Source organism: Leopardus geoffroyi, chromosome A1 (genome assembly GCF_018350155.1).
Source record: "Leopardus geoffroyi isolate Oge1 chromosome A1, O.geoffroyi_Oge1_pat1.0, whole genome shotgun sequence".
In the NCBI taxonomy this organism is placed as follows: Eukaryota; Metazoa; Chordata; class Mammalia; order Carnivora; family Felidae; genus Leopardus; species Leopardus geoffroyi.
This window is the reverse complement of record NC_059326.1, coordinates 60,816,356-60,888,444: the sequence shown is the minus strand read 5'-3', so window position 1 is coordinate 60,888,444 and position 72,089 is coordinate 60,816,356. Positions and strand designations below refer to the sequence as shown.

The window sequence follows — 72,089 nt, the reverse complement described above, 5'->3', positions numbered from 1 at the left end:
TTTGACAAATTTTTCCAGAAAATATCTTTTGGGCCATTTGGTAAGTTTTATCCCTCCCTAAATGGAAGGCCTGATGCAGTGCTTTAATCAACTTTAGCTCTGTGAGCTAGGTAATTAGTAATTGCCCCTGCTTTGTTTGTAACCATCCCGAAGGCTGGAGTCAGTGTCCATGAGTCAGACCCCAGTTTATTTCCTTGGGAGAGTAGGTAGGATTGAGTCTCCTTTAATAACTATATAGCAAATTATTTTCCTGGGCCCCAGTATCTATAGACTACAATATTCCGTAATTCCCCAAAGCACACATTTATCTGACCTAAAGTTAGTAGCACTTTAGTCTCTAATTTAGTTGTAATGCCCCTTTCTAGCAAGGGAGTAAGGCTCTCTGGTATCAAGAATGAGAAAAAAAAAAAAAACAAAAAAACCTAGTTTTCCCCATATGCATCCCAGGGGCCGAGAGAAAATTTTAATTCTAAATTTGGACAGTTGGCCAGGAGTGGAAAGGACGGAAAAGGTGGCTCTGGTATCAAGAAAGAAATGAACTGGCTTTTTACTCATCTGAGTTTTCCAGAGTTATTGGAGGCTCCAGGCTTCCATTAGACAATTGTTCTGGGGAGGCACCGGAAAGAGCCCCAGGCCCCATCAATCTCTTTCAGGGACACAGGGTATCTGAGACCTCACAGATAGAGGTCCCTGAGGACATTCAGACTTCCAGTGATGGTCTCCACATAATAGGCATAGTTTGCAGGGCTTTGATCTGTTGTCCCTTCTGAGGACAGTCTCATTTCCAGTGCACTGATTGAAACCTAAGTGGCATTTAGTGCCAGAACCTCAGGAAGTCTGGTCTGACTTAGTGTGTAAGGCCACAACTAAGGCCTCAGATTTGTCTTCAAAGGGTGGGGGGGGGGGGGTTGTTTTGTTTTTTTAATCTTAGTTGTAATATACCTGACTGACAGCTCATAAGCTCTCCTCCGAGGTCCCTTCCAGGCAAACAGTCAATTTCTGCATATCCCTTTAACATCTAGGGCTGATTGAGTGACAAATTTGTCCTTTAAAATCATCCCAGCCTTAGAGGGGGTCAGGGGAGATACCCATATATTTAATGAGATCCTCCTTCCTTAACCTCTCCAGGAAGACCATCAGGCTCTCATTCTGTATTTGTAAAATAGTGGCTAATTTAGCATAATTTAAGGGCTTAACCTTAGACCTCAATTTCTTCAAAGTACAAGCTTGGAAGTGGTGGTAATACCATTTTCTCAATGGGATGCTCATAATCCCAAATAGGATCTTGGGATGGAACTAGCAGGCCGCAGTAGAAAACTCCAAGTTCCCTATAGGACTTCCAGCCCCATGATGATCAGGGAGTTGCTTTTTCCTCAGAGTTTATAGATAAATATCATACCAATTTTTAGAATGCATTCCAAAGGACTATTGGCCTTGGCTGGGGAATCGCCCATCTACAGGGAAAAGTCCCATATCTCAATTTTGTATAGTTGACCAGGAGAAGTCTCATTTCCCAGCCCTGCCTTTAGGCCGGTTATTCAACTGGCAGCCAAAAGCTCTGCCAGTCTCTCAAGGTACTAGGATGTGCAGTTGCTCTTATCCAGGCTTGACCCTACCTTGGAGAGCTGACCTTGTCTTCCCTGATTTCTCCTATATCTGTTTTCCACCTGCAGGACTTTGGGGGTATCGACTGTGACCAAGCAAGACTTCCCTGGTTGTAGAAGGATACAACAATTTTATTTTGGCACAACAGCAATCTTCATTACAAGTATATTTTAAAAGGCTGATAAAAACCTTTTGTAAAGATTGGCTGTCAAGAGGGCTAAAAGGGCCAAAGTCAAGGTCTATTCCCTGCCCTTTTCAGCAGTGCCCACATAAATATGTTCCAGCCATGTGGATATCCATTTTAGAGTATCTAGGTTGTTATAAAATGGCATACACTTGGCTAAGTATAGCAAAATGGCTATGTATTCCAGTAAAAGCCCTTTATATATTGTAGTCATATATGCCTTACATGCCACAGGCATCCATTCCTTTGCTCAACAGAAACAAACATGGAGCATTTCAAGGCTGCCAGCGAGGACACTGCCCACCTCCCCAGCCTCTGGATCAAAGGAGGGACAATTTCAACCACGGTTTGAGTAAAACAACTCAAAAGAGTATGCTGTCCTGCCCTTTTGGTTAAAACTGTTTTATTCCTCCATCTTTCTGGGCAGACAAAAAGGTCAAATAAAATTTTTTTTTAACCGAAAGCATACCAACAATCCAAGAAAACTTCCTTTTTAACACAGTAAAGCAGAATTTTAATCTACCAGTGTACTTTTAAAATCCATTTATTTTAACCTTAGTCCATCCTGACCACATAAAATTTCTTTCTAAAGATTTCCCTCCAAAATGTTCTACAACTTTGCTTTTTACTTTTACCTTCAGCAAAAATGTATTTCCATTTGTTTTACGTTTCTTTTCCTTTTTTTCCCCTCCCACACATATGGCGTTACTTCCTTATTATCAGTCTTAATTACACTTACCAGAATTTTAACTTAGTTTTCACTGGAGGAATTTCTGCTGGCATCAGGCAAGCTCACTTCTCCCGATACCCCGAGATTCGCACCCCGGGTGACAAAGGAGGTGGAAACACATCATCTCTGAATCCTGGATGAGCCCTCCAACAAATGTAGCAGGATTCTCACATAGAAACACAACACCGAGGCATTTCTGTCCAGGAGGCAACTGGATTCATGCCTGCACAGGCTCAGAAGGTTTGTACCCAAAAAACTGAGCTCCAAGCACCATGTGGTATAACCTTTTATGTATTTTCTACTTCTGTCTCCCATATACGGGTAGCATATAGACATACAGTCTGATTGGGCTTTCTCATATTACAGGGTCTTGAGGGGTGTCACATAAGCACATAGTCAGGTTGCCTTCCCTTACCTTGAGGTCCCTTCTCACCACATTCCTCAGGGAGGGGACTCTACCATAATACCATGAATCAACTGGAATGATTTCAAACTTGATTATAGTCTGCAAAACTGCTAGATGTATTACTGGTAATATTGTAAGTATGGTCCAAACTCACAAAAGTATTTCTTCTTTTGAATGTATTAAAATCTCCAACTCCAAAACTAAGTGTCTGTGGTATTTATAGTTACTGACACTTCTAAAAATACTTGAAGATGATCTTGTTATAATTATGATTTAGAGAGTATTAACTGAAAAATACCTGGTGTACATATATAACCTGGCAACATTAGCAGTTCTAACTTAACAGACATTAGTTAATCAAACTATATAGATGAGATGTTAAACCCCCTTGGAAGAGCTATAGTTTAAAAAAACTCAAGGGTGACAAGCTGACAAGCTCCCCCCATGCAAATTTATTTCACTCCTTTTCAAAGCAATCCTGGATTATAATCCTATTTTCTCAATTTTGTAGATAAAGGAATTGAGGTTAGTGATATTAAGTTACTTATCCAAGATCATTCAGCTAATAGGTAGAATGAGCCAGGATTCTACAGAGCTTACACTCAGAACCATGATTGTTATACTAAAGTTCAAGGGGTTAAGAGGCTTATACATGGATGGTTAAGAGCAAGTGGAAATTTAGGGTAATTTTCAATAATCTATTCTGGACAGTGACAGAAGCAAGTTTTAATCAAAGAATGACAGGCTGAAGTGATATTTTTATCAATTTTTGTCTTTACAGCATGTACTAGGATTAGTCCTGAAAAGGCAGAGAATTCGGAGTTTAGAGGACAATTAGTACAATTCCCACAAAATTAAGTTAAATGCTTCATGATATACCAAGTATCTGTCGAAGAAATACCACCTCTTGACTTTCCTCATTATTATGTAGAAACCCTTTAAGGATGCAAATAGGTTTCTCCATCTTAAACTTGCAGTCACCCCTTCCCATTCTAAACCAACAATTAGAAAAGTGGTAAAACCTAAACCTTCTTCCACACAAGCTAATTTTCAAATAGGATAAGGATTTTACATACTCTTGAAACCTTCCATTTTCTAGAATAAGGACTTTGGTTGTTCTATCCAAATATTTAGAACTCATGATTATTTTTGCCTACCTCTGAATATACTTTAGTTTGTCTTCATATTTCCTGTAACATTATACAAAATTTAGATTTCTATGCACTGGGTAGTCACATGTATTTAAAGATTTGACTTATTTCTGGTTCCCTTGCCTCAAAAATTGTGGCTATGCATTCTACCAATCATTGGATTAGCTTCCAATCACCCCTCTGGAAACAAATTGCAAATTGGGCAATAAATATGTAAAAATACCAGTTAAAGTATATAGTTTGGAATAATTATGTCTTTGACTATTATTGACCATTAAATTTGACCATTTAATGACTGAAGATATTAAAGACCTTGGACTTCATTTAACAGGTCTAATCTCTGTCAATGATTTTTAAACCCTAAGTACTTATGATAGGGAAAAATCTGTTATAAAATGGCCAACAGGACTGACAGGGAAATTCCAGTCCATGACAGAAGACCCCTTCTGGGTTCTTCCTATCCAGCTTGCCACAGGCACCAAATTACTACTAATGCAGAATGTGGAAGTAACAGACTATAAATTGTTCCCTCTGTTTATGCTCAGGACTCAGACTTCTGGAGAGTGATCCGAGCCCTCCAGTGAAAAATAAACCTCCTGCCTTCCAAGATCTGAGTGCTTGCTTGGTTCTTCTGCCAGGTGATCCAGACCAAGTTCCGTAACACTTGTATTTAACAATTTTAGCTGAAGACCTACAAGTCTGCTACTTGGTGTAGGAACCACCTAAGGTTTGACTCTGTCTTCATGGTAATATTTTAGGTTTCCTATTTGATAAGGACCAGAAAAAATTAAGCTACTCAAAGACATTACCTGGGACAAGTGACCCAAAAGTTTCCTATCAGCAAGGACAATAATATGTGAAATCACAGAAACTCATAGAAACATGGTTCACTAGAAATCATGTACCCTGTAAAAAAAAAAAAAAAAAAAAAAAAGTCACAAGGGAAAAAAATGACCACAGTCCTGGCAAAATAAAGGCAAAAAAGAAAGGGCAGGAAAGTGGGTCTAATACAAAATCAGAGGTACACTGCCTCCATCAATTCCCCTGTTAGGGTAGGAGTTAATGGCTGCAATGCCTGTCTGAGGCAACCCAAAATGGCCATTTTCAGAGTGTGAAGGAAGGGAACATCTATGACACAACCTGACTTTAAATACAGTGCTACATTAAAGTAATAAAATACTATACAAGTGAAACCCAATTTTCCTATGTTTCACCGCAGTGGACTAAGACCATTTGCCTTATAAAACAAAGCATATATTTCAGTTTATTTCCTTATCTCTGCTCTCATCAGATGGTACACTCAAGTTTGAATGGGTTATGGTCACCTCCAAGATTCTGCACCAGTTTTTCCTTCTTGGAATTCTAGTTCCTCTCAGACTTTTAAAGGATTCAGTAGGGGGTTTCTTCTGTGTTCCCACACCACCTTGTTATTTTCACTATTCTAGCACTTAAACTGAAAGATATCTGACAATCTTAATGTAAAATGAAGAGCTTTGAGAACATGGACTGTCTAATCCAGTTTGTGAGTTGAAGAATTGCCCCATGCCCTAAGGGATACAATCTACTGACAAATTACCACAGAAAAATGTCATGTTCTTGTTTTCTATCAAATTATGCTTTCTTTATTTTTAAAAAAAGTTTAACATTTATTTTTTTGAGAGATAGAGCATGAGCAGGGGAGGGGACAGAGAGAGATGACAACACAGAATCCAAAGCAGGCTCCAGGCTCTGAGCTGTCCAGGCTCTGGGCTTAAACTGCAAGATCATGACCTGAGCCCAAGGCAGAGGCTTAACTGACTGAGCCACGCAGGTGCCTGTCAAATTATGCATTCTTTACTAAAGGGTATTTATGAACATATCATGCTATTACTTATCGATTATAAAATAAAATTTACATCTTCTCCACATATTTCTGCTGTATCAATGCTCACCTTAACTAAGTTTTCCCCTCAATGAGAGTTTCGAACCTCATGGCTCTTATAATTTACCTTCTACATTTACAAGATCATGTTGGGTTTCTTTCTCCCTACTGCCATTTACTAATTTTTCTATTTGTTATCAGGCACTGAGCTTGGTATTGGAAACAGAGGCACTCATTACTTATTACAAGCCTTTTTCAGTGGCTTTCAGCTTTGTGTGAAGAAAAAGCAAACCAAAATATAGAATACTTTGTAAAGATGTATTATGTTACATTTTTATTCAGGATGCTACAGAAACACAGCTCTAGAAGGACATTCATCTTAGTTCTTACAAAAGTACTTTGAAGAGGTGGGTTGGGGGATCAATGCCCCTTGCAGTTGAAAATGTTTAACTTTTGACTCCCCAAAAACTAATAGCTTACTGTTGGCCTTAGCAATAAGTCAATTAACTGTATTATGTACAGTACTCTTACAATAAAGCTAGGGAAAAGGCTAAAAAGTATTTACTATGTTTATTAAAAAAAAAAAAACACACCTAATTGGACCCACACCTTTCATACCCATGTTGTTCAAGGTTCACCTGTATTGAGAAACTATAGAGTCTGCTAAATGAAAAAAAAAAAAAAAAAAAAAAAAAAAAAAAAAACAAAAACAAAAACAGGTAGAATGATGGATGATGGAATTAAGTAATTTTGCATGGGCAGGTCCAAGAAGACCTGTTTGAGAATCGAAGGTTATAAAAAAAAAAAAAAAAAAAAAACTAAGATAAATTAAAGAGGTCAAACAGTATTCTGAAGATTGTGAGCTGAACTTCATATAGAGCTGCTTCAACACATTTATCTGTGAGATTATCCCAACAAAAGCTTTAAACTCTTTTGCACATATAGTCATTCCAGTCACCAACAAAAATACTGAGCCCTTAAGAACCAAGGATAAAACCCTAGAACACTTCATTGGAAATCATGGCACCTGGGTGGCTCAGTTGGTTAAGCATCCAACTTTGGCTCAGGTCATGATCTCACAGTTCATGAATTCGAGCCCCACATCAGGCTCTGTGCTGACAGCTCAGATCCTAGAGCCTGCTTTGGATTCTGTGTCTCCCTCTCTCTGCTCCTCCCCTGCTCATGCTAGCTCTCTCTCTCAGAAATAAACATTAAAAATTTTTTTTAAATAAAAAATAAAATTATGAGTCTCCAACAGCTATGAATACATTTAATCATTTCTAGCCAACATTCCTCCTGAAAACAGATTTTGGCAAATGCTTGGTTGAATCCTACACCATTGCTGTTTGGGTAGGTGTGATTTCCTATTCTATGAATATAGCCTCAACACATGAAAGGAATAACAAAATCTTATGGATTCCACCCCCCACAACAACTGCCAAATTTTTGGTGAAATTGGTGAGATCATGTTATAAACTAAGATGGGGACATTTCATGAAGGGACCCTAAGGGTGAGGGGAAGATGGATAAAAGTTCCATCAGGTAAGCAGTTGTCTTGGGGCCACTGGGTGGCTCAGTCAGTTGGGTGTCCAATGTTGGCTCAGGTCATGATCTCACTGAGTTCAAGCCCCACGTCGGGCTCTCTGCTGACAGCTCAGAGCCTGGAGCCTGCTTCAGATTCTGCGTCTCCTCTCCCTGCCCCTCGCACTCTCAAAAAATAAACAAAATTTTAATTAAAAAAAAAAAAAAAAAAAGGTGGGGGGAGTGGGAGCAGTTGTCTTGAGTTGCTAATAACTTATCCAGGAATATTATGTAGCCAATTATGAGCACAAAATCTGGGACTGCCCAGATTGAAATTTCTGCTTTGAAAAAGAAAGTTAGCTAGAGTATAGAAGCTTTCAATACAATATACATATATTTGGGGAGATGCTAAGCATCAATAGGAAAATTCCACCATCAACTGAAATATTCTAGAATGTATTCAAGAAATTAAAGATTAAACGGAACTAGTAGGTAGTAAAATGTAAGCTATTTTTATATAAAATGTTGAACAAAAGCCAAATTACCAGTTTTAGAGCAGACAGCACAGGGTAATGTGGAAAACAAAAAACCTGATAAGGTAATGGTAAAGAAAGGACTTTTTAATTGAAGAATATCTTCATAGTTATTATCTGTTATTCATATTACAAGATTACATAAACATTCACATTCACTACATTCAGGGTATCTGCTAGTTGTAGCATATTCTAGATTTCCTCTTTTTGTAAGTTTATTGCTATATTTAAGAGATCTTCAAGAATACTTTGATATCTATAATTACTGAACAAACATTTTAGGATAAAACTGCTTTTTTTACCACACAGATTCTTTATATGGATATAGAACTATGTCACTGTTTTAAGTGCTTCACAGCAATTGTTTTAAATGCTCTATATTTCTATGTTTATATTTTCTGAGAAAAATCCGTTTTCCCAGATTTATATATATATTGTCACTGTTAAAATTCTATAAATTCTGTGAGCTTATCTGCTTAGTATCTCCTTGCCACATCGACCTCTGAAAGGTGTGTAGGAAATGTGGTATAGACCATCCCTAAGGAATGTGGCAAAATCTCAAGATAAGGGAAGGTAACCTTGCTATGTGCACATGCATGACATTCCTCAGGACTCTAACAGACCCCACATTCAGACTGTATGTTACTATATATGGAAGACAAAAGAGCAAGAATTGTACAGAAGGCAACTCCCTCCCCCCAACCCCCACCGTGCTCGGGGCTCAGCCCTTTGGTCTTAGCCTGCTGAGCCCATGCTAGCAGGAATAAAGCTGCTTCCTGCAAAGAAAATCCTGTGTCCTGTGTGTGTGTCACTGCTACAGAAAGTATCCAAGATAGTGAGATTATGTAGTGAACCCTAAAGATCATTTCATATTCTCTAAAGCAAAACTGATGAACATTACATACCTTACATTTGATTATTGAAGGTAGATGGAATGTGCTTTAGAAATTTGTTAGTAGGTAAATCTTATTTAAAAAAGCAGTTACAGAGGTGCCTGGGTGGCTCTGTTGGTTGGGCAGCCGACTTCGGCTCACGGATCTTGCGGTCCGTGAGTTCGAGCCCCGCCTTGGGCTCTGTGCTGACAGCTTGGAGCCTAGAGCCTGTTTCAGATTCTGTGTCTCCCTCTCTCTGACCCTCCCCCGTTCATGCTCTCTGTCTCAAAAATAAATAAACGTTAAAAAAATTAAAAATAAAAAAGCAGTTACATATTCTTACATATTACATAATTCCATTACTTAAAGGATGGTAAACTACTTAAATCATTTTATGAAGCTACAACAACCTGAGTACTACTACTAGACTAGGACAGTGTTTGGTTAGAAAGTTAGAATGAATCACTTCACATAAAACAAATACATACTTCGGAGTTCATGTTTACATAAATCAAAGACACAGGTTCACAGATATTTGCTGTATGATCTTAGGAAAATTCCTTACATTCTGGAAACTTTAGTTTTTTTCTTAGAAATACATTGTGTAGGGTCCCTGGGTGGTTCAGTGGGTTAAATGTCCAACTCTTGATTTTGGCTCAGGTCATGATCTCATTGTTCATGAGATTAAGTTCTGCACCGGGCTGACAGCTTGCAACCTGCTTGGGATTCTCCGCCCTTCCCCTGCTTGTGCTCTGGGTCTCAAAATACATAAACATTACTAACAAAATATAAAACAAAGGAATACATTATGTAAAAATGATTATATCAAAATTCCTTCAAGTCTTTATGAACCCTTACCCACCTTAGCTTTATCAGCCCTGAAAGGCTCATCTTTATATTCTGTGGTTTTGTGTAAGAAACCTAAGCCAGCTGGAAGAATAAACATGAGCATCCCCAACTGGAAATGACCATTATGGGTTTTGAGCAATCATGATACTGAGTTTGACATGAGTATTAAGTGTTCCGGACATGGGTGAGCATCTCCATCCAGAGCTAGGGATCAACTGACAGTAAAAGCTGTCCTAGCAATAAAGGGTAAGGCAGAAATCCTCATACTCTAGAAAGGTGAGATAATATAACTTTTTCCTAGTTTGTCATTTCCTTACTTTTCCAGGTGTTCATGCTATATTTACTATTTGTGTGTGTGTGTGTGTGTGTGTGTTACATGAATTATATCCAAGTCCTTTCAATAAAATCATTTTGGGCCTTAAACCTCTTTGAAAGTTCATTTTCCCTTGCAGTTAAATTATAATATAATATAATTTAATAACACCTGAATTACTGCCCTAATGGTACACACTTTACATTAAGCTTTTAAAAATTGCTCAAGTACCTATAACTTAGGTTCATATGCTAATTTAAAATGCATTGTAGTATAGAAATAATGGTTGGGCAGCATCAGGTGGTAGAAGAGGCAGAATTAGACCCTAGATAAATTTGGAAGGCAGCACCATAATTCCTGACACTGACTACTAGCTGTCAAAAAAATGTCATGAGCCAAGAAAAAATCAGGTGGAAGGATGATGTCATCAAGTTAGAAGGGAGTAAAAGTGAAGCTGTTTTTGGATCGAAGAAACATTCAGTTTCACAGATTATCATTTAAGTATTTAGTGGAGATTTGAGTAGAAATGCTCAAGTATTTAGATATGTGAATTTAGTGTTCAGATAAGAGGTCCAGCTGGAGATAAATATGTAGTTGTTGGCTTATAGATGTTATATGAAACTGAGATCAAAGGAGTAAGCACAGATTGGAGTACCAAACACTAAGCCCCAGAGCATTCCACAATGATATCTGAGGGAACAAAAGTAAATCAAGAGTAGAAACAACCTGGTAAGAGAAGGGATAGTGGTGTTCTGAAAGCAAAAGGAATATGGTGTTTCAAGGAGCAATAGTGTCAAATGCTGATAATCGAAAGGATTTGGAAATGGGGATATTTCCCAAGAGCACACTCACTGCAAGTGTGTATATCATATGTATGTGTTTTCTGAGTGTGTGTTAGCAGGAGCTGTGTGTTTCTAGCAGAAGGTAGACAGGATTGAGGGGCAGAAACATTTAATATATGCTTTATTTCACAGTAGAGAATTCCATTTCAATAAAAGGTCAAGAATCAAATTTTAATAAAGTTCTAAAAATATACAAGTCCGATGTTTAAAAGCTCAGAAAGTATTCTAGTTTATGTATTTTAAAGTTCACTCAACAGCTCCAAAAAGCTTGAGTCAGGAATTGTAATCCCATCATAAACGCCTCGAAAACTGAACAAAATATATGAAAAGGCAGTTTTCAGATATTGGCTTATAGACCTTGCAGAACTGTGATACCAAAGAGAAGGTGAAAAATGAAGTAAATCTTACAATTGTCTTGGATTACCACAGGAGTCGGTTTCCAAATCCCAGTAAAGGTGTGTGAAATAAGAGCCTAGCAATCTTACTGAATTGAAGAGACAGATGTTGGAGTTCGGGAAGGCTAAGGTAGCTACAATATGTATAGACACTGGAGTTCAGGCAGCTGCACAGAGCAAGAACCATAGAACTACACATGATACTCTCCCTTCAAGTCTTGGCAGAGTATTTCTCTGTATATGCATGGTGTAAAACTCCAAAACAATACAAACCATTGCCAAGCAGTGTATCAAATAGTTCCTGGAGTTCACCTAGAGCTGGGAACCATTTGCATTCCACCCAATCAGGATCCAGAGACCTCACAATACATAGGACATCAGAAGAATCTATACAATGTTTTAATAGTGGGGCCATATTAGTATTAGAATCTGCTCTGGATCTGTCTTTACAAAAGCTAAGAAACTGACCCCATATAACAAATATGTTAGTAATGTATAAATACAGTTAGTATGCTGAAATATTAAAATCTCAAATATTAAGCTGGATGTGATTAACAGTAGACTACATATTAAAGATGAACTTAAGACATTTTGCTATCCAAAATGAAGCACAAAAATTATCCAAAGATCAGCACAGCCTCATTAATCTGAGGGATAAAAATCTAATAGCTTAATAGATATATCATTAGAATCCTGGAAAAAGTACATGGGTAAGTAGAATATTTAAATAGCAGAGAAGAGTCTAAACTCAATCGGAAGTATGAATCCACAGATTCAACTCTGATAACCTGAAAGCACAAGAAAACCATATCAAGGTACATAATAAAACTACTGAATAAAGGGAAAATTTTAATACCAGTTGGAAAAGTCAATATATATGACCAATAAGGATAACAGCAAGCTTAGTGCAACTATTCAAGATTGGTAACAGATCATGAAAATACTAAGAAAGATACTGAATCCTATGCATTCCGAAAATATATTTTAAAAATAAAGGCAAAATAAAGCCTTTCTCAGAATGGGAAAACTAATTGCCAACAACACTTCAGGGTAAAGTGAAAGGACACCTTAAGATAATTAGAGTCTGAAAAATTTTCTTAATCTCTTTAAAACATGAAACCAGGGCATCTGGGTGGCTCAGTGGGTTAATTCCAACTCTTGATTTCAACTCAAGTCATGATTTCATGGTTCATGGGATTGAGCCCTGTCTGTGCTGACAGCATGGAGCCTGCTTGGGATTCGCTCTCATTTCTCTGCCTCTCCCACCACTTGCACACTCTCAGTGGGGGGGGAAAAAAAAAAAAAAAAAAAAAAAAAACAATATCTTAGGAGGCTTAGAATATATGCAGAAAAAATGCATAGTAGTACACATGATGGGCAAGAATAGAAATAGCACTGATTTAGGAGTTTTAGAGTATAATAGAATTACTGTAACATTCGATAAAATGTTATACTTCTTAGATGGGTTCCTTAATCTTGGCACCAATGACACTTTGGGTGAGATAATTCTATCTTGTGCATTTTAGGATGTTGAGCAGATTCATTAGCCTCTATTCACTAAGTGCTATTAGAATACATACACACACACTCCCCACAATGTAACCACCAAAAATATCTCTAGACACTGACAAAACACCATTGGGGTGGGGGCAAAATCAACCTCTAGTAGAAAGTCACTGTCTTAGAATAAAAAAAATATAAAAAGGCAAAGCTAACAAGTGAATAAAGATAGAATGAAATATTAGACTAATATTCCAACAGAAAGCAAGAAGAGTTTAACAAATAGGACACAAAATGGAATTTGGACAAAATGGATTCAAACCTAATCACAGATCAAAAAGCACATTAAATTTAAATGATTTAAACACTCTTAGATAAAAACTTAAGGCTGGGTGATCAAGACTCTGTGTGTGTGTATGTATGTATGTGCGCATGCATATATATGTGTATATATATATTTTTTTAATTAAGAACCCACTTTCAAAATAAATAGAAAGGGAGATAGGTTAAAGATAGAAGTATAACATGCAACAAACACTACTCAAAAGCAATACAACAAGGTAGACTTCTAGACAAGAAACGATACCAGGAACAGATTTTATAAGAACACAACAATCCTGGCTGTATATATACACCTTATGACAGATCAAAATACGTGAGAAAATGAGATAAAAGCAGAAATCAAAATGGGAAAAAGATAAAAATCAAGGGTATGAATGGTCTCTTTGAAAAGAGCAAAGAAGTATTTAAAAAAATCACAGCTAGACTAATTAGGAAGAGAGATCAAGTCACAAAACCAGTATCAAGAACGAAAGACTAGATATTCCTGATATTACATGCATTGAAAGGATCACAAAGGAGTAGCACCAAGTACTCATTCTATTCCTTTATTTGGAGAACTTAGATGAAATGGAAAGATTCTTCAGAAGACAAACCACTGAACTAAAAAAAAAAAAAAAAAAAAATAGATAATCTGCATCTAAACAGGAAAACTCACAAAAATAATCTAGGTGCAATGGACTTCACAGTTGAAATCCAACAAAGATTTAGGAGAGAACAATGCCAATTCATTAAATACTCAGAATATAAACGGACACTGTCCAAGTAAACTTAGCTCTGTACGTACGGATTTAAAAAAAAATACTACAGGCCAATATCCATTATAAATTTGATGCAACGATCCTTAAGATTTTAAATCAAGTCTACCAAAATATAAAAATAAGCCAAGTTGTATTTTCTCAGGAATAGATGACTGCATTACCAAGTGAAAAGCAACTGAATTAAAAGTATTATTTGGCCTTGTAACTAAAAATCATGATCTCAATAGCTGGAGATAAATACTGGCAACTTCAACACCTACTCATGATATAAATGAATATAAGATCTATAAATTGAGCATAGTAGGGAATTTAATTTGAACAGACCATCTACATAAAACCTACATCTAATATTTTACTTACTGTTAAAAGATTAAATGTTTCTATCTGCTTGGACCCTAAGATCAAGAACAAGGCAAAAATGTCCACGTTCAGCTACTCAACTTTTTTCATATCCTAGTGGACAAGAGTAAGAAATACAAATGAATCGCCTTTAATCACAAGTCCCTGAAAGAGCCACTAGAACTACTGAGTTTAAAAAGACCATGTGTACACAAGGTGTGTATGTTTGTGCATCTATTTCACAAGCACATACCCTTAATATTGAACTGGAAAGTCAAACGTTAAACACTGTAGAGGAATAAACATATCCAAGACTGTGCACTTAAAGACAATACACTGCTGAAACAAACAAAAGATCTAAATAAATGGAGACAGCTCCTGTTTCTGTATTCAAAGAATGAGTGAATATTGTTAAATTTACATGTTAAACACAAAAACAAGTTATCTACTGATTCAGTGAAATCCTGATCAAAATACCAGCAGTTTGATATAAATTGACAAGCCAGTTATAAAATTTTTGAAAATTAAATGAACCAGTATAGTTTTTGAGAAGTCAACATTTATGGCTTTTACCATGTGATCAAGACTTTCTCTAAATCTACAGTTATCAAGACAGTGTGGTACCAGCACAAAGATAACCATATATAGATCAACAGATCAGAACAGAGTTCAATGAATGGGCTCATGGCCAATAGACTTTACAAAATACAAAAATAATTCAATGATGAAAGGTAGCTGAGACAGTTCAACATTCATTTTGACAGGGGAACGTCAACATTTAGCTTGTATTTCACATACAAGTTAATGTGAATTTGGTCATTGATCTTTGTCATTTTTTTTTTCTGCAACTATACTACAAATACCTACTCAACTAGATTTCTCCTGCCATCTAGATATTGAGTTATGTTTTCACATCTCCAAAACATTAAACTTTTGTGTAAGTCTGGTTAGATTCCTTTTTAGAGCAAAGATTTTTAGTTTTTTAAAAGTCACTCCCAACATTGTTATGTATTCTCTTGGATATATTTTTTCTAAATTTGTTTTTCTACTTTTAACATTTAACTTCTTAAACCTATCTGGATTATGTTAAGTTTTCAAATTTCTTTCCAAATGGCTATTTAGTTCTAGTATACATCAACTAGTACATCCTGTCCTACTGAAATGAAGACTATTTGAATAAATCATATTCCTTATTTATTGGGATCAATTTTTGTGGTTAACACGTTTCTCATTTGCTATGGCTGAATCTCCTTGGCAAGTTTTCCATTTGCTTGCTCAGTGTAGCTCAGGTACAGTTTTAAAGGGCTTATGAACAAAGCAACCTCTCATTGATAAAAGCACAACAGTCTGGGTGTTATATAGATACAGCATCAGTGACTAGGTTGATAGCCCCTTCCCTAAAGTACTCTTTGCTACAAAGCTTTACAGTTAAATACTCACCAGTTTTTAAGGAGAGAGAAACTACCCTGCAGCTTCTTAGGATCCAGTGAAGCTAACTGGTCTTGCCAAAACAACAACTCACATACTCTATAGTTCAAGCAGGATACCCCCTAGGGTCATGATATTCTAAGACTCAGGGAACATGCATCTTTGCAGACCTGGCTCTCACTCCAGACCCTACGTCTTGGACTTCTATATCCATACCACTGAAACTCCGCCAGTTCAAGATTCTTTTGGATCAACTTGAAATCATTCCAATTTCTCCCTCAAAAATCTTGGAATGGATGTAGCCATCAGTGTATATGGCCATGAGTTATATGGACATTGATACCCTCGATGTCCTGAAGAGCATGTCCTCAGTTTTCTGGAATGAACAGCAACAATGGCAAGGACAGGATTCATTTAAGCTCAATCTTTTCAGAATCTTATCTGATTTTTAAGTTAATTCAAAATTATGCCAATAATGTCTCTTCCTTAAAATATCAACACATCCAAAAATAGCTCAGTCACATAAGCATCATACAAATATGTTTTGCCATTTTATTATCACTGGCAATTTCATTTCAATCTGAGTACTCTACATAAAAATGTGGTTTCTTGAACTCAGTTTATGTTTTGCACTTATTTATGAGGGGAGGGCAAGTGGGATTAGAATTGTCTAAGCAAGTCTGCAAGCTAGCCATTAATACATGGCATTTATCCAAATCACCATTTACGTAATAGGCTAAGTGTATGTATTCTTTGTAGGCCATAGAAGCACTTACAAAATGATTTTAAAACCTACTCAATGAAAGCATTTCTCAATGAAGTATAAATAGGAGATAAAAATAAAACACAAGGTATTACCCTGAACACTGTAATACAAAGAAAAAGTAAATGGGTTGGTAATGTGGTTTGAAGACGTTATTCAAAAGCCAGTGTAAGAAATAAAAATGTATTGGAGTTTAATAATATCATTTCCCTACACATTTTGGTAGCACAGAGTTTATGACCAGATATATACCTGACCAAAATTTGAGCCAAAGAATGGTCCATAAACTAGATAATATTGCCTTGAAGACAGACAATTGATATTAGTCCTATTCTCTCAGATTAAGAAACTTTAGTTTTTATTGCCTTTGGTTTCAGCACATTAGTCTATTCTTGCTGAATGATCTGCCCAATATAAAAACCTAAAAATAATTTTAAAATCTTCTCAGAAACTGTATTTCAGTTTTTTAAAAAAATAAAATAGTCCATGTGGAAAAATAGACTAACAGAACAAAGAATCACAAAAGTTAGAAGTCAGAAGACAGGAAAAAATAAACACTAGAGCTAGTTTTGTCAGCTTAGCTGATCACAAAAAGGCTTCAGGTGCAGCAGTGGTTATTATTTATTTTTAACAATGATCTCTCAGTATTTCAAGGTCTATTTTACTGTTTTTTGGTTGTTTTTGGTTTTTTTGGCCTTTTTTTGTAATCCTGGTACACCCAACACCCTATCAGGCAAATCAGGCAAAACCAGTTTTCATAAACAAGCATATTAAAAGAAATGAGGATTTTTTTTTCTGAGCACTTTAGTGATTTTACCAATAGGAATTACTAAACAAAAGACACTACAAATACAAGCCATAATGAAACTATCCTAGTGACACTTATTGTAGTTTAAAATGTAGAACATTAAAAGATATGAACTAATATGAATCAAAGGAGGGTAGGAGAGTGTCTTTCAACTGTAGACAGCTTTGCCACTCATGGCAAATTTAAATACTGTGTGCGCGTGCGTGCGTGTGTGTGTGTGTGTGTGTGTGTGTGTGAGAGAGAGAGAGAGAGAGAGAGAGAGAGAGAGAGAGAGAGAGAGAGAGAGAGAGACACACACACACACAGAGATGAACATTTTAAAAACTCATTTGGATTTCATTAGTTTCCCCCTTATTTATTCCTGTTGCACAGTCACATCTAGGACATGGCATTCCATTAATCAGGTCCTCTTAGGCACTTCTGGGCTAGGACATGTTCTCAAGGTTTTCTCATTTTTGATGGTCTTGATAGTTTTGAGAGACATAGGTCAGGTATTCCATAGAATGTACCTCAATTCAAGTTTGTAGGAAAAATTTCTCACTGTAAGAAGGCAGATGTGGGCTTTTAGCAGAATGACCACACAGGAAAGAACCATTAATAGAGCTCACCATGTAATAGAAAGATTAGCTATTAACACAAGTAAACATTGATGATGCTAGCTTTGATTACCTGGCTGAGAGACAGGTTTCTGCACTATAAGATAACCACCATCCTTTTCTTACTGCAATCCTTGAAAGCCAATTACTAAGCATAAGCCACACTTAAGGGATAAAGACCTTAACGAGGAGGAAACTAAGTTATATGAAATTCTTTTATGGAGAAACTGTCATCTCTTCCCTGTTTATATATTCAATTGTTTACCAATATGGATTTGCAGGTCTTTATAGTTTTGGTTATAACCTAATGCTACATTACTCAAAGTTTTCCAGCTATGGCCACTGGGAGTTTTCAGTTACTCTGGTTTCTCTTTGACATACCACCATCACTGCATTTTTTCTTATTTGCTTTCTGGTACTAAGGTGCTTAAGGTTCATCTTGTATATTTCATAGATTGCTCTGGTATCAGCCATTTCTCCAGGAATAGTTTTAGAAACCAAACTATGGGTGTTGGGTATGCTCATTGCCACTGGGACATTGTTGCTTTTAGGTTCTTTCCATAAGAACCCAGAAACACAAAATGGAGACCAACCTGGAAAATTCCTGGAACAGACAAGACCATTCAAGCCCTGTAAGCAAAACTTGATTTTTTTTCTGAAAAAGAGGCAAAAATTAGTTTGGGCTGCTTCTTGTAGAGGACTCTGAAAATCCTAAGTGAAGCTTAAGCTGTCCCCCAAAGCTGGCATGGCATAACTACTTTTAACCATCTCTTATCACTAGGAAAACTAATGCTATAGCCAAACTTTGTAAACATTCTCTGAATTCCTACTATAGAAGCTATTTTACAGTATACCTTTGAGACTCATTCTGTTGCCAATTTGACAACTCCCAGTTCAACTGTTCTTATGTATACAATAAATTCTTACTAAATACTGTATTTGGGGATTTTAATTTTGCTATTTCTGGGTTTGACCCCCCATGGGTGCAAACATTTATGATTGTTCATATTATGATAAACAGGAGTTCATACTGATGCGTCTACCTCTAACCCAGTACATGGTTTATTCTAGCCTCTCCCTTTATCTGTAGCTTCCTCCTCCAATAGTGAGAAACTGGTTCCCACCACCTGCCATCCGTTTAATACCAGTATAAAGGCACAGCACCTTCAGAATTAACCTGTAGGAGTGAACTTTTAAATTTCTGTTTGTACCATGTTTTTGTGAAGTGACTTGTCATCGTTAACATTTTTGTTTCTATGTTCTGCTCAAGGATGCCACTGTATCTTGAGATTTATGTTTAGTTACATTCAGATTTGATAGACAATCAGCTTCATACACAGCAATTATTTTAGAGTACATTCTATTCTGAGGAGCTAATAAGCACTGCACTATTCTTTACTTCAAGTCATAACAGCATTATCAGCTAGATATAGTAAGAAAACATGAAAAATTCAACTTTATTAACGAACACATGGTAGCATATTATGCTAATATCACCTAAACTCTTAAATTGCCTTATATAAAACATTCGAAATCCTTAATCAAACCATTCTGAAAAAGCCATTGCTATAATTAAACTACAGTTTACATTTATCAAAATAATCTGGGAAGTAGTCTTGATAATAAAAATAGGCCTCACGACCTACAAATAATCAAATTTATGAATGGCCAGCACATTCTTTCCAAGTGCTCTAATTGCTAACCTCAGGCGGGAATTTGTATTAACTGGAGCTTTTCTTAGGACTTAGGGCTAAAACCCTATCATACAGATTTACAACTTTATTCTAAGTCATTTAACTGTAAGAGTAAATAAATTTGAAACACTCCATAAAGTTATTCAAATAACTCCTGACATATACACTTAAAAACTGCCTTTTGATCTAAGCTACTACAGTTTTTAAACCCGTAGCAATATAAATATTGAGAGTAGTACCATGCTAGTGCATTTGCCTGTTAGAATAAAAGACATCAACTAAATCTGTCTTTATCTTGGGATATTTAGTAACTCTAATTTGTAAGACCAAGGAAATAACTAATTACATTAGTTTTATTTAAGCAGAAATATTCTCAGGCAGAGTCCAGGGAATAGTTAACAGTTTAGGTAATAATTATGATTAGTTTTTATCCCTTTTGTTATGTAATTCATGACCAGTGCACCTAAAATGCTTTCAAATAGTAATAAGGAGATGTTCAAAGGTTGTTTCAACTGCTTTTTAAAAAAGTTATTGGGGGAAGAAAGAGGTTTAGCAACTCGTTAAACTAGATTTCTCGCAGCCAAACTTCTTCATAATCTTTATTTGGGTTAGGGCAATAGAACTAGTTTTGGCCAAGAGGTTGTGGACTGGAAGGGTGTGTATCCACCTCTGGAATGGAGTATTTACCAGTCAGTGAAATCCCAAATCTCTCACATTTATCAAAGACATGCTTCACTTTTGTATGCTAGAAGATAGTTCCAAAAACACTATGTTAATGCTTATTCTGCCATAGAACCCTATCCTTGCTTTTATAGAAATTGTTATCAAAGGAAGATCCTTGCTATTAATCTTTAGGCATCTCATACAATCTTTTTGGGGGCACCTGGTGGCTCAGTCAGTTAAGCATCCAACTCTTGATTTCAGCTCAGGTCATGATCTCACAGTCCTGAGATCAAGTTCGCATCTGGCTCTGTGCTGACAGCAGGGATTCTCTTTCCCCCCCTCTCTGCCCCTCCCCAACTCCCAAACACACCCTCTTTCTCTTTCTCAAAATAAACTTTAAAAAATAAATGAATCCAGGGGTTCCTAAGTGGCTGTCAGTTAAGCATCTGACTTCAGCATAGGTCATTATCTTGCAGTTCCTGAGTTCAAGCCCCATGTCAGGCACTGTGCTGACAGAGCCTGGAGCCGGTATCAGATTCTGTGTCTCCCTCCCTCCCTCCCCACTCATACTGTCTCTCAACATTAAAAATTAAAGATTCATTTATTTTTAAATTTTGTTTAGGTGTTGGAATGGTTATTAGAAACTTCATAATGTATAACACTTCAGCTTCCAAGTGTTTGGTCAAAACCACCTGTGGCACTCAAGGCACAGTATACCTAATCAACTTTAATGTTTGATTAGAAGAATAGTATAGGGTGAGTGCTGGTACGCTTTAAGTTATGAGAAATAGATGACCTCCAGAAAATAAAATAGGCTGCCTTATAAACAGGTAAGTTCAGAAATTGAGGCCATCAGGAGAGGCAGATGATTCTTAAAAGTTTTACCATTGCAAGACTTCTTAGAACTGTTTCCTGAGACAAAGACCAAACAAACAAGAGGGCCTTCTCCACAGTTAAAATCTAAGAATCAAACTGCCTCTACCTAAACATCAAATTAAGGGTATGGTGCCCACTCTTGTAATTAGATCTTCTAGTTCAGAGAAAGACTTTAATTTTGTGACTCTCCCACCTGATAGGTTTAAGGTACTTTCAATTAAGTTTCTAGTTCAGTCGGGGGACCCCTGAGGATACCCAAGGCTCTTCAAAGAATTCTGAGTTCAGAACTATGTTCTCAGGATACTAAGATGTTCTTTGTTTTTACTTTATATTTTCACTAATAGTGCAAACCAACGATGACAGCACTGTCATGAATCTGCATGGACACTTTCACTGCCAAGCACTTTCAGAAAACATTAAACATTCTTGATCAACATTACTACTTCAATCTCGTGCTCATGTTTTTAATATCCTGAATGGCAAAGCAGGAAGTATACATAAAACTTTGTGTGCATATGTTGGGGAAATAAGATTAGAAATAAAATCTCCCAGCCCAGAAAACTTCACAAAGGTAGTAAAGACAAGTGGTTTTATTATCTAATCATCATGGAGCCAGAAGGATAGGTCTATCATAGGCAATCCATTAAGAGACCCTTTTACATATACAACCCATGACATACATGTTGGAATGATAGTAACTAGTCTTCAAGAGGACTTGCCAGCACCATGTTACATACTTCATTCTAAATTTACCTGGTAATTGGGGTGATCACTTGTGTTAGTTTTCTACAATGGCAAAATAAGCTTCTATTTTCATGACAGAAGATAGTTTTACAACTAGGAGGCAGGCACCCATGTGGTTAAGCTCAGACCTGTTCCCAGAAGCTGGAAAAATGGGGTGCAGTTGCCCTTGGTTATCTACATTCCAGAGAGATTTCCATGTCCTTGAGAAAAATCTTCCTAAAGTATTGAACTGGCAAGAGGTTTAGCTTCTAAAGATTTAAATATAATTCAGAGTGATAGAAGAATTTAAAATTACAAGGTTTCTAAAGTAAACACACTAAGGAAAAGGAAAGGGGGAGGGAAGGCTCCTTTTTCTCAACAGGGAGAATTAAGCCTCATTTTTAATTTGTAGTTACTCATACTGAAAAACCACGGTTTCAAGGAAAAGCCCTGTTACAACTGAAACCCAAGTCTAACTACACATTTTTTTTTTCCATGGAATCATTTGCCTTCCAAGAATCAACAAACTCTGGTTAGGCTTACTTGGACATTTGGCAAATATTCTCCTAAATAATTAAGCAAATTGAAGGGGAACAGTAGAGAGTACTTACTGCCAATAATACAATTCAAGCTTAGCCAAAACCTGAATACACTCTCATATGCTTGACAGGACATTTAAAGGACCAGTGTCAGTACACGTAGTTTTGAGACTGTATAATCAAGTGTTGACATGAAGAACTGCTTACCTCAGTGAACCTGTACTTTCCATGTGAATAGTATGATTTACAGAATTGTAAAGATCCAATTACACTGAGATGTTCCAATGGATTTCTATAGTTACAATTCAGTTTCAATATAGCTCTAAATTCCGCATTATAACTAAACTTCATACTGCATGAGTACTGAGCAAGTGGTAAATATCCAGTTATCTGAAAACACAGCCAGATACTCTTTCCACTTTCCAACTATATCATGTGTGACCGTTTTCCTCGCATTTCAACTAAGACAGCAGAGCTCAAAAGACTGAGGCAGAAGCAAACATGAAAATCCAGCTATGTTCCCTTACACTTGGCATGAGAACTACAAAATGTAAGGAACTGGTTTTTATGGTTTTAGAAAACAGTTATATTTTTTGAAAGTAAGGTATTTCTATTAACGTGTAACACACAAGATTTTTAAATGAACTAAAACATTTAAGATGTTTTATAGGATACAGAGGTAACCCAAATAAACTGAAGCTCTGGGATTTTTCAAAGATTTTTGGAAGGAGAAAGAATTCTTACAGTTAAAAAGTGAGAACCAAAGACTGCAAAATAAGAATAGCAAATGAGAAAACAGGTAGCTATTCTGGGAATCTTTAATATACGTATATGTGTGTGTATGTATATATGTATATGTATATATAGGAGTTGGGGTGGCTGGGTGGCTCAGTCAGTTAAGTGACTCTTGATTTCATCTCAGGCCATGATCCTACGATTTGTAAATTCAAGCCCTGCATCAGACTCTGTGCTGACAGAACGAAGCCTGCTTGGCTCCCAAGCTCCCCCCACCCCTGCTCTCTCTAGCTCTCAAAATAAACTTATTAGTACATAGACAATGAAATAAGCATAGATTTCAGATTTGCTGCCAAAGACAAACCTGTCTTAAGAGTTATGGTTAATGCCTTAAAAGGACTCTTGGGCTTTCAATCAACTTTGGAAAGGAGAAAAAAAAAAAAAAAAAAAAAAAAGGCCCAGGGAAGAGGCCCAGGTCCTTTGCCCATCACCAGTGTGGTCAGGAACAGAGTGGAGAGGGGACAGTTTCCAAGAGCAGATTCTGAGCACATGAAAAGTGAACCAACATAGCATACCTGTTGAGAGTACCTTTTAAGTCCTCACACCAATTCATTCAAAATATTACATCCTATTTGAATAAAGAACCTAAGACACAGGAAGTTGAGGGTAATCTCCCTCACAGAGAAACAAGTTCTGTAGGTAACATTTAAGCCAGTGTTATATCAGGTAAGTCTGATTAAAATGTGCTTATTTGTTCATTCTGCACATTCTGAATAGCTACTGTATAAATGCCACTGTATATGAAACTAATTATAAAAAAGTCATAATCTTAGATTTTGCCTTTAAGGAGTTTATAGGCTCACAAGGGGATAAAACAAAGAACAACTTTGTATTATGGGGAAATATGAATTAATGGAATTGTACAAACAGAATTATACAAAGTTATAACCTTTAATGAAGGATTAAAAGGATTAGAGAAAAGGTCATCCTAGTAAAATGCCTCCACGTCCGTTTTTCTCCATAGTCCAGTTAGTGTCTTGAGGTGTTAACCACGTAGGGGGAAAAATATATATATACATATATACACACACACATATATGTATACATATATACACACGTATACACACACAATTTGTTACCAGATTTGAACATAGGAACGGTAGGACATGCCAAAGAGAAACAATGCTTTCTAGTTAAGGTTATTCAAAGAATGAGAATACCAGTGTATAAAAGGAACTAGTTAGCTTGTTTGCATTCTGACCTGAAAAGTGAGAATTCAAGATTTAGAGCAAGCATAGGATTGGGGCCCCTGGCTGGCTTGGCTGGTGGAGCATGAGACTTGATCTTGGGGTTGGAGTTCAAGCCCCACATTGTGAAGATTAAAGATAAAATCTTAAAAATAAAGAAAACATTGGATAATAGGGATACCTGGCATATGATGCAATAGAGGCCATGATGAGAATTAAGATATTCAATTTAGAAACATGGTGCCAATGTTCAGAGATTTACATTCTAAAGGAAACCCATAAATATTCAACATAATACACAGTATGGAAAAAACAGAGTAAGGGAATTAAGTGTTGAAGGAGCTTCTCTGAGGTAACGTTTAGAGCAGAGACAAGGAGTCCTAAGGAAAAGCTTTCCAGGCAGAGGGAGCCACAAGCCCAAGTCCCTGAGAAAAGTGATCTTGCAGATAGTGATCACTTCTAAGGTGGGGCAGTTCCCTCAGGACCTCTATCACCTTAGAGCTGTCCTGCTGCTTTACTTCTTTACCAGATTACTCCCTGCTTCTGTTATAGGCTCCTAGAAAGTTCTTCTTGAGGACCTATTACATACCTGGGGTTTTCATTCTTGCTATTAAGACACTATGGTATTAGAATCACCATGTCACCAATGAGAAAATTGGTTCAAACTAATTAGATGATTTGCCCAAGGTAATAATCTGTGGGATTTGAATTCATTGATTTACCTCAAAGCCTAGACCCCTCTCTCAAATGAGGTCTCAGATGAAGTTGGAATGTTTTCAAATATTTAAGCCTCAAAAAGGATTCTGGCAACTAGATATAGAGCAGTTTTACAGGATTTGGGAGACAGTATTGAACACTGTGGTGTGAACAGAAATTTCATAGCATCCAACCCTGTCAATTTCCGTGAATCATGAGCACTTTGGGGAAGATTAAGGACTATACCACCGATGGTTTTCACTCAAACACTCCCAAGATAGAAGCATCAAAATTCTAAGCCTTGAAGCACGCACATTTTGAAGCATGTGAAGGTCATTTTAGTTGCGGAATATAACTCAGGGTTGGTGGGAGAAGGAATTCCAGACTCCATGGTTTTTCTTTTCTGTAAGTAACACTTAACCTTTCCATACTCTATATGAATGGTCTTTCCAACTAGACCAAATGTGAAAACATTCTATCTATGCAGAAGGATTTCACAAGTTAGTTGATGGGAGGCAGTCTACTACATTCAAGTATCCTGTGCCCATAACACCAAGTAACACAGGCCTATACATTGGAAATACAACGTTTTCAGCATCATTCAAGAGAAGTGAAGATATAGCCACCCAGAAAGTGTATTTTTGAGGCTACATAAAACTGTAGTATTAGTATATGCTTAGGTAACATGTTCATATGCCACTTGCCTAGGGCATTGTTCAGATTTAGAGTGACTACACTGACATGAAAATCCCCACTCACATGCTCACAAAATTTGAAGAATTATGGTTCTCTTTTCCAAATTTAATCTGTAAATTTGTAGAGATTGCTTTCTTATTGAAAATCTTTATGTTAGTGTTTCTACTTTGATTTCATATCAAGGCTTCATTGAGGTGGCATAATGCGATTGCAATGTATTTCACTAGAAGTAATTCAATGTTTTGACTTTGAATGACACAAGAGCACATGCTTCAGCATTAGAAGCCCAGTTCTTTACTGGGAAGAATATGCTATAGTGTGGGTTGAAGGGCAACTATCATTTGGTTTATTACTTGGATGTGTATCAAGTTGTATCAGTAATGCCTATTAAAATTTTGCGCTTGTTAATACTCAGTGATGGCAACTCAGTGGAGAGCTAAAAATTTAGAATGTTTGAAAAAAAAAAATCTGAATGGTAGTCCCTAGACTCTTAAGCATTTACATGTAAAAAGCAAATTTTAAAGAAAATGGAAGGTGCATTTAAAGAAAATGGAATGGTTTGTGCTAGTATATCATAATCCTAAAGCAGAAACATACCAGGATTACTAGATTTAACTATTTTGAAAAAAAAGGTTTATAAACTTAAAATATTTGTAATGACAAGATTTTATATAGTTTCAATGAAAACAAATACTCTCCTTGTCAACTGTCACTATTTGCAGAGAAGATGGGGTTACATATAAAAACCCCTAAAGACAAACCAAAAAAGAAAAAAAAAATAGCTGCTGGAACAAGTTTAATAAAATCCAGGATACACAGTATACAAAAACGATTAGCATCTAGAAACAAACTGGTAGAAATTAGCAATCCCATTTATGCTTTAATCCAAAATACTTAGTAATAAATCTAACCAGAAGTGCAAGACCTATACACTTAGAAGAAATTAAAGCTGAAGAAGCCACAACTAAAATCATATGCTCATAGATTGGAATGCTGTTAAAATGCTCATACTACCCAAAGAAAAGTACAAATTCAGTGTAATCCCTATCAAAACTTCAGTGGCATTTTCTACCCAAATAGAAGAATCCTAAAATTTGAATGGAAGCACAAAAGACCACGGATAGCTATAGCAATTTGGGGGCATGGGTAGGAGGGATTAGAGCTTATCACCCTCCCTTGATTTTAAACTATTTTCCAAAGCTGTAGTAATCAAAGCAGTATGATAATGTCCTCAAGACAGATATATAGGTCAATGGAACAGAAGGCCCAGAAATAAACCCAGGAATGTATGGTCAATTTATGACACAGGAGAGGCAAGAAAATACAATGCAGACTGGACAGCCTCAGGGTGTTGGGAAAACCAGCCAGTCACATGAAGGAGTATAAAATTGAACCACTATCTCACACCATACAATAAATAAACTCAAAATGGATTAAAGGCTTGAACCTAAGACCTGAAACCAAGAAAAAAATTAAGTGGTAAGCTCTTGGACATTGGTTTCAGCACTAACTTTTGAATGTAATTCCAAAAGCAAAAGCAACAGAAGCAGAAAAACAAGTGCAACTATGTCAAACCAAAAAGCTTTTCTTCACAGCTAAGGAAACCAACACACTGAAAAAGCAACCTACCCATGGTAGTAAATATTTGCAAATCCTATGATAGGTTAAAATTCAGAATACACTAAAAACTCAGATTGCAAAAAAATGGTTAAAAGGAGACAATTTGAATAAACATTTCTCCAAAGACAACCCACATAACATCAACAGATACAAGGAAAGATGTTCAACATCACTAGTCAGGAAAATGCAAATCAAAACTGAAAGGAGTTATCACCTCATCTCTTACTCTGACAATGGTTTCAGGTGTTTCTGAAACTGTATTTAATTTTTTTCTACTTTTTATAATATTCAAAATAATATTTTCAGAAAAAATGAAGTATTCAGGAATGAGTGAATTGACTAGTAAAGTTGATATACACTCTTGCCCTTAAATAGGAAGTAACTTGTTTATCCCAAAAGCCTGAGCACTTTGAATGGTAACCTGTGCTTAGGATTCTAAATCCTTCTGGCTATCGCCATTTAAAGATTATGTCACCTGATTGAATTGACAGTTAACAGAGTCCTGCTGCCAGGATATTCCTATACCTGTTTGAATTGAAGCTTTCATGCAAGGTGCTTTCAAAGTATCTAAAAGGGCAGAAAGTTGCTACTTCTCAGAACTTACCTAAGACTGAATGACTTTTTGATCCCCTTTTTAAAATTTAAGTATAATTGATATACAGTTCTATTAGTCTCAGGGCACAACAGTGATTCCCCAGTTCTATACAATACACAATGCTCACCACGCAAAGTATAGTTACCATCAGTCACCATTCTATACACAACATTACCTACTTTATACACCTATGCTGTGCTTTTCATCTCTGTGACTCTTATGAGATCTGTACCTCTTAATTCCCTTCACCTACTCTTTTCTGAAAAAGAATTTACTTTTGACAGACTTAAATATCTGAGTGCGCGCGCGCGCGCACACACACACACACACACACACACACACACACACACACACACACACACACGTGTGGTTGAAAAGTGGGGCAGAGAGAGAATCCCAAGCAGGCTCTGCATGGTCTCAGACTGTTTGCCCCAGGGCTCAAACTCAAACTGAGATCATGACCTGAGCCAAAACCCAGAGTAGGACACTTGACTGAGTCACCCAGCTACCCCTGGACAGAAATATTGTAAAATTCATACAAGATCTTGTTCTTCATGTTAGGTTTTCACAAGTCATAGGAAAACTGGCCTTAAAGTGATTAGGGTTGAGATAACTGCTTTTTCTTCATAGTAAACTTCACATTCATCGCATGTAACACACCAAACTTCTGTCTTATCAGATTCTTAGGATTTATATTTAATTTCAGCAATTTTGTGTTTTTACCTTCTGCTTGCAGATTTCTAGTCTGATCCTCCCCCAGAGAATGATATTTTATGCATAACAATGTTTACTGTTAATTACTTTAACCAAATCACCAGGAACTGTAGGAGTCTTGTGAATATAGAATGCTTATATATAAACAATGCTATTTGAGGAGTTTGGGGAAAATAGCATCTCATTTTGTCAGAAATGGATTAATGTCTCTACTGAGGCATAGAATTTTGAAAGATGTGCAGTTATTTCATTGAAGTTTAACTGGACATAGACAATTAAGGAACAATTTCTGCAGCTGTACAATTTCTTCAGTTTTTTTTTTTTTTTCATAGCTTTTTGAAATCAGTCAGAAAATGGTCTCCCTGGTTCTGGCAGTTAAGTGCTGCATGTTATCCAGTAAAGAAATTGCTCAGTGAAAATTTTAGTTCTCCTGGCACCTCTCCACCCCCCCTCCACCACACACACACACACACACACACACACCAAAGCTCAGAATCAAAGTACACTGTAAGATGCTGACAGTTCAAGAGTATAAAAACCTGTGCTACAAACAGAAAAGGGCAGTCTATTAGGGAATATTTTAGAAGGCCCTGAAATGAAGTTTGATTGCAGCAAAGCCTCATGAGTAAGAATTAAGGATAACCTGACATTGCTTTTTAATGCATCCTGCTTTAAATTCAAGGAGAATGAGTTTTGCAGAGAATCATTTTCTCAGAAATCAGTAAATTTAAAGGAACTACTCCAGAAAAAAAAAAAAAAAAAAAAAAAAGGAAAAAAGAAGTGAAGCATTACTATAAAATTTACTGAGTCATTAGTGGAAACATTTAAGAATGTTGGAAGCAGATAAAAATTGGAAGCAGTTACACCTTTGTATTCCTTTAATTGGCAGACTAAAGTTGAAAAGAATTCAGTATTACCTGAATGAAAGTTCTTTACTAAAAAGATTAAGTGTGATGGACTGCAAAAATATCCCTATCTATCCTTGTCTTATCCCACAGTGTGATTTTGCTTCTCCTCCCATCAAGAGGTAGAACTACTCTTTCCCCACAGCTTGCATTTGGCTGCCATTATGACTTCATTTGGCCAAGAGAACATAGTGGTGTGGAAATATATAAAGACCACCTAAATGACAACAAGCAAAAACTATTCAGAACTTGCTATAACAAGGGAGTCAGCCACTATCACTTGTGGTCTGGCAAAGACTCAAAGGCAGGCAAGAGTGTGGTAAAGTGTTACAGCAGAGGGGTGAGTGGAAAGGAAAGGTTTCAGGTACACACTGATGAGAGGCTGTTGGCATGGGGACACTGTAGGCAGGCTAACCAGAAGTTGGGACACTATGTGATTGGCTAAAGGTATATGTTTGGCTGAAAGTTGGAACAAAAATTAGTGAAGCTGTCCCTTCTTAATCAAGTCTTAGCCACTTAAGGCTGATTATTACAGGAATTATTGTTCAGCTTCCTGAACTGGTTATTGCAGATTGTGAGTCAGAATTCTATGTCTGCATATAGTCTAGCAATTTTCCCTTTGCTATATTCAGGCTCTCATTGGAACAACAGTTGGGCAGTGTAAGCCTAGGCCTCCAGAATCCAAGGACTACCTTTGGAATCTGCTATTGCTTTGTAAGCAAGCATGAAGTAGTCCATTAATAGTTAAGAAGCCATGTGGTAGAAAGCCCAACTACCCCAACCAAGGCTAGCCCAGATCAACCTACTGTCTGGGTGACTCACAAAAATGGTAGAGCCCACAGCCATAGCAGAGGGTCTGTCTGCCCAACACACATAGTGCAGATGCAGGAGTGAGCTTAGCTGAGACCATAATTGCGTGTTAGAATCATGAGTAGTAATAACTGCTTATTGTTTTAAGCCACAGAACTATGGGCTACTTGTGACTGTAAATTTAGTATGTATTTACTGTATAATTTGAAAAATTCACAACCCAATTAAGTCCCAAGTCTTTCAAATAACTTGAGAAAATTCTCAGGCTTGAAAATGCAAAGGCAGAATTGAGACTACAGATTTTTGAAATTAAGATTTATATCCTAATACCTTCATTTGCAAAATGTGGAAACAAAGCCTTTAAATTCCACTCCTTTATAGATACTCCTTGTGCATGGCACAGTGACCGTTTGGTTGTTCTTTGTATAAATCACATCCTACTGATATAACTAGGAAGAGGAAAGTAACTCCTTTGGATCTTCAGTCACTTGAGAGGTTCAAGAAAGGAGTTGTAGACCATTAAAATGTTAATGTCATTGCTTTGGGCCCACACATAATATGAGTTTTATTTTACCAGGGCTTAAGTGATCAATAACTGGTTTTTAAGTTTCCTAGCAGGTTGGCTGTGTCAGATCCAAGTTTCCCCCCCAGTGGGAAGGCCCAGCAGCAGCACTGATATGGTAACTTCACCTGAGTGTTCTCCTGACACTACTTTGGTTCTTCTTGCCTTGGCTTCTTGCCAAGCTTGGTTTTGGAGCCCTCCTACTGAATCTGTAGGTAGCCAATATATTGCCAAAATAACTTGCTGCCTAGCTGGAGTCTGTTTCTGGCTCTTTGGAACAAAGAACCCTTGACAATGTGATGAGGCAACTAGACCTCTTCACTAACAGGTTTGCAGGAGTTGGGGGCAGGGGCGCAGTGGGAACCAAGTTTAGGTAAGGAAATAATCTATTCAGGCCAATATTTTCCCAGCCCAGATTATACTAACCTTCTGATCATAATAATCTCCATCTATCCTGGGCACTGCTGTAATCAGGGACTTTAAGCCTTAATATCAACCTCAAGTTCTTGGTCTTTTCTTACATATACTAAGACCATTTCAATTGCTACATCCATACTACTTATAGATGAGGCCTCCCCACCCCATCAGCAGTCTATAAGATCTATAGACCCCTCCACCTTATACACCTAGAAATGCTCTAAAGCAGAGTCACCTTTTCCTCATTTATGTAGTTTATTCTGGTTAATTTCCCTCCTAGAATATGAGCTCATAGGACCTCACTTCTTAGGTCATTGTTAAACATCTTGTTCTCATTAACCAGTACCTGTGTCATAATGGACTCCAAGGATACAAGGATAGGCAGCTTTCATTGTAACCAAAAACAAAAACAGAAAAAATAAAAAGGGTGCCTGACCAGGTGTGTTCTTATAAATTACAACTTTTATATTAAAGTTATGGATTCTCACAGGTAATGAAGTAGTCATATATCTGGTTCAAGTCTCAGCAAGAATTTGGAAAAGTGATTTGATTTCTCCCAGAGTCATTTATTCCATCTATGATTTTGGAGATCAGGATGGAAGATATCTAAGTATCTGCAGCACTATATTTTTAAGTAAACTATAATTATAAGCTATTGAATGAAGAATTTTAGGTATTCTAGTTATTTAATGAAGCTAATGGACAATGTTATGCTTCATATTTAATGAATCACATTAATAGGTAACATGAAGTTAACTAGTCATTACTCAAAAGAAAAATATTTTATAAAATGATGTTTTTAGGATTTTGGGGCAGGATTTTATGAATCTTAGTTTTAGAGAAGGCAAAAAAGTTCTTTTAAGAACTGTCTTCTACATACATTAATGATGGTTCTATTTATGGATTAAGAAAGTATAAATATTTTTATTTTTTTTTATTTTTTTTTTTTAATTTTTTTTTTCAACGTTTATTTTATTTTTGGGACAGAGAGAGACAGAGCATGAACGGGGGAGGGGCAGAGAGAGAGGGAGACACAGAATCGGAAACAGGCTCCAGGCTCTGAGCCATCAGCCCAGAGCCCGACGCGGGGCTCGAACTCACGGGCCACGAGATCGTGACCTGGCTGAAGTCGGACGCTTAACCGACTGCGCCACCCAGGCGCCCCAAGAAAGTATAAATATTTTTAGAGAGCATGAGAAATTGCAATTAAGAAAGCCATTTTCCTAGTCTGACTGATACATAGTCAAGGGACTTCTAGATACACTGAAAATGCTTATCAAGTGCCTAGTTAGCACAGAGAAAAGTCTGCAAAGTACCTCTGAAATATTCTGATTTATGAAAGAATGCTTAAGATTCTCACTGACTCAGGTGAATGGTGTTAATCTGTAGGTGAAGAATTTGATATCCTTAGGACAGTAAGGATCTGAAGCCCGTACTAATGTACATAAAAATTACCCTTTTCCTTAAACATTAAGGAAATTTGGAAAAATAAGTTTCTAATACTGCATGTTTACTGTATGTGTTCAAATATTTGATTATACACTGTCTTATAAGCTTCACTAAAAGTGCTTAATCTCTCCTCTTAATTATACCCTTTGAGGTGCATCATCTAATGTAACTGGTAAGATCCTTGGTAGTACATATTTTGGAGTATTTTGAAATCTTCAATTAATCCCTTTAACTTGATAGGGGAACAGCACATTTGATGTCAGCCAAAGAACAAGTGTCTTCATTTGATAATCTTAAGTGTTAATGAATATAGTAATGAACAGAAAGGATCATAAATTGTAGGTTAGTCTGTAGTTCTATTTACTTACATCTTAATTACAGAATTTAACAAAATCATTTTAAATTAAACCCACTTTAAGTCAACAAAACTCGTAGAGACGCCCAAAGGTAAAAATGAAAAAAATTCTAATACAAATCCTATCACAGCCAGGTGTAACAGTTTTCAAATTGCTGCCTTTGCAATGAGGTAATCCCAGTGGGAAAGGATACAGAGTTTATTTAAATTTTTGAATGCCTGGGTATTTGGATTTCCAAGACAGTTATAATTATGCATGTTGCCCATACTTAATATAGTTTCCACTACCTTAATTGATAATATTCTATGTTAGACCTTTTTCTGGTAGCACAGCAAGTTACAATACTAAGGAATATTGTATAGTCTTTGCATATCTCTCTTCAATCACCTGACCTCATGACCATATAAGTTTGACTAGTTTTCTGAAAGTGTTAAGAATCCTATTTCTGCCAGTTTAGTTTTCCCCCCTGCATTTTTCTCAAAAAGTACAAAGAATAAATGCTTTCATGGGATTAGCATTTAAAAGTGCTAATAGCAGCACTCTCAACAATAGCCAAATTATGGAAAGAGCCTAAATGTCCATCAGCTGATGGATAAAGAAATTGTGGTTTATATACACAATGGACTACTACGTGGCAATGAGAAAGAATGAAATATGGCCTTTTGTAGCAACGTGGATGGAACTGGAGAGTGTGATGCTAAGTGAAATAAGCCATACAGAGAAAGACAGATACCATATGGTTTCACTCTTATGTGGATCCTGAGAAACTTAACAGAAACCCATGGGGGAGGGGAAGGAAAAAAAAAAAAAAAAAAAAAAAGAGGTTAGAGTGGGAGAGAGCCAAAGCATAGGAGACTGTTAAAAACTGAGAACAAACTGAGGGTTGATGGGGGGTGGGAGGGAGGGGAGGGTGGGTGATGGGTATTGAGGAGGGCACCTTTTGGGATGAGCACTGGGTGTTGTATGGAAACCAATTTGACAATAAATTTTATATTTAAAAAAAACTTCAATTTAATTAAAAGACAAAAAAAATAAAAGTGCTAATAGGAGAAAAATGTAATGTCTCATACTAAAGACATTTAAAAGGAGCCAATACAACCAGCGGAATTAAGTCTTAAAATGGAATTCACCTATGCCCTAAAGTACTGGAAGCAATGTATTAAGACAGCCAGGAACTGAACTACCAGAATTTAGAAATACTACTGAAACAAGTTAATTGATTTAAGAAACTGCTCTAAAAACCAGTTACTAACGAGTATAAAGAAGTGTAGACAGTTACGGAATGTGATTATTACTATATAATATGTACACGGTTTTAGAATCAAAGACGGTAGCAGAGTAGGAAGACCCTAGGCTCTTCTGGTCCCACAGACTAGACAATTATCAAGTCATCCTAAATACTCCACAAAAATCAATCTGAAGACAGAACAAATTCAACAACTAAAGGGAAAGAGACCATGTGAGAAGTATGTAAATATGGTTTAAGGAAGAAATGGATCATGGGTGCTACTGAGGGGCGGGAGCTGTGGTCACAAATAAAGGGAGGAGTGGAGCACACAGGGTAACGAACAAGAACATTTACCCAAAGCCATTGGCTTAGAAAACAAGAGGGGTTGAATTTCATGAGTTCTTACACCCAGCAGGGCATAATGCCTGGAGTTTAAAGGTCAGAGAGCTTGGCTTAGATAGATTCCTGAAGGCAGTGTGCTGCTCCTGGGTAGAAGGCAAGCAAACAATGTGGGGGAATATATCATGGACACAGCAATATGATGAACACCCAGGGCACACAAGTCAGATTATTCACTCTTGGAGAGCATCCCTGGGAGGCAACATTCACAGAGACACCTCTCCTGGAACAAGGAAGCTGGCTGGCGCCATTCCTTTCCCTTACCCCTGAGTACAAACCCAAGGTCACCAGTGAGAAGCAGCACAGCACAGACAAGGGCTAACTTGCTTACACCAAGCCACACCCATCTGCGCTCTGGCAGGACTGCCCTTCTCAGTCAAGTTCGTCTCCGTCCCAGTGGGGCTGGTCACTCCACCAGAAGACCAGTGCAGGCCCCTGCTCCCACCACATCTCTAAAGCCTGGAGTTTTAAAGGTCAGATTTAGCTGGGATAGAGCCAGGAGAGCACTACACAGCTCTTAGAGATAAGGTAGGCAAACAAGATGGGGGTTTGGGGGAGTAGACTGCTTGGAAATAGCAACCTGAAAAAATGCCTAGGGCACACAGCAGGGGGAGATTATTCTCCATTCTAGGAGCACTTTCCTGAAAGGCAGCATTTAGGAAGAGAAGGTGACACCCCTCCAGGAACAAAGTTGCTGACTGCACCATTTCCCTCTCCCACCTCTCAGCATAAATACAAAGCCATCTAAGGGGACAACCGTGTACACTGGCTGCCTAACTTGCTTATACCAAGCCACATTAGGTTACCCATGTTTACAGGGAACTACCCTTCTCAATCAAGCTTGCCTCAGTCCCAGTATGGCAGGCTCTCTGCTCCAAAGACCAACACAAGCCCCTGCCCATATCGCATCTCCTGACCAGAGTTCTTCTGAGCCTCAGCTGTACTAGAAGTGGGGTCAGGTCTCATTTCACAAGCCAACCAGAGCACACCTAGTTAAAACTCAATTTCCAGGCCAGGGACTAAACACTGTCACGGCAGGAAAGGAGAGCCCCGAACAGCCACAACACAACAGCAGAGCCCACACCCACACACTGGAGACACTCCCATAAGCACAAGGCTCTGGATAATACATAACTTCATAAGGTCATTACTTTCAAGAGGAGATCTAACTTTTTTCTAACAGAGAAGGCAGACAAAACGCCAGCATAGAGGAATTTATCCCACATGGCTAGGTAAGGCCAGAGCCAGAGATATAAGCAAAACAGAATAAGTAACTCACCTGATGAAGAATTTAAAGCAACAATCATTAGGATACTCACCAGGCTTGAGAAAATAGTAGACATCAGGAGACCCTTATCACAAATGTGAAAGGATTAAAGAGTCAGAAGAGTGCAATACACGAGATTGGAAACAGGCTTGAGGCAATGAAGAGCAGACTAGAAGCAGCAGAGAAATGAGTGACACAAAAGACAAAATAATGGAATATAATGAAGCAGACAAGAGAATTATGGAACATGAGAACAGACTTAGGGAATTCAGTGAATCCACTAAACATAATAACATTAGTATTAGAGAAATCCCAGAAGAAAAGAGAAAAGGGTGCAGAAAATTTGAAGGGCAATAAACTTCCCTATTTTGGGGAAGGAAACAGACAACCAAATCCAGGAAGTACAGAAAACTTCCATCAAAATCAACAAAAGCAGGCCAACACCAAAACATACCATAATTTGCAAAATAGTGATAAAAAACTTAGAAGACTAACTACAGTAATTTACAAGGGAAAAACCCATAAGGTTATCTAGAGATTTCTTAACATGGCAAGCCTGAAGGGAGGGGCATGATACATTCAAAGTCCCGAATGGAAAGTCTGCAGGGAAGAATACTCTATCCAGCAAGACTATCATTCATAATAGGAGAGATAAAAGAGTTGCCCAGACCAAAACTAAAGTTTGTGACCACTAAATCAGCCCTGCAAAAAAGTATTAACGGGGACTGAGTGCAGAAAAGAACAAAAGTGACACAGGACCAGAGAAGATCTCCAGAAACCAGTAATAAAATGGCAATAAATCCATACCAATGATAACTTTCACTGTAAATGGACTAAAAACTCCAGAAGACATAGGGCCGTAAGACCCATCTATATGCTACCTGTAAGACTCCTTTTAGACTTAAGGACAACTGCAGATTGTGAAGGAGTGGGGAATTATCATGCAAATGAAGGTCAAAAGAAAGCTGGAGTAGCAATAATTACATTGGACAAACTAGACCTTTTCATTGTTTTTATCCTGCATTCTTATCACAGTAGTACTAGCCTCATGGAATGAATTTAAACATGCTATTTGTAAGATCAAAGACTTATCAATATTTGGTAGAATTCACCCAAGAAACTATGGGGTCTTGGGCTTTTCTGTGCTGGGAAATATTTGATTCTTTATTCTACTTTTCATTAGTGGTCTCAGATTCCCTGTTTTTTGGATTCAAGATTAAATCATAATAACTTGTGCCCTTTAAGAATTTATATCTATGGTTATCCGTTTTTTTTTTTTTTTCTCTCCGAGTCTTCTTTCCCAGTTAATGTAGTTAAGGCACTGCATTTTTTTGGGGGTGGGGGCAGGGAGGAGGAAGGAAGTCCTTATTTTCAATGTTATGTTCTTATTTATTCTGATTTCTAGCTCTGATTTGTTATTTCCTTCCTCAGTTGAAATTTCTGCTAAGTTTCTTCTTTTTCTGGTTTCTTGTGTTATTTGGGATGTTTTTCTTCATACAAGCATCTATAGCATAAATTTCTCTAACACCTGCTTTTGCTTTATCCCATAGGTTTTGGAATATTGTGTTTTGTTCTGAGAACTTGTGATTTGCCATTTGAGTTCTTTTAATGTTTATTTTTGAGACAGAGACAGAATGTGAGTGGGTTAGGGGCAGAGAGAGAGGGAGACACAGAACCCGAAGAAAGCTCCAAGCTGTCAGCACAGAGCCTGACGCGGAGCTCAACTCATGAGCTGTGAGATCATGACCTGAGCCGAAGCCGGATGCTCAACCAACTGAGCCACCCAGGCGCCCCTGCCATTTGAGTTATTTGGCCCACTGCTTGTGCAGTAATGTGTTTAATATTTATGAAATATTTAATATTTACACTGCAGATTTTCTAGCTTTGTGTTGAGATTTAATACCTTGTAGTTGGAAAATATACCTGGTAGGATTTCAGTCTTCATAAATTTGTAATATTTATTAGGTTTGATTTAACCAGGGGATTCTTCTGCGTATGCTTGAGAAAAAGGTATTTTTATTAGAATGTTTTAGCTCTTTTAGAACCACATAGTCTGAAGTATGCTTCAATAAAGTCTTGAAAAAATGACAACCTTAATGGAGGGTATACGTTTAAAATAAAGCCTATCAGGGGCGCCTGGGTGGCACAGTCGGTTAAGTGTCCGACTTCAGCCAGGTCACGATCTCGCGGTCCGTGAGTTCGAGCCCCGCGTCAGGCTCTGGGCTGATGGCTCAGAGCCTGGAGCCTGTTTCCGATTCTGTGCCTCCCTCTCTCTCTGCCCCTCCCCCGTTCATGCTCTGTCTCTCTCTGTCCCAAAAATAAATAAACGTTGAAAAAAAAATTAAAAAAAAAAAAAAATAAATAAAAAAATAAAATAAAATAAAGCCTATCAGAGGGGAGGTTGGTGAGGGGCATGGGTGAAATAGTCCCATTCACCTAAGTACACTTATGAGCACGGAGGAATGTATAGGATTATTGAATCTCTATTGTACACCTGAAACACTACACAGAACTGTTGGAATTAAAATAAATTGGACAAATGTATGAACTGTAAGGGCAAACATACATGTTTATATTGAAGTGCAGGTAATTCAGTTCATATAAGAGGTCATTTATCTCCTACAGGTGAACCTGACAACACAATGACCACAGCATTGCAGAGCCAAATGGATAAAACAATAATTACAGTCTGGTAAGTTGCAAATAGTCCATAGTTACCATAAAACTTGTGACAGGAGTGGAGGAGTATAAAGATGATACAGCTCAAGGCCAAGTCTTGGTATTTTGACTATTTAAAGAGGTTTTAGTAGACAAATTTGAGATTCTCAAGAGAAATAGATTAAGGACTTATTGTGGTCCCTTGAACAAACTTTGTCTCAAACTCAGCTGTAATTTACAACTATACACAACAGAGGGGATTTATGATCAATAATTTTCTATTAACCGTAGATATTAGTGTTGTAGTGGATAGGGATTGTTTCTATCACTGTACTAAAGAGTACTAGATAACCATATTTTTGAATTATTTTAGATTAAAAATTTATGCTTTATACCTAATCATAGGCAATTATTTGCATCTATGAAAAACCTAACATTATCTTTTAGTTATAGCTATTTTAAAGGATTATCCTCTCCACCATAGGACTTACACCAAGTAAATCCTGCATGCGTTAGCACTGGTTTTTCTGTTACATCAAGTTCAAAATGACTCAACAATGAAAAGCTCAACAGGCTACATTGACATAATGCTAAGTATCTTATATACCAACTTCTAAGATTTAGATATAACTGCAATCCAGACCAACAGACTCAATATTGAAGTTTATAGAAGACCTGTGAACAACATGGGTTTGAACTGTGCAGATCCATGTAACACATGGAATGTGATAAACATGACAGTACTGTATATGTGTCCCTTTCTTTAGCTTACTTTATTGGAAGAATACAGTATATATTACATATAGCATAGCTGTTAAAAATATCCATAAAAAGGAACACCTCGGTGGCTCAGTCATTTGAGCATCCAACTCAATTTCAGCTCAGGCCGTGATCTCCCAGTTTGAATTCAAGCCCCACATTAGGCTCTGCGTGGAGAGCAAGGAGCCTGCTTGGGATATATTCCGCCCCTCCCCCACTCATGCTCTCTCCCTCAAAAAAAATTTTTTTTAAGATGTATTAAGGTTTCTAGTCAACTGGCTATTAGTTAAGTTGGGGTGGGGAGGGAGGGTCCAAAGTTATACATGGATTTCTGACTTCATGTGGAGTTTAGTATCCATAACCCCGTTTTTCAAGGGTCAATTACTTAGTTTTATCCCCATGTCCCAAACTAGCATAAAAGCTAAACATTGCTTGACTTGGTACTTTTACTGACCACTTAGCAGGGCCAAAAGTACTTGACAAGTTTATTCCAGTTGTATGCAGGTGATTAATGCCATGGAATAAAGCAATCAGGGAAACAGTTTCCAGAGGGTAGATTTAAAACCTGAAAGAACAGTTTTTGTATATCTGTAAGTCCTGATTGGAGCAAGGGGAAGCTTAGGACACCTAAAAGCAACTACAGGGAGCCGGGAAGCCTAGAGGCCATAAAGGAGGGTTCTGGTTGCTAGAGTTGCCTGTATTTAAGAGGGGCAATAGCATGTCCTTTGAATCCTTCCTGGAAAGGCTAGTGCAGGGGCCTGCTGCTCCCATAGGCTCCCTCCTCCCTGCTGATCTGGGAGTATGAGCCATTTAAAAAATACATGGAAACAGATGAAAATGAAAAAAAAACAAGTGTTTTGGGATGCAGCGAAGGCAGTCCTGAGAGGAAAATACATTGCAATCCAGGCCCATCTCAAACAAACATCCCATATACAAAATGTAACCGCACAAAAGGAACTAGAAGCAGAACAAAGACACTCCAAACCAAGAAGAAATAATAAAGATCAGAGCAGAAATATGGAATCTAAAAAACCTGTAGAGCAGATCAGTGAAACCAAGAGTTGGTTTTTTGAAAAAATAAAATTGATAAACTTCTAGCCAGGGTTCAAGAAAAGGGAGAGGACCCCAATAGATAAAATCACGAATGAAAATGGAATTATTACAACCAATCCCTCAGAAATACAAGCAATTATCAGACTACTATAAAAGATATGCCAACCAACTGGACAACCTGGAAGAAATGGACAAATTCCTAAGCACCCACACACTTCCAAAACTCAAACAGGAAGAAATAGAAAACTTAAACAGACCCATAACCAGCAAAGAAATTGAATCCGTTATCAAAAATCTCCCAATAAGAATCCAGGACCAGATGGCTTCCCTGGGGAATTCTACCAGACATGTAAAGCAGAGATCATACCTATCCTTCTCAAGCTGTTACAAAAAAATAGAAAGGGAAGGAAAACTTCCAGACTCATTCTATGAAGCCAGCATTACTTTGATTCCCAAACCAGACATAGACCCAACAAAAAAAGAACTACAGGCCAATATCCCTGATGAACATGGATACAAAAATTCTCAACAAGACACTAGCAAATCAAATTCAACAGCATATAAAAAAAATTACCATGACCAAGTGGGATTCATTCCTTGGGTGCAGGGCTGGTTCAATATTCACAAAATCAATGTGATACATCACATTAATAAAAGAAAAGATAAGAACCATAGGATCCTGTCAATTGATGCAGAAAAAGTATTTGACAAAATTCAGCATCCTTTCTTAATAAAAACCCTCAAGACAGTTGGGATAGAAGGAACATACTTCATCATAAAAGCCATTTATGAAGAGCCCACAGCTAATATCCTCAATGGGGAAAAACTGACAGCTTTCCCCGAGATCAGGAACACGACAGGGATGCCCACTCTCACCGCTGTTGTTTAAGTGTTGGAAGTGCTAGCATCAGCAATCAGACAACAAAAGGAAATCAAAGCCATCAAAATTAGCAAAGATGGAAGTCAAGCTTTCACTGTTTGCAGAGGACATGATACATGGAAAACCCAATGGACTCTACCAAAAGTCTGTTAGAACTGATACATGAATTCAGCAAACTCGCAGGATACAAAAATCAATGTACAGAAATCAGTTGCATTCTTATGCACTAATAATGAAGCAACACAGAAACTGATCCCATTCACAATTGCACCAAGAAGCATAAAATACCTAGCAATGAACCTAACCAAAGATGTAAAAGATCTGTATGCTGAAGACCATAGAAAGCTTATGAAGGAAATTGAAGATACAAGGAAATGGAAAAATATTCCATGCCCGTGGATTGGAAGAATATTGTTAAAATGTCAGTACTACTCAAAGAAATCTACACATTCAATGAAATCCCAATCAAAATTGTACCAGCATTCTTCTCAGAGCTAGAACAAGCAATCCTAAAATTTGTACGGAACCACAGAAGACCATGAATAGCCAAAGTAATTTTGAAGAAGACCAAAGTGGGAGGCATCACAATCCCAGACTTTAGCCTCTACTACAAAGTTGTAATCATCAAGACAGCATGGCATTGGCACAAAAACAGACATATAAACCAACGGAGAATAGACAACCCAGAACTGGAACCATAAATGTATGGCCAACTAATCTTTGACAAAGCAGGAAAGAGTAACCAAGGGAAAAGAGTCTCTTTAACAAACGGTGCCAGGAGAACTGGACAGCAACAAAGAATGAAACTAAACCACTTTATCACACCATTCACAAAAATAAACTCAAAATGGATAAAGGACCTGAATGTGAGACAGCAAACCATCAAAACCTTAGAGGAGAAAGCAGGGGGAAAAAAAAAAAAAAAAAAAAACAAAAACCTGACTTCAGCTGCAGCAGTTTCTTACTTGACACATCTCCAAAGGCAAGGGAATTAAAAGCAAAAATGAACTATTGGGACCTCAGAGATAAAAAGCTTTTGCACTGCAAAGGAAACAAAACTAAAAGGCAACCAATGGAATGGGAAAAGATATTTGCAAATGACATTGGACAAAGTGTTAGTATCCAAAATCTGAAGAACTCCCCAAACTCCACACCCAAAAAACAAATAATCCAGTGAAGAGATGGGCAGAGGACATGAATAGACATGTCTCTAAAGAAGACATCCAGATGGCCAACAGGCACATGCAAACTGGTGCAGCAGCTCTGGAAAACCGTATGGAGGTTTCTCAAAAAATTAATAGATCTACCCTATAATCCAGCAATAGCACGGCTAGGAATTTACCCAAGGGATACAGGAGTACTGATGCATAGGGGCACTTGTACCCCAAGGTTTATGGCAGCACTCTCAATAGACAAATTATGGAAAGAACCTAAATGTCCATCAACTGATGAATAAAGAAATTGTGGTTTATATATACAATGGAATACTAGTTGGCAGTAAGAATGAAATATGGCCTTTTCACATGAAAAGATGCTCAACATCGCTCCTCATCAGGGAAATACAAATCAAAACCACACTCAGATATCACCTCACTCCAGTCAGAGTGGCCAAAATGAACAAATCAGGAGACTATAGATGCTGGAGAGGATGTGGAGAAACGGGAACCCTCTTGCACTGTTGGTGGGAATGCAAATTGGTGCAGCCACTCTGGAAAACAGTGTGGAGGTTCCTCAAAAATTAAAAATAGACCTACCCTATGACCCAGCAATACCACTGCTAGGAATTTACCCAAGGGATACAAGAGTACTGATGCATAGGGGGGCACTTGTACCCCAATGTTTATAGCAGCACTCTCAACAATAGTCAAATTGTGGAAAGAGCCTAAATGTCCATCAACTGATGAATGGATAAAGAAATTGTGGTTTATATACACAATGGAGTACTACGTGGCAATGAGAAAGAATGAAATATGGCCCTTTGTAGCAACATGGATGGAACTGGAGAGTGTTAAGTGAAATAAGCCATACAGAGAAAGACAGATACCATACGTTTTCACTCATATGTGGATCCTAAGAAACTTAACAGAAACCCATGGGGGAGGGGAAGAAGAAAAAGTTAGAATGGGAGAGAGCCAAAGCATAAGAGACTCTTAAACTGAGAACAAAGTGAGGGTTGATGGGGGGTGGGAGGGAAGGGAGGGTGGGTGATGGGTATTGAAGAGGGCATCTTTTGGGATGAGCACTGGGTGTTGTATGGAAACCAATTTGACAATTTCACATATTGGAAAAGAATATAAAAAATAAAAATTTAGGTTAAAAAAAGAAATATGGCCTTTTGTAGCAACAAGAGGTGTTATGCTAAGTGAAATACGTCATACAGAGAAAAACCAATACCAGAAGTTTCTCATGTTTTCACTCTTATGTGGATCCTAACAAAAGACCATGGGGGAGAAGGAAAACAAGTTAGATAGGGAAGGAGGCAAATCATAAGAGACTCTTAAAAACTGAGAATAACCTGAGGGTTGATGGGGGATGGGAGGGAGGGGAAAGCGGGGGATGGGCATTGAGGAGAGCACCTGTTGGGATGAGCACTGGGTATTGTATGGAAATCAATTTGACAATAAATGTAATAAAATCTTTTGCCAAGATGTATCTTAAAAAAGGGACAAAACTCTAAACCGATTTCCCTTTACCACTTGGGCTTCTTAAAGGGCCTCCTCTCCAGTTTCTAGGGGGTTTGTTAAGTTACAGGACCAAGAAACCCAATACTATGGAGGGGGGGGAATGAGACCCAAGTGATTTCATGGAAGATTAAGTTTTATAACCATCACATAGTCTCAGACCTGGTTGGCATTATTTAAGACATGGTTTGAGTTTGATGTAAAATACTAGATTTATGCAGATAGTTAAAAATGTGTACATTAAAAATGTGTACATAGGTCCATAAAGTTTTATTTTAAAAATGTCAAACAGAAGTAGAACTTAGCTTCAGGAATCATAAGGATTGTTATTTTTCTGTTTTTATATAGTTCTGTAAATAAAGCATTTAGAAAGTATTAGGTAGAAAAATACAAGTTCTCTGCAGATGGTATTTTGTGTACATAAAATCTAAAGAAATCAGTGGAAAGTAGAACAAATCTTAGAATCACTCATCCAGATACAAATAGCAAGATTTTTCCCCTTATTGCAAAAGTGATGGTCCTACATTTTATGTCGATAGGAAGAAGTTTGATGAAAAGTATTTGAAACGTAGGTAAGGAATTGACAAAAACCTGAAGGAGAAATCTACAAGAACATTCTTAAGGATTTCTAGAATGATCTGGTTACATCTTAAAAGAAACTAGGAGACCAAAGCAACATCTAGCAGCTACTACCTCAAGATCAATATTGTAAGTTTTTGTTTTGAGAGCAAACGAGAGCATGTACACAAGCAGGGAAGAGGAGAGAGAATCTTAAGCAGTCTCCACACCTAGCACCGAGCCTGATATAGGACTTGATCCCACAACCATGGGACATGACCTAAGCCAAATATCAAGAGTTGGAATGCTTAACTGAGCTACCCAGGTGCCCCAAATATTCTTCCTAAATGAACAAAAATTGTTTAAGTCAGGGCTTTCACACAGGCTTAATGTTTTACTATGTATCACTCGTGTAGATTCAGTAGACTACTTTCAAAGATAACACAAGAAAACATGCATCAAGGGCCTTACACACAGCTTAAGACAGTTTTACAGATTTATGGGAGATAGAGGTTATAAATTAAGTATACTGAACAGATTAGGATAAGAAAATTAGGAATAATTTCAATGTTAATGAGAGTGCAAGTAAACATGATCTACTTGGGGCGCCTGGGTGGCTCAGTCGGTTGAGCAGCCGACTTCGGCTCAGGTCATGATCTCGCGGTCCTTCGAGCACCGCGTCGGGCTCTGTGCTGACAGCTCAGAGCCTGGAGCCCGTTTCAGATTCTGTGTCTCCCTCTCTCTGACCCTCCCCCATTCATGCTCTGTCTCTGTCTCAAAAATAAATAAACATTCAAAAAAAATTAAAGGGGCGCCTGGGTGGCGCAGTCGGTTAAGCGTCCAACTTCAGCCAGGTCACGATCTCGCGGTCCGTGAGTTCGAGCCCCGCGTCAGGCTCTGGGCTGATGGCTCAGAGCCTGGAGCCTGTTTCCAATTCTGTGTCTCCCTCTCTCTCTGCCCCTCCCCCGTTCATGCTCTCTCTCTGTCCCAAAAATAAATAAACGTTGAAAAAAAAATTTAAAAAAAAATTAAAAATTAAAAAAACATGATCTACTCAAATACTAGTGAGTTTGAAGTTTTAAAATTTTTGCTATCGATTAAATGAAAGGTAGGTACACGTGGACATATGTGTCACCTGCTCCCTTCTGCCTCTCAACCACTTCCCATCAACATACAGAATTTAAAGGAAACACTAATTCAGGATATCAGAAATTAAATACTCAAGTACTGTTCACTTCTAAAGTGCTTGAGGTTTGAATGAAGTTCATGATTGTCATGATCAAGTTTTACTGCTAGTCTATAAAACTTGTGAGATTTATCTAGAAGATGGTACGCCAGTAATGCTTTCAAACACTTCTAAATAGATCATACTTAGGCATTTTCACCTAAAATACTGAAGGCTGAGTGTAGTAGAGTACGCTTGACCATTCACTAACTGACACATTGAAGTATTTTTACTTTATAGGAATTATCAAATGAGGATTCACTTTAGGAGAAAGAATCCTGCATATTAACTCATTTTTACTGAAGTAGAACATAGAATATCCTATTTTTTTTGGTATATATCCTAGTGATTCAGTATTTTTATGTATAATAATCTCACTATAATCCTGATTACCATCTGTCTGAAGTAAAGCATTCCACTGTCACTTACATCCAAACTAATGCACTGTAACATTTTAGTGGTTTTCAGCCTTTACCTTATCTTAGCACCTTGGCGGGGAGGAGGGAGAGAAGGGGAACCAGATATACAGTATTAGCAAGTAAAAGCTCTGGGTTTGAGACCAGGTAAGGATTTTTAAAAGCTAACCAAGTGATTATGATGTGCAACCAAGCTAGAACCACTTCTGAGATTTAATCCTTACCTCCCACCTTCCAAGTGAGAGTTCCCTACCTTGAAGTTTCAATAGTTCTCATCTGTGGAGAGGACAACATAATTTTGATTTGGAATGGCTTATCTGTAATTTAATACAGTTAACGGTTTCAAGTATCAAAGCATACTAATACATGTAGCAGTTTGGTTTATGGCCACAAGGAGTAGAAATTCAGATTACTTCAAGATTTAAAGGGGGGAAAAATATACCTCTACCCCACTACCACAGGGCCTGGTGAAAAGTTAGCAGCTGCTCTAGAGATTAGCTACTATGTTACCTCCTCAGGCCACACAGGCTCTTCAATCACATTTCTGCTCATTGCTAAAGTCTATTCTGCTCCTGTTTACCGGCTAGTTCTATTTTCTCAGTTACTATTCCCTCACTTAACTTACCTACATATACAATTGGATTGGTCAAGCTTATTCTTGTATTAGGTCTGTTTCATTTGATCAGGTACACAGGTCCAGTCTATTCAGCTGGGATGGTGGCAAGGCCCATGGCCACCTAGATATCCTATGCATGAGTTGAAGATTCCCCCAGAAACCATCAGATGGAGGAGGACACCAAGTGATGGACCATTCTAGCAAACACCAGATAGTTGTCCAAGGCTTTCAAGGCAGCATGATGTCAGTTTTAAGAATTTGTCAATGTTTGCAATTAATAGGACCATTAGTAAAACTGATCTTATTAGAATATTCTCCATGAAATTATGTCTAGAAGACTGTTGCTTCTTTTGGGAGCATGAATCTGAGCAGTTTGGTCTTCTCCTGAAAGGTGTGTTTTTCCAAATCATGTTATTCAATTATGTGCAAAATAAAGGTTGCAAATTGATAGCTGGCCAAGCAACTGTGTGCACTCTTTCCCAAATTTCAGCTTATTTCTGAAAAAATCTTTCTTATATCATGAATAATGTTTCACCTGAGATCTGCATTACCATAGTACACAAGTTGCATGCAAGTTCTTCTAACCATAGCAAGTTCTTTCCTGCTTCATTATATTGTACATGTGAATCCTCCACTTTCCTATTTGGCGATCAGACAGTAGCAGTTACAAGATCCTGAATATTAGGATGAAATATTAGCATACTGATGTACCATTTACATTGTCCTACTTCTCATTAAAGTCCCATTTAAAAATAGATCAAATAGGGGCACCTGGGTGGCTCAGTTGAGCATCCAACTTCAGCTCAGGTTATGATCTCACAGCTAGTGAGTTCGAGCCCAGTGTCAGGCTCTGTGCTGACAGCTCAGAGCCTGGAGCCGTTTCGGATTCTGTGTGTCCTCTCTGCCATTCCCCCGCTCACATGCACTCTTTCTCAAAAATAAAACATTTAAATTTAAATAAAAAAAAATAGATCAAAAACAATCTCTTGTTAACCATTTGGTTTGAAATTGTTCATTGTTACAAGATTGTACTGTAATTATGTAGTTTGCTAGGTTGTATAATTGTCTATTTACCAGATAGGTCTTGACAGTACAGTAGTTCCAAAATAATCATTAGCTTGGTTAAAAGTTGTTAAAGCACTTTAGCTTTAATAACCAACTTCCAAGAAAGATCCTAAGGAACAAATGATAAAGGAGCTTAAATCCTCAAAATCCAGACTGAGGGAAACTGAGGACAACTAACAGGTTTATTCGGTAAGCATGCACACACATACACTAGTGAGAGAAAAGATCTAGACTTAAGGAACATGTTTACCAATTTTAACTCATGGACTGTATTTGTAGCCTTATTTGAAAAAAAAGGTCAAAGTCATTTGAGAAAATTCAAGCACTGCATATTTGATGATTAATCCAGATCTATGCCTACCTTGAAATTTTCACCAACATTATCAAAATAAGCATTTTCCCAGAAGACAAACTCTGGTATTCAGTAAGATCTTACCTAACAGCTCTGAAATTCCATTATGAAATCAGGTAAGGGATCTAAACAGGTTTCCTACTACTGTAATATTTTCTAACTGCAACAAACAAGTTTCTTTCACCAAGTCTGTTGTGTTAGTTGGGAAAATTTCTGCTCATGTCCAACACCATCTGGTATGGAAGGTGTTCCAAGCAGTAAACTGCTTCAGAGAGCTCCTCATCTTCCCTGTGTGGGGGTATTTTAAAAGACAAGGAAAAAAAAAATAAACATAGTACATAATTTACTAGCTGTCTCATGTTTGCAGCCAGAGTTTCTGTACACCTCGGTATGAATGTAATTCTTTAGCTTATATAGTTAGGTTATGGATCTCCAATAAAAATTTCAGTTGAATGTCCTAGTTTTTTTAAGCTATAACAAAAGCTGTATTGAGTTCTGAGAAGAACATCAAAATTCAAACTCTACTCTTTAAAATTCAGAATGGAGACTCAAATTCTAATTTACTTGCCCAGGGTCACAGCCAGGACTAGATTCCAGACTCTAATCCTAGAGCATCATTTTTCCAATGTGATGTTGCTTATTTTAAAGCTTTAAATGTGATCTATCATTTGATTTTGGCTAGGCAAGAATAGAGGAAAGCAAAGTTCCAGAACAATTATATATTAGATACTATTTCTAGTAAAATGCCACCTGGCTAACTTTACAAAGTGCTACATTTCAAGAGGGGGGGAAAAAGGCTAACTTTATACTTAGACCATTAATTTTTATAGCTTAAAACAATCACGTAGTCCATTGCCATAGAATCAGGACAGCCAGTTGCCACAACCCAGCAGCATTCTCTCGACCAAGTCACTCCAGCCTCTCTGGGCATTAGCTTCAAATATGGAACATGTCACTTAACCATACAGAGGATTCTAGCACAAATTCGGGTTCTGTAGTGTAAAATTTAGTTTTTCAGGTTACTTTTCATTCTAAAATTGTCAGCTTTTAAAGAATAAGCTTCACATTATAGTCAAGAAGTTATGCTGTAATAAAGCTAGCCCTGATGTTCTACAAACTACAATACCACAACAGACATAACTGGCTTTTAACAGGCTGCTCATAAAGCTGCCAGGATGACCTTTTTGAAATATAATCCCATGTTTAAGATCTTTCTGGGGCCTCCCCAACACCTGCTGAATCAAGTCCAAATCCCTTAATGTCGTGTGAAAGAAACATGGTATCCTGACTTCCATCCACTTGCCTTTTTGTTTTCTCCTGCCACTTTATACAAAGTAATGGTTTACACACTAAGTAAAACAAGTTAATTTTTAGTGGTTTCTGTTTAATATAGAATATGAAGAGACTATAGGACATAGCCAGTAGAGTTCACTGTACTTTAGCTAGTTTTATTGTTTAGAAAGTAACAAAGCAAATCATTTCATAAGTAGATAAATCCTGTAAGTATCCAGAAGATGATTATATACTTACCTAGAAGGTGAATATAGCTTCTTGCCTTTGTCTAATTGTCTTGATAAGGTAGTCTTGCAAATCTATCCTCAAATGTGGGTTTTTCTTTCCCAAAGATTTAGTAGAAATTAAAAACCTATGTATATGTCAAATGATGTTCTATGTGCCAAGACATAGCAGTGAGCAAATGCCCCTGACCCATGGGCTCATACTTTGTGGGAAGGTATGAACACTACATCAGTCAGTGTGCCATATCAGTGCTGAGAATAAAGCTGCAGACGGAACATGATATTTTAGAGGTCAGCAAAGGCTTCTGATAAGGTAGTATCTCCTTTTAACCTGGGAATGAGGAAGACAGTTATGCAGGTAACTGGGAAAAGATCAGAGAGTAAAGGCTCTGAGCAGGTGTGTACTGTTAGGAGAGCAAGAAGGGAGCTTTCCTGGCCTGAGTGGTGTAGGTAAGAGAGAAGAGCAGGCGAAAGGTCAGAGTGAATGTGGACATGGGGTATGGGGCCAAAGTGGAGCATATCTATGGTAGTCAGTTACAAGCAAGGCACCCCATGAATTGCCTTAGTTTACCTTCATCTATGAGGTAGGTATCCTCTACTAGAGGGAATAAAACAGGTCAAACATAAGGTCCAAATCTTAGGAGTTGGTACTGCAATCTGGCCTCCTGGTCTACCGGACTCCAAGTTATTTATTGGCTATATAGATCTTATGTATAATTTCAGAAATATTTCAAGGTTCCTATCGTGCAGAAGTATTTTTTAAAACAATTTTATTTTTGAGAGCACATGCATGCACACGAGCTTGGGGGGGGGGGGGCGCAGACCACAGAATCTGAAGCAGGCTCCAGGCTCTGAGCTACAGCACATAGCCTGATGCGTGGCTGGAACCCATGAATTGCGAGCTCATGACCCGAGCCAAAGCCAGACGCTTAACCAATGGTTTTTATTGAAAGTGAATTAAAAATTTTTTAAAAAGATAGTGTAAGGTAATGCTTTTTTTTCTGCTGAAAACAAGACCTACTGCAATGACAGGACAGGCCCAGAAATGAAGATTTTAGCCAGATAAGAAAACAAGCTTAAGCTTTCCTATCCTGTGATTCTCCACTTTAAAATTGATATTTGGCAAAACTAAAATAGGAGAAATAAAGTTGACCTTAGTTTTTAGCAGGTCAATGGAGTTTAGTTAATGATGAATTTGCTTGTTTTTTTTAAACACAAACTGCCCTTTTAGTGAGCCTCTAAAACTGCAGTGGTCCTATGTTTTTACACTCCCTTTTGAGTCTACTCCTTCCTTTATTTTTAGGATATTTTGGCAGAGAAAAGTTACTATTGCCCTTAAGATGGTCTTAAAAGGAAAAGATGAACCAGCACAATCAAATGATTATTAAACTGCTATGTATAACCTTCCTACCTTTCTAGAAAAAATAGAATGTAAAATGAAAGCCTAAGTTCCTGAAGGATATTAAAACTCCATTGAATGTACTAGTCATAAATTTTAAGTCGATCACTTGGAAATCCTTGGTGTTGTAATATAAGGAGTGCAGTGAACCTCTATACTGTTAACTTACAGTGTAATTGTTACATAACTAGCCATTTTAACATCCTCACTACGAAAGTACTAACATACAAAGCCATTTATTCTACATATATATTCCCAATGCCAAAAACATGGGTGATTTACCACTTACCCATTACTGTTTAGTATAAAGTGATCAAGATGGTTTACAATTTTCAAAATATTTAACTGAAGATACTTCGTAGGGAAGTACTAAACAAAGCAATTCTTGCCAGCCTTCCAGATAGCCTGTAAGGGGTTTCAAGAATTGAGAAATTAACTGGATAAATCAAGGTCAAATGGGTTTTATCACTGGTACAGCATTTAGTCCCTGCAGAAAAGCACTAGAAGCAGGTATTTGATAGTACCTCAAAAGCAGCCCAGCTGTAATGATACCACCTTCAGCTACAAGGGGTATAGAAATGGTTTTTCAGCTAACACTAACATCCTTAAATACTACAGATTGTAACTAGAATTTAAAGAACATCTGTTCATTATGTCTTCAAGTATTTTATTGACAGTGAATACTGGAGTACCAACAATGTCATTATGGCTCTGCTCCCTCATTTAATCTTAGTGAGCTTCTGTGAAATAGTTCATCTTATTCTGAGGAAATGGTGACGAGTTCAACTCGTATTGAACTAGTCCTAGTATTAGTCTGCCCAGGCAGCTGTAACAAAAACTCTAAGACTAGGTGGCTTAAGTTTTCTCCACTCCAGAGGCTAGAAGTAGCAGATCAAGGTTCTGGCCAGCTTTATTTCTGGTGAAAACGCTCTTCGTGGCTTGAAATGTGCAGCCTTCCCAGGGCCTGTCTTTGGTCTGTGTGTTGGGACAGCTCTCTAGTGTCTCTTCCTCTAAGAACAGTTCTACGGAATCAGGCACCATCTTATAACCCCATTAAACCTTAATGTTTAGGTTTAAGCCCTCCCCCACTCGTGCTGTCTCTCAAAATAAAAAGTGAAGCATAGGAACAATATGACTGTCAGATACGAACCTTTCAAAGGCCTAACAAGGCTCAGGATTTTAAGCTATATAGCACTCTACACATGCAGTTAGGCGCCATGTAAAAACTAGGCTTAACATTTAATACAGTCTCATGCTTTTATTTGCTTGAAGATAGTTTCTCAGAAGCAAAGACCCATCCTTCCCACATGTTTGAATTCAACCAAAATAGTTTAATAAGGGGCTTAATATATTAAACACCCATGTAGCCTTTGCAATACTAAGATTCATCTTTGCTAGGAACACAATTATTCCTTTGAAAAATCAAGTCAAAGCAGACACATCAATTACATTTAGTCAAAGGTTACAAGGGGATAATCAGCATCAACCATGATCCATAGTCAGCAATTATCACCCTGTGAATACTACCTAAAGGCAAAATTTAAGAAGTTTCTATAATCATTTCAAATAGAGAGATTAACATTCCTAAAAGCAGATCAATATGCATTATAAATTAGACCCCAATGTAAGGTTAACCTACAGTTAACAGAACTCTGCATAACTATTCAACTATATTCATTCTCAGGCTTAGACTAAATAAGTCCTAGCCCATGTTTTGCCACAAAACTTTAACAGGGAGCTAATGCATGTTTTTTCCTAGGTCCTTGTAGTTTAGAAGTTATTTAATTGCCTCAACACAATCCCTTCAATATTTGTTACGTATTGTCATCTACTTAAACACATCTTAGAAATGTTAACCCCTTGGTTCTCAGTGGTCAGTTTTATCCCCATGAAATAAATGGCCATGTATGGAGACATTTGTGGTTGTCACAATTATTGGCTGGTGAAGGCTGAGAAAGGTAGGAGCGATACTAATGGGGGGGGCGTAGGTAGAAGTTAGGGAGGACATTGCACATCCTACAAACAGCCCTCCCACAACAAAGAAAGTGCCAATAATGCTGAGGTTTAGAAACCTTGAATTAACCTGGGAACTGGGCTAGTGCAGCAGGCACAGAGCTAGTTACTACAAATACAAACATGGATTTTGGAGTCCAGGGACCTGGCTTCCATCCTTGGCTCCATCATCTACTGATACTGGGATCTTCGAGGTTTTGCAGCAGAACACTCAGGCAATGTACCTAATTCCACTTCAGTTATTGTGAGGATGATAGGAGATACTACGTGCAGAGTGGCTACGACAGTGATCAGGAATCAACAGATGTAGAACCAAACAGTAACGGTCACAGCTCCTAGCTCCTCTAGGAGCCTAAAGAGACCACTTAACATGGGATCTTCAATAGAATCCTGCAACATAAGGATATTGAGGTGAAAGCAGAGAAAGTCAGAAGTTACAGACTTTAGTTAATAATCCTGTATCAGTAGACGAGGTCAAACTCCAAACAGTATTTCACCAACTAAGGACTATCAGAAGACAAGTGGGACACATACCAGAGGACTGAACTCTATTAAAAGATAAATCCTAGGACATTTAGGATATAAAAACCTTACATATTTCCCAGAAGAGATTTTAAAACCTTATAGAATTGTCAATATAAATGAAAAGGGCCACATTTTAGTCAATCAAAACCTCAAGATTTAAAAGGTGTGTGGATAGCTGTTAATGTCGTGACAGAAATGGTGGGGGGGGGGGTGGCAAAAACACCTTCCCATACTACTATCCCAAGACATTTAGTGGTTACTGTTTTTGCTAGTCCAAAATTTATCACGTTAGATAGTTCATGCTGAATAGAGATGGCCTCTGAAGACCAGGCTACAGACAGGTAGAATAAATTTGTTTCTTGAAACATTTAAAAAATTGTGTTAGTAAAGTATTGGCTCTAAGTCAGATTGAGGAGAACACACATGATGTACTATGAATGTGCCTAGTATCACTTTTCCAGGGAGTTCAAGGAATTAGGTGACAATATAAAGGGATAACATATCCTTTTCTTATTATAGTTATCTACATTACAAAGCTAGTGTCTGAAGTACTGGCAGAAGGTTGGTATATAGCGTTTTTGTTTTTTTTAAAAAACACACGTCAGGTCCCTATCCTCCTAACCCGTTTAAAGAACAGTTACAATTAGAGAACAGTACAAGGCTTCTTCCAGCATGCACAGTAGTGAGGGAGTTTTGAGTTGAATTGTAGCAGTGCCAGAATAGGTGGAATCCTAAGCCAGGTGCTTGGTATTAATTCGAAATTAGGGTCCTCACAGATGTGATCATTTTAAGGCAAGATTATGATGGCCCAAACCAATAGGGCTGGTATCCTTACAGAAGGCAGACCCACAGAGAGGAAAGCCACATGACAAGAGTCTGAAATAAGGACACATATACAAATGAAGGAATGCTAGGAATTGCCAATACCAACCAGAAGCTAGGAGGAAACAGCTAAGGCTCCCCTACAGCCTTCAGAGGTAGTAGAGGCCTGCTGATTCTTTGATTATGGACTGCTAGCTCTTCACAGAGACAATAAGTCTGTGGTTTTAAACACTTTGTTTGTAGCACTTTGACAGTCCTAGAAACTTTGGCTTCCATTACTGTGTCAACAGGACTGTGAAGGCCACCAAATACGGAAAAGGGATTAACAAATGCCAACAGGTAAGGAATCCAACCATAGTAAGCAAAACAAGGGAAAAAGCACAGTGAGCCCCACTGTACCTGCTGTGCAGAGGAGAGTGGTCTTTTCCCTGAGTTCACATCTACTTGCCAGCACTGCTACTCCAAGAGTCAACTTGATTTTGAAATACATATTCCTTTGCAGCACCTAGGAACCTATTCACAAACACCTGCAGCCTAGAATTGGTATTTTAGCTGCTAAGACAGGTGCTATGTTTTCTCATCAGGTAAAATCTAGGAACTTCCTTCACTTAGAAAGTGAACCTGAAGACTTCAAGACAGTTTCCAATTAGCATTTGAAAAAGCTTTGAATTCTTAAGTCTTGAAGGATTTCCCTTCACTCCAAATCTAAAACAAGGGAGAATTCTGAATTTCACCATTAGGAGTTTATCTGAATTGTTCAAACAGGAAAAGGGTAAGACCGGTATTAATCTTTCTTAATACAAACGAAAAGTGGTCTTCTTTCAAAATTTGTTAGCCTTTTGAAGATTAATAAGGGCATAAGTTAGTAACAATACAAGACTGGGGCCACCAAGATGCATCCACTTGACCTAAGTGGCTCACTGATTACTGTCACCTGAAAGGAATCAGTTTTACTGGTTGGCATTTTGCATACGAAAGACTTTATTCCATGGAGAACCCAACTCCTCCAGCACTCCAAAATGCAGTACCTGAAAGGGGGAAGGGTTTTTTTTTTATATATTTATTTTTGAGAGCGTGAAAGCAGGGCAGGAGCAGAGAAAAAGGGGTACAGAGGAGCCTAAGTGGGTTCTGTGCAAACAGGCTGACAGCAGCGAGCCTGACACAGGACTCAAATTCACCAACAGAGCTGGTGAGACCATGACCTGAGCCCAAGTGGAAGGCTCAACCGACTCAGCCACCCAGTGCCCCAGGGTTGCAATTCATTTTAAAGAGGAAGAGCCAGCTGTCATCTGGTATCTTAAGCATTGTGAATCACTTGTTTACAGAGTTGCTAGAATCAAAATTTTAGAACTAATCCTCCAATACCATTCACTAGTTTGCAGATTAGAAGAATCCAAGATCCTAGGCAAAATGCCCTGAAATGTAACACTCAGTTGGTTGGCACAATGTACCAACTTCTCTCCTAAAGTCCTGTTAGTATTAAAGAAAAAAAAAAAAAAAAAGTCAAGAACTTCTACCTATTCTATAGAACATTTAAAAAAAATTTTTTTTTAGTATTTTTGAGAGAGAGAGACACAGAGACAGAGACAGTATGAGCGGCAGAGGGACAGAGAGGGAGACACATAATCTGAAGCGGGCTTCAGGCTCTGAGCAGTCAGTACATTGAACTCACGAACTGCGAGATCATGACCTGAGCCGAAGTCGGACGGTTAACCGACTGAGCCACCCAGGCGCCCCTATAAAACATTTCTTAACCAAAGCGCAACTAATACACCTATTTTCTGCCAAGTTCCTGTCTCTGGAACTCGCATTACAAACTTCTCATCTTCCCAAGGAAGAAGAATCTGGGAAAGGAGCTGCACTCCTGAATCCTATCAACCTAGAGATCAAGGTGGGCAACAACGGTACTCCTACTGGGAAGCCAAAGTTTATAGCTCAGACAGGGCAAAAAACTCTATGAATCCCAGATGTCGTCACGCTTATCACAAATAACGCTACAGACGTATGCGGGAGCCGGGCACACATTGTGTGCAAAGACGCGAAGTTGGGAGTAACTTCAGCACAAACCTGGCCTACAGGGCAATTCACTAGCGGGAAAGGAACCTAAGGCACGTACACCACAGAGGCGGCTTTCAGAGGTCGTAAAAGTCCACTCTTTGCGGCGGGAGCCCAGACCCATACATCCCCACACGGCCTCCCACGCTTTCCGCGCCAGAGCCCGGCCCGCGTTCCCCACCCTGCCTGGGTCTGGAGGGGGTCGTTAGCACCTACCCTTAGGCCTCTGCGCTGGGTCTTGGAGAGGACAGGTTCAACGCTAACGCCTTCTCTGAACCATAGTCAGCGCTGTGGCTGCACGGGCCTTCACCCGCTCAGCCAGCCGCACCTCAAGGGGAGCGTTTCCCGCCTTCCCTCACGCCGCCAATTAATAGACTCCTGGGCTCTTGGGAGGGGCTCCCGACATGCCTTGCGCCATGCCCTGCCCCCCCCCCCCCCCCCCCCCAAGGGCTGCACGTGGAGGTTGTGGCACGGGAGGCACACGAGGTCTTTGTCTCCTGGCAGCCAGGTAATTGAGGCCAGCTGGGGCTAAGGGCAGGTGCCAGGTGCCTCGGCAGGACACCCTTACAGCAAGTGGCCAGGTGGCAGTACTTTGTGAGGCCCGCCCCCATCCAGCATGCATCGCGGTGTGACTAGCAGCACGCAAGCTCAGGGGTAAGTGCTTAGCCAACTCAGACTCAAACATAATTAACGCAGGGTCTGGCCAAACCAACCATCATTAAATGGGGACTGATTAAAGTCCTTAACCTTTCTGTGCCTCGATATCCTACCCCCGGTGATGTGGAGGTAATGGTAGTTCCCACTTCATGAGTCTTTTGTAAGAATTACACAAACTAACCAGCATTTAGTCACTGGGTCTGTATGAGTGCTTAAATGAGGTCATGGTAATAAAGGTTCCTAGTTTGTCACATATTCCTCCCTGCAAGGAACAAATGAATCCTAATCTGGCCTATCAGAGCAACGTCATATTTTTTAATTAATAGACTTTGTTTTTAAAGCAATTTAAGTTTTACAAAATAATCAGAAAGGACAGAGTGGCCATAAGCCACCTCCCATCCCTGCCCTGCTCACAGATTCCCTTATTATTAATATGTTGTGTTTCTGTGGTACACTTACTATAATGAACTATTATTGATACATTCTTATTAACTAAAACGCATAGTTTATATGAAAGATTCACACTTAAGTCTTGTATAGATTTATGAGTCTTGACAAATGGGTAATATCATATATCCAACATTACAGTATTATACAGAAAACTCCGCCTGTCCTAAAATGTCCTATGTATTCATCCCTCCCTTCCTCAACCCAAACCCTGGTAACACTGATTTTTTTGTTTGTTTGTTCTGTTTTCTCTATAGTTTTGATTTTCCCAGAAGGTCATACACTTAGAGTCATACAGTATATAGCCTTTAAGATTGTATTCTTTCATTTAATAATACTCATTTAAAGTTTCTCCATGTCTTTTAATAGCTTTTAATAGCTTAATAGCTCCTTTATTTTTAGCACTGAATAATATTCTAATGCATAGATGTACCACAATTTATCCATTCACCTTCTAAAGAACATTTTGAGTACTACCAAATTTTGGTACTTATGAATATGTGTGTAGGTTTTATATGGCCATAAATTTTCAACTCCTATGGGTAAAAACACAATTGCTGGGTCACATAGTAAGGTTATGTTTTGCTTTCTAAGAAGCTATGAGACTATCTTCCAAAATGACTGCTCCATTGTACATCTCTACCAGCAGGGAATGAGAATTCCTGTGGCTCCACACTGTCACCAGCAGTTTGTGTTGTCAGTATTCTGTATTTTAACCATTCTAATAGCTATGTAATGGTATTAAATTGTTCAATTCCCCATTCCTTAATGGCATAAATGTTGAATATCTTTTTTTTTCTATTCGTATATCTTCTTTGGCATGATGTTTGCTTTGATCTTTTGTCCTTTTGGGGGGGCTATTTGTGTTCTTATTGAGTCTTAAAGGTTTTTTATACGTTATGGATACAAGTCCTCCATCAGATGTGTGTTTTCAAATATTTTCTCTCAGTATATGGCTTGTCTTTCGGTTCTCCTTCACAGAGCAGAAGCTTTTCATTTTAACAAAGTCAAACTTTTTTTTTTTTCCCCATGGAAGTGCATTTGATATTGATATTGTATGTACGTAGGTTTTCAAAACTTAAAGCATCTAGGTTTTCTCCTATGCTATCTCTGGGCAGTTTTTAAATTTTGCATTTAAAATTTATGTCTGTAATCCAGTTTGAGTAATTTTTCATGAAAGGTGTATTATCCATGTCTACATTCATTGTTCCGCATGTAGATGTACAGTTGTTACATCATCATTGAAAGACTATCTTTTTTCTATTGAATTGCCATTGCTTCTTAGTCAAAGATCAGTTGATAATACTTGTGTGGGTGTAATTATGTGCTCCCTATTCTATTCCATTGGTCTATTTGTCTAATACCACACTATCTTGATTAATATAGCTTTATGATAAGTCTTGAGTTCCTGTGAGGTGGCCAGGGACCAGATAAAGCAGCACTCTGTAGATCATAATGAAGAGTTGAAATTATACTTTAAACAAGAAGAAAAGCCACTTACGAGGTTTCAGTGGAGACTAGCATGATCTGATTTAATTATTTATGTGCTTACTTACCATTTTTTTAAGATTTCCCTGAATGTTTGGAGAATGGGTAGATGGAGCCGAGAATATAGAATCAGGGAAACTAGTTAGAAGGCTTTGAAGCAAGTTAAAACTCTTAGAAGAATCAGATGTCAGATTAGCCCGACATAAATATCTCCTTTCAAATTTCTTCCTGATTCAATAAGCATGGAGTCTGAACTGAAAATAGAAGCTGTGCAGAAAAGATCTGTTCATAAATTCAAGAAACCAAAGGTAAAATCTGGCAGACTCTGATAGTGTAATATTAAGAGGGAGATGTCAGGCTTAGATCATCTCTAATAGCCTGTAGTTTAACTGACCGTGTGCTCCCTTCTTTGGTGCATTTTACAAGGTGCTTAAGCTTAAAGAAATGATCTGAGGTTAGTTGAGGAAGATGAGGATAATTAAATGGCCATTTTGTTCAGGTGTATCTTGAAAGATATTTACTGCTCTTTGAATCAAATGTCTATTAGTTTCTTACTTGAATGTTTCATAGGCCCAGTAGCAATAGCTGCCCATCTAGAAAGTTGAGTCTGCAACATGATTTCCTAAATTGAAAGCTAAATTACCCACCTCATGTGTTAGGACATGAGGACAGGTTCTTTATCTACCCTTTACCTACTGCCTGCTCCTACTCTTCCTCTACAGTATTTTTACCAAGGGTTAAAATCACACAACAAGTTGAGTAAAACATGAGGCTGAAAATAAATCTGAGCAGTATTTGCAAAAAGGACAATAAGCAATAGACGAGTGCTTGAGGATGCAGGCTTGGAAACTGTAGTGTTTGTATTTGAATATCGGCTCTACCAACTGGCTGTTGACCTGGCCACTTTTATTTTCATTTGTCTTCTTACATATTAGTTTCTTCATGTGTAAAATGGAAATAAAACTAGTAACTTCATCCTAATGGTTTGAGAATTGAAGCCTGCCTACAAATCTCAGCCTTCTTTATGCCCAGGAAGAACAGGAAACTGATTATGGGTAAGCTCTAGAAGTCTTTTCCGTAGCAAATGATGCAGAGGTAGCTTTAGACAGACAGGATTCAACAACCATACTAAAAACAATAGGGATGAATATCTTTCAAGATTCTTCCTTAGGAGAGGATGGATGCAACATGTGGTATGCATGATGCAATCTACATCCTACTAACTAATGACTTACATGCAGATGTTCTAGAGTTGTTGGAATCATCAAGACTCTGTTGATTTTTAAGTCTAACCCATCTGGCTACTATTTACCCCATCCCCATACAACTGCTACCCAGAATCTTCAGACCCCTTTAGCTGAATTTAACAGAAGATAGGCAAAGAGAAGGAGACCCATGCCATATGGATTTCAAAAGGCTTTCATCCTTCAGGCTTAATATAAGTAGGAGCTGACACATTAATCACTCAACAACCGGATGGCATTGAGCCAGGAAATTACATTTCCTGGAGTATTTTGTGGAAGTGATGAAAGTAATAAGCATTGCTTTGCTTTCCTGGGCTCTTCAGGCCTAACCAGAGTAACTGAAATCCAAGTCTTTTCATAGTATTAGTCTAATATTTTGTTGAGCTGGCTAGAGAGCAATATTTGGCCTCAGTTGGAACTTTGTATGGAAGCCTGGAGACAAAAGAAGCAGTCCTTGAATCTCACTTGCTTACAGCTCCCTACTCTCGGAATGATGAAGTCTGTGTTGGGAGGTAAGGGTACCTTTGTCTATAGTTTTTTTGCTAAAGGCTGAGGATGAGGAGAAGTTATTAAAGCAAAATCTGGGGCACCTGGGTGGCTCAGTCGGTTAAGCATCTGATTTTGGTTCAGGTCATGATCTCACAGTTCGTGAGTTCAAGCCCCACTTCGGGTTCTGTGTGGACAGCTCAGAGCCTAGAGCCTGCTCAGATTCTGTGTATCCCTCTCTCCCTGCCCCTCCCCTATCATGCTCTTTTTCTCTGTGTCTCTCAAAAAATAAATAAACATTAAAATATTTTTAAAAGAAAGCCAAATCCACAAGGCATTCTTCCTGCATATGGGTGGAAGAAACATTATATAGACTATAAAGTACTACTGGTATTTCTGGAGGAATTCTACAAATATCTCCCCATGAAGATATGATTGCTTTGGGAATGATAACTATGACACAACAAAAACTATTGGATAGTGGTAATACATCCAAATTCTAGATGCCTTTCTCATCCATGTTCAATACATGTATCAGTTTTCTAGGACTGTCATAATAAAATACCACAGATGGAGTGGCTTGCGTTTATTTTCTCACAGTTCTGGAGTCTGGAAGTCTAAGATCAAGGTGTGGGTTTCTCCTGAGATCTCTCTTCCTGGCTTGCAGACCAGCTGCCTTCTGACTGGATCCTTAAATGGACTTTACTCTGTGTGTGCACACCCTCTATATTTTTTCCTCTTCTGATAAGGACACCAATCATAATGGATCAGGGCCTCACCATTATAATCTCATTTAACCTTAATTACCTCGTTAAAGCCCTATCGCCAAATATGGTTACATTCTATGGTACTGGGGATTAGGTCTTCAACATTTGAATTTTGGTGAGACACAATTCAGCCCATTACAATACCTAAAGAACATGTCAGCTTGATATGGTGCACCTGTCTTTGCACTGGCCAAGGAAGATAATGCCATCAACCATCCATGTGACAGTGAGTAACAGTGAGACTTATCCCTAGAAAATAGCTTTTGTTGCAATGGTATGAAGACTGAAGACTAAGTATGTAGTGACTTCAACTTTTAAGAGTAATGGCAGCCTAGAGTTTAGAGTACTTGAAACACTAAGGTGGGTGTTCCTGAGAAGCGTCACCTAGATTGATAACTTAGAGAAGTATAGGTACATTTAAGTAAATCTTAACTGTACTTCTTAATCTTCTCTTGGCTCTCCTCAGAAATTTCTGAGTCTTGTCAGTATCTCTGGTTTTATTCCAGAAATCTTAAAGCATGTTTCTGTCCAACTTGAATAAAGATCCAGAGGAACTTTATACTATCTATATTCAAAATGAAATAGCAACACTAAATGACAGTAAGAATAGTTCTCAGACTTTGCTGCTTGCCCTGAGTATTCTAAGAAAGACACATATTTACCAAGTCACGACAATAATACTGTTTGTTAAGCAACTATTTTGTGTAATTTTTTTTTTCAAGATCTTTACAAGTGTTATTTTGTCTTTACAACAGCACTGTACTTTAGATTGTATTGTTATATTCATGTTGTGATGAGAGAATTGTGTAGGAGAGAGATTTTAAAACGTGCCCCAGTGTAAAGAGCTTAGCAAGAGATAGGGTTGTAATTATGACTTAATCAGATTTAACCAATCTTTGTGCCTCCTTCCTGGTTATAAAAGACATATTTATATTATGAAAGTTATTCTCTTTTAAATGGTAATTACATGAAAGAGATTAACAAAAAGAAGCAATGGAAGGAACTTGCCCTAAACACCTCTGAATGTTTAGTGTTGGGTCTTTAAGAAATTGAAAATACATATAAATGCATACTCATGAAAAAAGCTTAACATTTGCCACTCTGAATGTTTGGGATGAAATCTGCTTTGAAAGCTGGGGAAAAAAGTCAAAGATCTTAAACCAAAGAAATACTGAGGAAATATCACTATCAAATATCAGGAACACTGCTATGTTTGTATCTCCCGCTAGACCCCTCTTGTTCTATGGTTACTAGTTTAATCTAAACCACCTTTTTCCCCAGCACCCTTGTAATGTCAATCGATACAGCTTCCCCTGGTACCAAATTCTAACATAACTGATTTCACAACTCCATTTTTTTTTTAATTTTTTTTTAACGTTTATTTATTTTTGAGACAGAGAGAGACAGAGCATGAACAGGGGAGGGGCAGAGAGAGAGGGAGACACAGAATCTGAAACAGGCTCCAGGCTCTGAGCTGTCAGCACAGAGCCTGACGCGGGGCTTGAACTCACGGACCGTGAGATCATGACCTGAGCCGAAGTCCAACGCCCAACCGACCAAGCCACCCAGGCGCCCCACACAACTCCATTTTTTATTTAATCTTTCAAGTGATTGGCATAACAATTGTAGCACAGACTGATTTATATTAAAATGAATGTTCAGAGCTCATTTTAAATAAGTCTTCCATTTCTTAAAAAAAAAAAAAATGAAAACAAACTAAATGAGGAGATGTACAAGATAATATGGTGAAAGTGTGCACTCATCCACACATGACCTCATCTTCAAAGCAAACTCCCCTGAGTTACTTTCTTTTCTGTACCTGGATTGACTTCATGACCATTAATGACTAAATCATATTGGAAAGGAGACAATGCAATCAATGTAAGGCACCCGAATGCTATAAAAATCATCAAAAACTGGAATTTGTGCTGACATATGTGCTATTCCTATAGTAAAAAAATATATTTTTATATTTTATTTTTTAATGTTTATTTTTATTTTTGAGAGAGAGAGAGGGGCAGAGAAAGAGGGAGACTCAGAATCTGAAGCAGGCTCCAGGCTCTGAGCTGTCAGCACAGAGCCTGACTTAGGGCTCAAACCCACGAACCATGAGATCATGACCTGAGCTGAAGTTGGATGCTTAACCGACTGAGCCACCCAGACACCCCAAGTTTTTTTTTTAATTAAAAACATTTAAAAACGCATCCTGTTAAGTGATATGTAATATTTATTTTTTCAAAAAATTTTAATGTTTATTTTTGAGAGAGACAGAGACACAGTATGAGTGGTGGAGGAGCAGAGAGAGAGGGAGACACAGAATCCGAAGCAGGCTCCAGGCTCTGAGCTGTCAATACAGAGCCAGACACGGGGCTGGAACCCATGAACTGTCAGATCATGACCTGAGCTGAAGTCGGATGCTTAACCAACTGAGCCACCCAAGTGCCCTGTATTATTTATTTTTATTTCTGTTTTCAGCAAACTCATATGAGTTTTTTTGAAGAAAAACTGTACCACACATGCTAGAATAGAAAACATAAGTTAAACACTAGACTAAGAACCCAAAGGGAAACTCGTAGGAGCCATGAGCACATATAACAGCTAGCTAGCGTGTTTAGAACTCAAAAAGACTTTGAGGTCCTTTACGTGGATGTCCTTTAGTGCTATTTCCTGTTGTTTCGATTTTTATTGTGAACTCTTACCTCATTGATCCAGGTATAGAAAACAAACCTGAGTAACCTGGCTTGTTATGTACAAGTTGAACTGGCATGACAGCACTGGGGCTGGTTTCTTTTAAATACTTTTAGAAATGCTAAGTAACATTGTAATGTTTTGCCAGTTAATGCATTGTGATCTGCTCGCATTCCATAGTCTGTTGCATTGTAATTCCTTCACGTATATAATAAGGTGACTGACACATATGATTCCTAACACCTTTGTCACTAACATCCATCCTCCAATCTTATTAGAATTCAGATGTGTCATTCTTCATGAGACAGCTTTCTGTAAATAATACAGGGTAAACACAACCCACTGGATACAAACAATATAACATTACTATTATAACTTCATATTTACATAATATTTTCTTTGTATATATGGATTTTGATCAATCTTTTGTTTTTATTTTTTCCATGACTGGCCTCTCTTCCCTTCCTGAGCTCTCCCCTGTATTAAAAAGCTGACACCCTTTCCCTTGGTAAACTTTATGTTGTGCTATATAACATGGTGTGGAAGTACTATAATCTATTCAGTCTTTTATTTATTTATTTTTTGGCTTTCATCTTTACTTATTTTTCTCTACTATGATCATTTGTTCATTAAATATCTTTGATAAAAGTCTATATCTATTTGTACTTAATTTCAGGACTTGAGACTTTACCTTACTTCCAAGCTACCCCAAACCCAAAAAACTTTATTATTGACCCTTGACAGAAAAATTTTGCTAACTCTTGGTCAGGATCTCATAGTTGGATTTTAACAGAGACCACTTTTCTTCTTCTGTTCTGAAAGTGAAATTTGAGGTAAAATCATGTTTTTAAGCTCCAGAATAGCTTTTTTGGAGGGTGGGGAGGGGTTCTTATTATTTTTTGCAATCAGTTATTGCTGGTGTGTGGTGTGTGTGTGTGTGTGAGAGAGAGAGAGAGAGAGAGAGAGAGAGAGAGAGAGAGAGAGTTTTTGAGTTTGGTTTTAGATTTTAATACTGCTCACTGGTCTCCTATTTACTCTTCCTAATTTTTGTCTTGTTTTGTTTTCACTCAGTTCTCGTTAAACCATTTAGTTCCACTAAGTCTGTGTTCTGGTTATTCTGCCTGATTATCCTCTTTGGCTATTGGGCCTCCTTTGGAGGGCTGTTATTTCTCTTCTGGGCTTCAAGAAACTCAGGTTTGTTTGTGAGAGTGCCCTCTCGCTGTAGAAACCCTGCAAGTACAAAGACAATGGAGTTTGGCTCTTTAGGCTTGTATCACAGGACAGGCTGTCAGCACTCTGCTGGCAAGGAAACCTTGCTCTTCTCCAAGATCCCCATATTCTCACAATGGCAAAGCAGGAAATGTCTGAGCCTTCAAGCCCAACTACCATTTATACTTTCTTTTTTAAATGAGATGTTAAGGTGGAGGAATAGTTACACATATTCCTTCACTTCAGCCAAGGGAGCCAAGGGTCAAACTCTTTGTCAGATGCTCTGTCCTCCAGCCCATTTCCAGCACCTTGAAGATATTCTCTAACAGTTTTATCCATGCCTCAGCTGCACCCAACTGCCCAAAGATCACAGCATTTGTTGTATGATAAAAGGGAAGTACCATAGAATTGGGATCAAAGGAAAATGGAACCAAGTTCTAGAATCCCTATGCACATGTCAAAAGCTTTTAAGTATATTGTTTCAATTTAATCTCTACAACATTATTTTAGAAAGAAATGCCAGGATTTCTATAACAAATACAGAGAAGTTGAGGCTAGAAAATCCAGCACTTTCCCTAGATATTAATGACGATAAAGATAACCCAAGTTCCCTAACAATGTATTTTCCTCTATGTAACTTCAGACCAAGAGAGATCATTTAGTTTCAGATAATCCTCTGCTTCTGTAAAAATGCCAGAATTCGTTTTCAGAGATTTATTTTAGTCATTTTTCTTTCTGAAGAAGAGCCTGTTTAAACATCATACCAATTAATATATTAGTTTTGTCATGGATAAGAAAGAAGTGAGGAATTATATTTGACATAAAGAATGCAATATGTCAGAAATGGAAATGATGCATTTTGTTGGTCTAAATGCTTAATTAAGAGAATCAGTTTACCAAGCTCCACTGTTAAGAGCAGAATAGAATTCATTTCCAACTTATTCTATCTGCAAACAACTATTTTACCTAGGGAAGGTGAAGTATGGGATAGAGGGTCTTCTACCCTAAGGAGAGAATTCAGTGGAAGAAAATGTCACAATTCTTTTTAAGACAGCCACCTCCCCTCTGCTATCATGCACAATATACATTTCATTTTATGGTAGCAGACTTTTAAGCCCTAATAACTTATGTATCGAAGTGTAAGCCCAAAATATTATAAGACTGCCTTTATAGGAATTAGATCCATTTTAGAACCAAATACCTAAAGATGGAGAGAGTGAGAAAAAGATCCCATGTAATACATTTGTCATTTTTATGCTCTAGTTCAAAGCTAGATGATTTTCTCTATCACCATCAATTATCTTTCAAAGGCTGTCAAATATGTTCTCTTTTCCTTCTTGTGCAGCTAGAAAATAGAAATAAGAAATGTGATTTTTAAAGGTAGATAAGTTATCAAAGCAGAAATGCCTTTGAATTAGATCATTCTTCCATAGCATAATGAATTTGAAATCTCCGGTAGAGTTTTCTAAGGAGCATTTAGCAATACTCAGGGAACGTGAAACATTGGGTATCAGTGAGGCTTTTGCTGTAGTCCACACTTTATATGGCAGCCTTAGTAGTAACTGAGAGGGGGGAAGGCCAGTGTCTGATTACACAGTGAGGAAGGATTTCTGACTGGACAGTAGGTGAGCACCTCTAGTGGCTGTTCGTTCACATTTATCAAAAGCAACATCGTTTTTTCAGGCATAGTTGGAGGCAGGACTGGATAAGGCTTTGAGAATCACAGAAGTAATAGCTGTATACTTTAGATACTTTTCTGTGCAGGTTGTATATCCAGAGCATCAACTCCTTGGTAAGTGATTCTACATAAAGAGATTTTACAAAATGTACAAAGGATAGAGAGGACTCTTCGACCTTTAATGAATAGAGAACACATTTCCTAATGCAGAGAATCAAGCCATGGGAATGATTTTTATCTATTATGCATGTCACATATTGTTCCCAAAACGATTTAAGATATCTTACAAGGAAGCATAAAATGAAAAGATAAAAGTGCCATTAAACAGACACACACACACACACACACACACACACACACACACACACACGATGTAGGAACAAAGTAGAATAAGAAAATGTCATCGTAACCCACAAGTCTACTATAGATAAACCACAAAAATAGATCTGAATTACAAATTAGAAAGCTTGTAAGGTATAAAATTTACAATGGCCATGAGATTCAAACAAAACAATTGCTGAGGAGAAGTGCACTATACTTCATACTTAAATCAGATAATAGTTTCTCTTGGGGGTCCTCATGAAAAGGACACTGAGATGCAGATGAAACAGGTGTACCCAGAATGTCACATTCTGCTCTTAAGAGCTGAGAATTTCTTTGTTACAGAACCTTAATCCTTTTGAGGTAAAAAGCACTGTGTTATGTAATTCATCCCATTTTCTATGTAAAAAATTCCTACAGATTATCCTTATAGGAAAATATCTGTGTCTGTAGTTAAATATGTAGCTATATAGTTAAAGAGATATTTTTAAACCCAGATTTAAAATTAATGTCATATTTAAAAAGCAAGAGGCACATATTACAGTAAGATTTAATGTTATTAAATTCCATAATCAGATTTTTTCTGTAAGAATTTACCTTTAAATTCAGCCTCTTTTTGGCCAAGACACCCTTTAGTACCAGCCTGTAAGTTATACTTCTTTAATATCTCCCCAGTTCTTCCTCATTCCACATAGGCATCACTACTGCCACCATTCAGGTCCTCATGTCTCATGTGGGCCGTTCCTCCAAATGCTTCTTACGTTCTAGCTTTGCTATGCCTTGTTTCTCTGTAAGCCAGCCTCCTTTCCGCTTCCTGGCTGATTTCTCTAAATTGCTAATATGTTTATGGCCCTCCTGTGTTCAATATTTCAATTGTTCCTATAATGATTTACTTGACACTTTATAACATGTTCTTTTTTTTCCTTTCCAGGAGTGTTTGGAACATTAACTCCAAACACTCATTTTACTTTTTTCCAGCAGCCGTCCTGAGCCACGTGTACTTCCCAAAATTTGGCAATTTTTTTTTTTCGCACGTTCTCTTTCTGCCTTTGCACATCCTGTTGTCACTGTTTTAAGTGTCTTTCTTCACCTTAATTTCAGTATGATTGTCACCTCTTCTGGAATCACTTCCCTGGTGCCAACAATGTGGGTTGGCTTATGTTCAGACATGTTCTCTTAGTCCTCTTTGTTTTTCATCTCTATTATAACCCTTACCACTATTCAGGCACCTTTACTTCTCAGTCTCCCATGAGACCATGAGCTTTCTAAGGATGGCAAGCATGACTTTTTAGTCCTCTTATTCAACTTCTGATAGACTTACTTGTATTTGCTAATAATAAAATCAATTTTGATGTCTGTAGTTCTTCCCATGGGGGAGCCTGTGTTATAAAGCTTAGTACATATTTAATTCTTTCAATAACTGTTTAAGGTAGATAGTAATGTTATCTCTAGTTGATACATAATAAGAGGAAAGATTGAGAGTGTAATCAGCTTTTCAAAGGCCACCTAACTAGTGCATCTAGTACAGAAGAACTAGAACAAAAAGAAAAGGCTAACCAACTTCACTACTTACTTTTTGTTAAAAACTCTATATGAAAAAAAATACCATACTGATGCTCAAAAACAAACCAAAATCTGAAAGTGGAATATGTTTTAGTACAGAAGGATTAAACATTTAATTACCAAAACCTTATACAGACCTGTACAAGGGAGATGAAATTGAATGACAGAAAAAAAAATGAACCTCAAAAATGTCCAAGGCAAATAAGAATGATATGAAAAATAAGATTGTGTCAATAATGTGTTGCTAACTTTCACCTAATACAGGCAATTCTCACTTTGCACAGTAGTACCTCAAGGTAAAAATGACCATGTAAGCTGGAATTGTGCAAAGCAATCATAATCAATGGGAAAGATTACAATTGTTTAATGATCTTCATTTTGTCAGAACATTGAAAACTATTACTGTAGGTTATAAATGTACAGTAAAATCAAATTAGTAAAATTAACACTTACCAAGTACATTGCAATTTAAAATACTGAAAGCTTGAGAATCACAGTTTTATGTCTTTAAAAAAAGTCTATGAGGACAGTTTGGACTAATGGTATAGAGTGAGCTTATTTTCTATGTCTTGGCAAATTGTCATTCTCCTTTCAAATTTGGGATCAGCTTCCAACATTTCATCCTTGTTGCTTTCCATGTTGGAAAATGCCTCTGAGAGTTCCTTTAACATGAAATATTTGACAGTGTTACTTCCTCTGTGAATGCTTCATCTTTGTTGTTACAACCGTTTTGTTCATATGTATTCATACATACTTCTTTTCACTTCACTTACCTTCTCATTCTAATTTCACTTGGTTTTATTTCTTTCCTTTTGTTTCTGCACCTTCATCTTTGTTGCTCAATTCTCCTTTTAATTATACAATTTTATAAAATGTTGCATGGGTTCCTTTCTGTGAGACAAGGAGGAGGCCCAACTAAATGTTTTGCTGCCTGTGTGTGAACCGGAGAAAAGACAAAGACGTGCAGCGACCTGTTACTGACAGACTTTGCTAATTTGCATGGTTCTTATATGCAGTAGCAGAACCATGCAAAATGAGAACTCTTCTGCTTACTACACTACATCTCATGCACTCCATTCAATAAATATCAATACAATAATCACAAGCAGGCACTGTTACAATCCTAATTCTATACATGAGGAAGGTGTAGCAAAGAGCTGTAAAGTCGGTTGTCCATGGTCACACAATTATCGTAGTTAGGATTCAAATCCAGGATCTTTCTTTTGGAGGCTAAGCTCTTAGAACACCCTATTACTCCTGCCATTCTAAATGAATGAATGAAATAATAAATGCACTGAATACAGAAAGTTTCCTGTCCTTTGTGATTTTTTCATTAGAATACTATTAATTAATTCTCTGTATAGAGATGAATTGGTTTTAGAACCTTATTACCTGATAATGCTAGACACAAATGAATAAATGCATACATACCCTTTTTTTCAGAGTAGATAAAATATATCAAACAAAACACTCTAGCAAAAATGTTATTAATGCAAGTTGGACTTTAATTTAGAATCACTCACTCCAACTTGATGTTAAATTCTTCTACATGTATATAAACTATGTTGTTTTGTTTTTGTTTGTTTTTTGTCTTGCTTATTTGGTGAGGTTGTTGGAAGCTGTGACGATAGCAAAAAGAGGAAGGATCCCTTTGAAGTTCTGATGCAACCATGAGCCATCTTTGCAGAGAGATACAAATACACTCAGTATTTTGTGTACAATTTAAATGCACTCACTGACCCCCTGAAGTCCATTCACGGACTTCCTAGGAGATTAAGGGCCTACCTAGATCTTAGTTTCTTAACAGTCTAAAGGTTCATTTCTTTCTCCTGCTGTATCCCTTAGTGAATCTAGGCTGTTAGAGTCTCTGGTATATTACGATACCATCTTCTCAACACAAGGCTTCACCGTTTACCCTTGGAGAAAAGTACATGGACTGTCATGCCCCAGCTGTACAGCTTCCTTTGCTTTTTACCTTTCTACCAGCTCTGCTCCTTGCACAGAGTTCAAAAACCAGGATTTTAAACATTCTTACATTCTTTTTTGCCTCCTCCTTTTATTCCACATTATGTCCTGTGTTTGATTGTCTTCAATCAGGTGTCGATTTGATGGTATATTTCCACTCCACCAATAAGTGTCTGTATTGATTACCATCCATGTATTCAACTCATGTTTATTGGATGCAAACATGTGTGCCTAATGTATTCTTGGTGCTGAGAATACACCGATAAACACTTCATACGAAGATTCTATTCTCATGTGCCTTGCAAGCCCCTGAGGACAGAGGGATAAAAAACAAGTAAAAGTTAATTAAGTACTGAATTTAGTATGATAGTATGTTCACAAAAGTAAATTTAAAGGTGATATGGAGTAGCTTTTTAGAAGAAGAGCCCATTTAGCATCTTTTGGCCGGGGGGAGGAGGGATCTCTGAAACCATATTTGAGTTGAGAACACATCTTCAGGGATATAGGATAGAAATATACTAGATAGGTAGAGAGAACAACAAGTGGAAAAGGCCCTGAGGTGAAGCAAGCCTATTTGTAAATTAGGGAAAATCTGCACATGTTCCAAAGAATTAAAAACAATAGTGAAAGGAAATGTTAAACCTATAGCCAGATCTGGAGGGATTCTAGAACAGGAATTGAAAAAGAGGCTGAACACTAGCTTAGTAAGTAGTTTATGAGATGAAGTTGGAGCTTTATACAGGACATTTGAAACAACTGAAAGGAAGTGATTGATCTAATATGTATATCATAAATTTTATAAATATCACTCTTGACTTCTTGTGGAGATGTTTAAAGGGACATTGGGGAAGTAGTAATATCACTAGAAGGCTATTTTTGCAGTTCAGGAAGCCTATGTTAAGGTGAAGGAAATGATGATGGAGGGGTGTGGATGGTTCAGAGATTGATTTTGGACAGGTCTATCTGATTTACATTAGGAGAAAGAAAAAGCTTAG

General features: G+C 37.7%; 1 long non-coding RNA gene across 1 annotated transcript; it reads left to right on the top strand.

Moving 5' to 3' along the window:
- The first annotated feature begins 31,658 nt into the window (after positions 1–31,658).
- On the top strand, positions 31,659–54,865 carry LOC123599208. The gene is made up of 3 exons (XR_006713041.1): positions 31,659–31,727; positions 38,613–38,679; positions 54,817–54,865. It is a non-coding gene; the product is annotated as an uncharacterized LOC123599208 (long non-coding RNA).
- Positions 54,866–72,089: the final 17,224 nt, after the last annotated feature.